This window comes from Hippopotamus amphibius, chromosome 5 (genome assembly GCF_030028045.1).
Source record: "Hippopotamus amphibius kiboko isolate mHipAmp2 chromosome 5, mHipAmp2.hap2, whole genome shotgun sequence".
Taxonomy (NCBI): Eukaryota; Metazoa; Chordata; class Mammalia; order Artiodactyla; family Hippopotamidae; genus Hippopotamus; species Hippopotamus amphibius.
This window is the reverse complement of record NC_080190.1, coordinates 34,159,812-34,226,192: the sequence shown is the minus strand read 5'-3', so window position 1 is coordinate 34,226,192 and position 66,381 is coordinate 34,159,812. Positions and strand designations below refer to the sequence as shown.

At 38.5% G+C, this 66,381-nt stretch overlaps 1 protein-coding gene across 1 annotated transcript; it reads left to right on the top strand.

Annotated features, from left to right (window-relative positions):
* Positions 1-5,678: 5,678 nt before the first annotated feature.
* LOC130853991 (cytochrome P450 2C19-like) lies at positions 5,679-42,599 on the top strand. Its single transcript, XM_057736523.1, has 9 exons — positions 5,679-5,929; positions 7,158-7,320; positions 7,490-7,639; positions 23,858-24,018; positions 25,218-25,394; positions 37,059-37,200; positions 39,808-39,995; positions 41,223-41,364; positions 42,086-42,599. Exons 1-9 carry the CDS (start codon positions 5,762-5,764, stop codon positions 42,265-42,267), a joined length of 1,473 nt encoding a protein of 490 aa, XP_057592506.1. The 5' UTR covers positions 5,679-5,761; the 3' UTR covers positions 42,268-42,599.
* Positions 42,600-66,381: the final 23,782 nt, after the last annotated feature.

The window sequence follows — 66,381 nt, the reverse complement described above, 5'->3', positions numbered from 1 at the left end:
TTGATAAAGTTTGCAGAAATTTACAGCTAACATCACTGTTAATGATGAGAGGCTAGAAGCTTTCCTGCTAGGATAGTTATGAGGCAAGATGACCCCTCTAATCATTCCCATTTGGCATTGTACTGGAAGACCTAGCTAATGCAGTAAGAAAAGGAAAAGAAATAACAGGTTACAGATGGGGAAGGAAGAAATAAGACTATGTTTATTTGATGATAATGTGATTATCTGTGTAGAAAATCCCAAAGAATTAAAGAAAAGCTAAGAAGCAATTTTAGCATGGTTTCAGTATACACTGTGAACAGACAACAGTCAATTGCATTCCTATGTACTAGCAATGAACAGTTGGGATTTCACATTAAGAACACACCTTCATTAAAACAAAAATTAGATACATGGATATAAATAGGACAAAATTTGTATAAGTTCTATTTGAAGAAAACTAGAAAACTCTGATGCAGGAAACCAAAAAGATCTAAATAAATGGAAATACATTCCACATCTATCAATAGGAAGTCTCCATAGTGTTTAGATTTCAGTTCTCCCCAATGTGATCTATAGGTTCAATGTGATCCCAATCAAAATCTCAGCATGATTTTTTTTAGATATTGACAGTCTGATTCTAAAGTCTATATGAATAGGTTAAAGACCCAGAACAGTCAACACAATATATTTTTTTTAATTTTATTGGCTGTGTTGGGTCTTTTTTGCTGTGCATGGGCTTTCTTTTTAGTTGTGGTGAGTGGGGGCTACTCTTCGTTGTGGTGTGCGGGCTCCTCATTGCCGTGGCTTCTCTTGTTACGTGGGCTTCAGTAGTTGCAGCACAAGGGCTCAATAGTTGTGGCTCACAGGCTCCAAAGCGCAGGCTGAATAGTTGTGGCGCACAGGCTTTGTTGCTCTGCGGCATGTGGGATCTTCCTGGAGCAGGGATCGAACCCATGTCCCCTGCATTGGCAGATGGATTCTCAACCACTGCGCCACCTAGGAAGCCCAGTCAACGCAATATTGAAGAAGAAGAACAAAGTCAGAGCACTGACACTGTCTGACTTCAAGACTTACTGAAAAGCTACAGTGATGAAGACAGTGTGGTATTGATGAAAGCATAGGCAAATGATTTATTGGAAAGAAGAGAGAGTTCCGAAATAGACACAAATATAGTCAGTTGATCTTTGACAAAGGAGCAGAGCAATTCAATGGAGAAGTATAGTCTTTTCAACAAATGTTTCTGCAATTAATGAATACTCTCTTTCCTTCTCTCTCTCTCTCTCACATACACACACATGCACACACACATGCATACACACAAAATATTATACTCTTCACAAATGTTAACTCAAATGAACCATAGACCTATGCATAAAATGCAAAACTATAAAACTTCTAGAAGATAAAATAGGAGAAAATACTAGATAACCTTGGTTTTGACTACAATTTATATATAAGTATATATCACTAAAGGTACAATCTATGAAAAAAAAGAATCAATAATTTTTATTTCATTAAAATTAACAACTTCTGCTCTGTTAAATGTACTGTCAAAACAATGAGAAAAACCATTGAGTGGGAAAAAATATTTGCAAAAGATACATCTGATGAAGTACTGTTATCCAAAATACACAAAGAACTCTTAAAACTCAACAATCAGAAATATAACAACCTGATTTAAAAATTGGCAAAACAGAAGCAGACTCACAGACGTAGAAAACAAACTTATGGTTACCAAATGGGAAAGGGGGTGGGAGAGGTATAAATCAGGAGTTTGGGATTAGCAGGTATATAAAATAGATAAACAACAAGGTCCTACTGTATAGCACAGGGAACTATATTCAGTATCCTGTAATAAACCGTGATGTCAAAGAATATGAAAAAGAATATATGCGTCTCTGAATCACTTTGCTGTACACCAGAAACTAAGACAACATTGTAAATCAACTATAATTCAATGAAAAATAAAAATAATAGGACCCCCCACGAATGGCAAAATGTGAACAAACACCTCACCAAAGAAGATATGCAGATGACAAATAAACATGTGGAAAATGCTCAACATCATACATCATTAGGCACTTGCAAAGGAAAACAACAATGAGATACCACTACAGAACGGCTGAAATCTAAATCACTGACAAAGCCAAATATTGGCAAGGATGTGGAACAACAAGGTCTCTTAGTCATTATTGGTGGGAATGCAAAAAAGTACAGCCACTTTGGAAGACAGTCAACAGTTTCTTAGAAAACTAAACACGTTTACCTTATGATCCAGCAGTCACACTCCTTGGTATTTACCAATGAGTTGAAAACTTATGTTCACATAAAAACCTGCACATGAATATTTATGATTGTTTTATTTATAATTGCCATAAAATAAATTCTATTAATAACATAAATTCTATTAATTAGAAAGAAAAACCCTAATCCATAACTCTAGCCAAACTGAAGTGTGTGTTACTCTATCACAATGGAGAGCTTAATGTTGATGCTCTCCGGATCATTTGGACAGCAACAGGAACGCTATTTGATGTGAGATGTCACTGAACTGGGAGTTGGAAAACTGGGATTCTAACCCAAGGTCTTGTATTAATCTGCATTGAGGATACTTTGTCTCACTGTCATTAATTGCTCATTAGAAAAAAGAAAGATTAGACTAACTGATGTCAGAGATCCCTTCAGTCTTTAAATTATCTTTGACTCTTTCATTCTATAAAAAGCAATGAACTTCATCAGAAGGAAAGTGGAGCAGAGCAGGGCCACTCACTTCTCAAAGAATAAAAAGGTTGCTCTAAAAAAGTGATCGAATTTATTTCATCCAAAATAAGCTGGTTTGTTTTTTAGAGCTTACAGCTGCATGAGGTAGGCAACAAATTACTGCTTCTCTTTGTCGTAAATAAAGATGACACTGAGTCTTGGACTTGCGCAAGTTTGAAGGTTACAAAACTAAACTTGTATAATTTTGATTTTAATGAACTGTTGCAGTAATTATTAACTATATTGATATATCCGGAAAGTCACTGACTAGGATGAATCACAAAATATTGAATCATAGTACATAGTAAGTGTGGTGACCCTGGTGAACTGAATGTTTGCTTGGAGGGAAGCACACATGACTCAGGAGATGTGGGTTCCAATCTCAGCTCCACCACCTGCAGATACTGTGTCCTTGGCACAAGTAATGAATCTCCAAGGCCCAGTTTCTCATCCCTACAATGGTAGTAATTTTACCTTAGGCAGATGTAATTGAGAGAATCCAGAGAGATATCATAGGTGTGAAAATTCTCTGTTACATGAGGAACAAAACATTTTGTAATTATGTTTGGACAAAAACTTTTTTTTCCTTACTAAAAGCTTAGAAATAACTGCACTAATCATCTTAAACAAATATGATGATATCTTTGTAGAACACATGTTTGTAAAGCACTATCATTAGTGATCTAGTAATGTTTACCATTCCAGTGATACTTAGATTTTCATGACCACTAACTGTCATCTCCTGTTTGGGTCTGCATGTTCTGGTGATTCTATGCTGAGGATCTCTTTAATGAAGTCCCTGCCTCCCATTCCCCACTGAATCCACACCTGTTGTTCTATGTAAAATCTCCCTTCCTTGCTGTTGATGGCAAATTGAAATTATAATGGAGTAATCACAGTTCAGGCCTACAAAAATGGAGTCAGGAGGCCATTGAGGATCTGGTCTCAGGCATGTCTCTGCACCTCTGAGAACATGAAATTTCTTTGACCTGTACCAGACCCAAGGACAGGACCAGCCCTACTCAGAGCAACACTACCAGCTGCACTCTTATAGGCTCAGGGTCTCCCCTTTTAACTATGCAACCATTTTGGACCCCAATCCATCGATACTTATAGGAACCCTTACTTGCCAGATCCAATTATACTTCTTGACAAACAGGTTATGCAGTTTTTACGGGTTTTGCCTTTGTAAGCCTCCCTCATTTCGTAGTCTGATGGAGCACCATTCTACTGCTTCTTGAACCTGTGTCTCTCACGCTGCAGTCCTAACAAACCCCCAGTACACACTTTTTTATTTCGATCACGTCTTATCTAAAATTTTGGTTCATGCTGTGCATACTTCATCCCATTATTTCTGACAAAGACAGACTCCAAAGGCAACAGAAGTAGTTGTGTCCGGAGGCAACAGGGAGACTTGAGTCATACGTTTCTCAAGCCTTCCCCACTAAATTCTTGAAATTGGCTCTTCCCTCAGTTACCTGAGCAAGTTTTATCTCTTTGGTGACGGAGAGAGGAGAATACCTATTTTTGATTTCTTTTCTTGAGACGCTGTGATCCTTTTTTCCTTGGAGTCCAGGGACATCTATCTATTGTGAAACCTGTTCATTTTGTGAACAATCAGTCAGGTGTATATTCAGAGTAACATTTTGGGGGTTTGGTTTTGTTTTTCTAAAATTGTTCTTGAGGCAGGTGTGGTATATATGAGAGTGCATCACCGTGGGTGTCAGAAGAACTCAGTTTAAATCCTGGTTTTATTAATTATGCACTCTGTGACATTAGACATTTCTGTTCACCCAGAATCTTCCTTTCCCTCATTTGAAAAATACAAAATTACAGTCTGTACCTTCCAGTGTTTATTTTGGTAGGGTAGTCGTGGGGAATTTGGTGGGGAATTTCAAGGTTAAAGTCATGTACATTTACTTATATAATTACTTTATATGTCTTTGGTCATTCGAGATGTTTGAATTATGTTAGCATTAACTACAAATTCCAAGAATGGAGATCTGGTTGAAATGAAGAGGTGTTTATTTGGGGTTTGTTAGGACTGCAGCCCAGGAGACACAGATCCAAGAAGCACTTAAATTGTGTTCTTCCACACTACAAAATGGGGAGATTTATAAAGGCAAAAAAAAAAAACACAGGAATTTTTTTGTCAAGAATTAGAATTGTAGAAGGCAAGATGTAAGGCTGTTTGTAAGCAAGAATTGGTTGAGGTTCGAAATGGTTACATAGTTGTAAAGGGGGCAGGGAACTGTGAAAATACAAAACTGTAGCAAGCACCTGCTAGCATGTATTGTTTTAAAACTGACTGGTGGAGTCCTTGAGTTTGACACAGTTGGGATTCAAGTTCTCAGTGATGCAAGAACAAGTCTGAACAGATCCACAATGACTTATGTGGCTTCATTTTGAGTACCTGCACCATAGGAACTGATTTTTAAAGGATCTTAAATATGTCATCTTTAACTATTTTATGTATAGGCAAATGTAATATTAATACCTACACTAAAATATTTTAAAATCTTTCATTTTCAAGAACAAAGTATATTAGTGTTAGATATAGCATTACAAGATAAACATTAAAAAATAAAATAAAAAAGGCATAGACTATACTGATTGTCCACAGAACCATAAATCCCCAGCTGGTCGTTGATTTGAATCCAGAGTTATGAGCCTTTTTTTGGCATCACATTGTTTATTTCAGTGGTTCTCAATCCTGGCTGCACAGTGGGACTCCCTCCCCACCCCCACCCCCCACCCTTTTTTTTTCACAGTTATTATTACCAGGACCCAATCCAAGTACAGTTAAGCCAGAATCTCCAGAGTGGTCATTGGACACAGAGTTTACAAGACTAAAGGACAGTTTATTTTTATCCGTGGGGCAAAGTCTTCTAAGCACATGAGTTCAAAGTTGTTGTAATTGCTCTGTTTGTCAGAGAGGCGTAAGTTGATACAGCAGGGACTGGTATAAAAGCTTTAGATTTCATACTCACAGTTGTCTGAGTAAGAAGAGAAGGCACCAATGGATCTGGTTGCGGTGCTGGTGCTCTGTCTCTCCTGTCTGCTTCTCCTCTCACTCTGGAAACAGAGCTCTGGAGAAGGGAAGCTCCCGCCTGGCCCCACTCCTCTCCCAATTCTTGGAAATATCCTACAGCTAGATGTTAGGAACATTGGCAGATCCTTAACCGAGGTAAGTAGGTTTTATGCTTCTCCAGTGTCTTGCAAACAGTAAGTAAATTAATCCCAATTATGAAACTAATACATATTGCTATGGGCACGTTGTCAAAATAGGTCAGTGTGAAGTAAATTATTTCTGGTAAATTTTGATATTTCTCTTGCCTTTTCAGGCCTGTCATTGTCATAAATAGAGGAACAATATAATGTGTTTTGTGAGTAGAGAAACATTTAGGTCTTTGTATGGTAGAATCAAAATAATAAAGTGTCAAAAGCTGGGAGTGTTGCTTCCCTTCTTTGTTTCACAGCCATTTGCTATGATTTGGGGCAGAAAGTAAATGGTAAGTGAAGTCATTTGTGATTTGAGGTTTTCTTCCAGAAGTCATACACTATATAAGCTGTGTGTTTTGTTCAGATGGCCAGGAAGACAGCACTTTTCTGAAGAAGGGCATTTGCCTGATGTTAAGAAAGTAGCTTGGGATCAGGACGAGCATGCGTGAATGAAAGAGAGAAGTCATCAGTCAGGGCCCAACTGGTGGCAACAGCATTCATTTGGATTCTGCAGGAAGCTGCCGTCTGCACCCTGTGAATGCTGCAGGGTGGAAAATACTGTTCTCTGAGATGCTGCATGTCCTGGCACTGCCTCTGTGATGCTTCCTCTCTGTCTGTGTTAGTCATACCAGCAGATCTCAAACTAGAATGGGCATTAGAATTATCTGAATTTAATTTTTAAAATATAAATTCTAGTATTCATCATGGGGCTAGAGAATCAGAATTCTAATGCCTGCTCTACGAGTGCTTCTGAAGCAGTCAGCTGGGTGTTGGTCCAAAGGTGGGCATTGAGGGTTTATACATTACTCAAGGATCAGAGGGTGAATACGAAGAGCTTCAGATTTGAATCCTGTATGTAATAGCCCTGGATGCTGGAAATGGAACAGAATTCCCTGACCTCAGTTTCTTTATTTACAAGTGGGGCAAATAAACCTGCTGAAGGTGCTGATATGAGGATTAATTGTAATCTGTGTACCAATTATTGGGCCATTGCCTGGCACATCAGTGGTAGCTATAAGTGGTAGCTGTAATAATCACCATCATATTTCTGTAATAAATTCAGAAATATTTTAGGCCATATGTGGCAGAATGAAAATAAAACATAATCGGAGGTTGATTGCACATTCTGCATCAGGTACAATGTATTATCAAATATTGACTTCTTTTGCTATTACATGCATTTCCATTCCCAGCTCTCAAAAGTCTATGGCCCTGTGTTCACTCTGTATTTTGGAATGAAGCCTACGGTGGTGTTGTGTGGATATGAAGCAGTGAAGGAAGCTCTGATTGATCTTGGAGAGGAGTTTTCTAGAAGAGGCAGTATCCCACTGCTTGAAAGAGCTGCTAAGGGACTTGGTAGGTGTGCATGTGCACATGTTCAGCATTGGTAATGGGGGTGGGGAGGATGGAAAAAAATTTGAAGAACCCCCCGGCAGAGCTTTGTCCACCAAAAAGTTTGCCAAGTATCAGCCCACTCCTCCTTCCCTAGAACCTCCCTCCTAGTTTCTGCTTCCCCTCCTGGTAGGAATCGTGTTCAGCAATGGGAAAATATGGAAGGAGACCCGGCGCTTCTCCCTGATGACCCTGCGGAATTTCGGGATGGGGAAGAGGAGCATTGAGGACCGCGTTCAAGAGGAAGCTCGCTGCCTTGTGGAGGAGTTGAGAAAAACCAACGGTGGGTGATTCTGTGCTCTGTGACTCTCACCTTCACAGATTGCTCCCTCTCCAGTGACGTCCTAGGAAACATTTCAGAGGCGGCCACATCTTTCATATGGGTGGTGGTTGTCAGCCCTCAGATGGAGGAGGGAGGATGTGGAGCATAGACAGCTAAGGGAGCTTTTGTGTATCTGTGCTTGTTGTGTGTGTACACCCGTGATGGTGCACACAGTGTGGGTATAACTGTGTTTTAATCATACTCTATCCTGAACTTTGCGTTCAATTCAGAAATCACAAAGAATAGTTTCAGTGATTTTCTGGAAGAGTTAGAGAACAATGTTTTTTCTGTAGCATTAATGTGGGTTATCTATTCCATAGCATCTCACCAGGGAATGCTTGTTAATTGGACAGGGTGGGAATGACTCATGCAGCATGAAACAAGTGACATGTGTGTTTCACTTAATTGGACTGTATTTATATTTTCAGCCTCACAGATGTGTGAGAGTTACTTCCAGGGCCCAGGCCTAAAATTCTGGCAAATAGTAACGACATCTGGGGGGTTTAATCATTTAAGTATATCTTATTGCAGTTCTCCTCAATTATGATTTCTCTGCAAATGCCACACTATTTTTAAAACACCTTTACTGTATATTTGCCTTTACCACTGAGCTTTTTCCGTTATAATTTTCCTGTTTCTAGTTGCCTTTCCTTTTTCCCTTAGAGAAGTCTCTTTAACATCTCTTGTAAAGCTGGTTTGGTGGTGCTGACGTCTGTTACCTTTTGTTTGTGTGTAAAATTTTTGATGTCATTATCAAATCTGAATGAGAGCCTTGCTGGGTAGAGTATTCTTGGCTGTCAGTTTTTTCTTTTCATCGCTTTTTTTCTTTTTAACTTTAAATTTATCATGTCACTTTCTTCTGGCCTGTAGAATTTCTGTTGAAAAGTCAGCTGATAGTATCATGGGAGGTCCCTTTAGTGTAACTTGTTACTTTTCTCTTGCTGCATTTAATCTTCTCTCTTTATCTTTCAATTTTCACATTTTAATATCAATGTGTCTTGGTTTGTTCCTCTTTGGGTTGACCTGTTCCAACTCTCTGTGCTGCCTGGACTTGGATGTCTGTTACTGATCCCAGGTTAGGGACGTTTTCAGCTATTATGTCTTCATATATGTTCTCTGACCCTTTATCTCTCTCTTCTTCTTCTGGGACTGCTATAATGTGAATGTTACTATGATTCCTGGTGTCAGAGATCTCTTAAACTGTCCTCGTTTATTTTCATTCTTTTTTCTTTTTTTCTGTTCATTGTCAGTGATTTCTTCTCCTCTGTCTCCCACTTCACTGATCCAGCCCTGTCTTTCATTTAGCCTATTCTTGATTCCTTCTAGTGTATTTTCCATGTCAGTTATTATATTCTGCATCTCTGGTTGTTCTTTATATTTTCCAACTCTTTGTTAAAAACTACTAATTTCTCACTCTGTGTGTCCATTCTTCTCCCAAGTTCTTTAATCGTCTTAACGATCGTTACCTTGAACTTTTTCTTGAGTAGATTATGTAGCTCCACTTCACTTAGTTCTTCATCTGTGGTTTTATCTTTTTCCATCATTTGGAATATGTTCTGTTGCCTCACTTTTTTTCTAACTTGCTGTTTTTATTTCTATGTATCTGGTAGGTTGGTTTTAGTTCCTGACCTTGAAGAAAAAGCCTTTTGTAGGGGATGTCCAATGTGTCCCAGCAGCACACTCCCCTCTCATCATTAGAGCTGTATTCCTCAGGATTTCCCCCTATGTGGGCTGTGTTTGTCTTTCCTTGTGGTGGGCTGACTACTGTAGGCAACCTGGTAGGCTTGGTTGGCCCCAGTCAGGTTGGTTGACAGTCCCTTCCTTGTGCAGAGGCTGCTGGTTGCTGGCTGGCCAGGCTGCCTCATGAAGCAGCTGGCCTTAGAACCCTAGGGCATTCCAGGGATAGTGCTGGCTCACTGGTGGGTGGAGTCAGGGTTCAAGAGATCCAGGGGCTGGTGCCTGACCACTGGAAGCTGGGGGGCTGGGGCAAGTGCTGGCCCACTGGCAAGCAGAGCCAGGTCCTGGGGTCTAGCTATAGGGCCCAAGGGTCCCAGAGCTGGTATGGGACCACTGGTAGCTGGAGCTGGTTCCTAACAGAGCAGGCTCTGGTTTCTGGGGTGTCCACAAGCTTGTGTTGGCTTGCTGGTTGTTGGGGCTGGGGCCCAGCCAGTCCCAGGGCAGGTGCTGGCCTTCTGGTAGGTGGGTTGGGTGTGTAGTCTGTAGGGCTGTCCTTGTTCTGGGGCTGGTGTCTGTCCTCTGGTGGGTGAGGCTGGTGCTGAGCCTAGAGTAGGCTAACTGGTGGGTGGGTCTGAGGTCCAGTAGGTCTCAGGGTTGGCCTGCTAATGGTTGGGCTGGGCCCACAGACTGTGGGCCTGTGGTTGTCCTGTGACTGGTGTCCACTCGTGGTGCATGAGGCTGGTTGCAAGGCTCGGGCAGGCTTACTGGTGGGCAGGGCAGAGGCCCAGCTGGTCCCAGGGCTAGCCTACTGGCGTGTGCACTGGGTCTGCATCCTGCGGGGCTGTAATTGTCCTGGGGTTCTTACCCATCTGCTGGTGGTGGGTGAGGTTTGTCCTGAGGTGAGAGCAGGCTTGCTGGTGGGCAGGGCGGAGGCCCAGCTGGTCCCAGGGCTAGCCTACTGGCGTGTGCACTGGGTCTGCATCCTGCGGGGCTGTAATTGTCCTGGGGTTCTTATCCATCTGCTGGTGGTGGGTGAGGTTTGTCCTGAGGTGAGAGCAGGCTTGCTGGTGGGCAGGACGGAGGCCCAGCTGGTCCCAGGGCTAGCCTACTGGCGTGTGCACTGGGTCTGCATCCTGCGGGGCTGTAATTGTCCTGGGGTTCTTACCTATCTGCTGGTGGTGGGTGAGGTTTGTCCTGAGGTGAGAGCAGGCTTGCTGCTGGGCAGAGCTGGGGGTTCTGGGACTAGTGCCTGACCAGTGGTGCTTTGAGCTGAGTCCTTGGTTCTCTGGCTGCAGGGCCCTGGGGGTCCTGCGTCTAGTGCCTGTGCACTGCTGTTTGGGCTGGGTTCTGGTCCTCTGGTGGGCAGGGCTACGTACAGGGGTGGCTGTGAGGTCAGGGGGCCTTAAGACAGCCTCTCTGCTGGTGGGTGGGCTGCGTCCGCACCCAGTTAGTTGCTTGGTCTTAGAAAGTACTGGTGCCTACAGACTGTTGGGCGGGGGAGGGGGCTGGGTCACGGTGCAAATAAGATGGAGGGAGGATTCCAAAATGGCTGCAGCCAGCGTTTGTGCCCCCAGGGTGAGCTCCAGTTGTCCCCTGCCTCTCTGGGAGACTCTCCAAAATCAGCAGGTATTTCTGACCCAAGCTCCTTTCAAATTACTGCTTCTACTTTGAGTCCCAGGGCACATGAAATTTTGTGTGTGCCCTTTATGAGGAGAGTCTCTATTTTCCTCGCTCCCCTGGACGACTGAAAGTACGCCCCGCTGGCCTTCAAAGCCAAACATTCTGGTGGCATGTCTTCCTGTTGCAGGACTATCAGGCCTGGGAGCCCAGTGGAGGGATCAGATACCTCACTCCTTGGGGAGAACCTCTGCAATTGTAATTATCCTCCCGTTTGTTTGTCAACTACCTGGGGATGTGGTACTTCACTATACCATGACTCTGCCCTCCTGCCCATCTCTTTGTGATTCCTTCTTTATATCTTTAGTTCTTGAAGATGTTTTCTGGGAGGTTCTGGTCTTTTTCATCGACAGTTGTTCTGTGACTAGTTGAAATTTTGGTGTGCCCACGAGAGGAGGTGAGCTCAGTATCTTCCTACTCCACCATCTGTGCCACTCTCCTTCCACATTTCTTTTTTTTTTTTTTTATAAATTTATTTATTTTATTTTTTTAAATTTATTTATTGGCTGTGTTGGGTCTTCGTTGCTGCACACGGGCTTTCTCTAGTTGCTGCGAGCGGGGGCTACTCTTCATTGCGGTGCGCAGGCTCCTCATTGTAGTGGCTTCTCTTGTTGTGGAGCACGGGCTCTAGGCGCATGGGCTTCAATAGTTGCAGCACATGGTCTCAATAGCTGTGGCTTACGGGCTCTAGAGCACAGGCTCAATAGTTGTGGCTCACAGGCTTAGTTGCTCCGTGGCATGTGGAATCTTCCCAGAGCAGGGCTCGAACCAGTGTCCCCTGCATTGGCAGGCAGATTCTTAACCACTGAGCCACCTAGGAAGGCCCTCCCACATTTCTTTATCCATAATCATTGATGGACATTTAGGTTGTTTCCATCTCTTGGCTATTGTCAACATGGTTCAGCTCTTTTGGGTAAAAACTCAGAAGTGGGATTACTGGATAATATGGTAGTTCTCTTTTTATTGAGAATCCTGCCTTTCATAGTAAATCACTTAACATTCTATCAACTATATACAGGGGTTCAATTTCTCAGCTCCCTCATCAACACTTGTTATTTTCTTCCTTTCTTTCTTCCGCTCTGCATCCCTCCCTCACTCCTTCCTCCCTTTCTTTCTTTCTTTTTTTTTTGATAAGAGCCATCCCAACAGACGTGAGGTGATACCTCTTTGCTTTTGATTTGCATTTTCTAATGTGTAGTTTAAACCCAGACAATTTTCTTTTCTGTTTTGTAATGCAAGTACCTGATGTAGGCTGTAATTGCCAAGGCATCCATTGCAAAGCAGCATTACCTTCAAAGATGGCTATCAAACACATACCAGCCACAGGACTAGATAGAGCTCTCCCTACTGAGCCTCCTTTGTTCTTGGTTGATTTCAATTACTGACCATTTGGGCTACTTGTTTTTTTCCCTTCCAGTGCTTTGTATTCCCACTCTTTATGTTCTGAATTCACCAGTAGTGAGTCCTGTGCCCTCACACTTTATCCCAATGAGAGCAGAACCCCAGGCCCCTGTGTGAGTCCTCTCTCTCTCTGTCTCTGTCTCTCTCTCTCCCCACTCACAGCCTCACAGTATGTTTCCAGGTGTGCTGGCAATTTTCAGGTCTTGTAGGTAATAAATTTCTGTTTTTCAAACTTTCCTAATGGTTTTTGCTGAAGGACTTCTTGCAATCATAATAAGAATCACAAGATCTGGTCCAGCCACACCACTGATTACTGATAGACTGAGACCAGTGCAAAACATGGTGATTAGGGATGTTGAGAATCTTTTCATGTACCTGTGGATCATTTTTATTTCTTCTTTTTTTTAAATGAACACAGGATAAAGATAACATTTAATTCATTAATGAGGAAATCAGTTACAACCTGTTGTTACAAGGTGTTACTATCTATTCAAAGGAGAAGGGTAAAAAAGTACAGACTTACTTAGAGGAATGTTGACATGAATGTGCAGATGAAGACAAAACTAGCTGAGAAAGTCAACTGAAACTTTACTGGACAGAACAGAACTTGTATGTCTATAGACAAGAATTATTTTGCACTACTGTCAGGTATTGGTAATATATAAATTATTGCATACAGCTCCACTAAGATCACAGTCAGATAAAGCACAAGGGTGAGGTATAGACAATGTATAGTTTTCTGCTGGAGCACACATTTTCCCTACACTATAGCTGTAACTACACCTACATATTCAGGTTAAAAAAAAACCCATCAACTTTCTTGAAAGAATGTGATTTACACTCAATATTTTCCCCTCAGCTTTAATGAACTACAATTGATATAGACCATTGTGTAAGTTTAAGATATATAACTTATTGATATGCTCAGATATTGCAATATGATTGCCACTATAGCATTGTCTAACAGCTCCATCGGGTCACATAATTACCATTTCTTTGGAAAACATTTAAGATCTACTCCCTTAACAACCTGCAGTTACATGATGCAGTAATGTTAACTGTAATCACAGTTCTGAACATTAGCTCCCCAGAACTTATTCATCATCTAACTGGAAGTTTGTACTCTTTGACCAATATCTCCCCATTTCCCACACTCCCTAGCCCCTGGAAACCACCCTTCTACTCTTTGTTTCTATGAGTTTGGCTTTTTTAGACTCCACGTGTAAGTGAGATCACACAGTATTTGTTTTTCTCCCTTTATTTCACTTAGCATAATACCCTCAAGATCCATCCGTGTTGCTGCAGATGCAAGGATTTCCTCCTTTCTTTTGGCTGAATAATATTCCTTTGTATATATATTCGACCCTTGAACAGCATGGGTTTGAAGTGTGTGGGTCCACTTATATGTGGATTTTTAAAAATAACTACATAGTACAGTACTGCACGTTGTGTGGTTTGTTGGAATCGTCAGATGTGAAATGGTGGATGTGGAGGACTGACTGTAAATTTATGCATAGATTTTTGATTGTGCAGGGGGGGTCAATGCCCCTAACTCCCATATTGTTCATGAATCAAATGGATGTAAGTGAAGAACATTCATCTGTTTGTCACTGGAAATAATCAAGAATAGGAATAGAAAATAATTTTATTTGAGCCAAACTGAGGATTATAGCCTGCGAGACACAGATTCAAGAAGCAGTTGAGGAACTTCCCTGGTGGCGCAGTGGTTGAGAATCCACCTGCCAATGCAGGGCACATGGGTTCAATCCCTAGTTCAGGAAGATCCCACATGCTGCGAAGCAACTAAGCCCATGCACCATAACCACTGATTGTGTGCTCCAGAGCCCGCAAGCCACAACTACTGAGCCCACATGCCACAGCTACTGAAGCCCACACACCTAGAGCCCATGCTTTGCATCAAGAGAAGCTGCCACAATGAGAAGCCCACGCACCACAACAAAGAGTAGCCCCTGCTCACCACAACTGGAGAAAGCCTGCCTGCAGGAATGAAGATCCAACCCAGCCAATAAATAAATAAATTAATTAATTTTTAAAAAAGGAAGCAGTGGAATTGAGTTCTGCCAGATTACAAAATGGGGGAGGCTTATAAAGGCAAAACCCGCAAAACTACATAGGATATTTGTCAAGAATTACAACTGGTGATGGCAAGAAGTAAGGGTGCTTGTTAAAGAAGGATTGGTTGGGGTCTGAAATGGTTGCATATATACAAGGGGAGACCATGAGTCCATAGGTTGCAGGTGGCAGCTGCTAGCAGATATTATATAGAGAAAGGTTGGTGGTGTCTTTGAGTCTGATGCACTTCAGAAAACTCAAGTTCTTGGTAATACAGGAACGTGTCTGAAACCACATCCACAATGGCCACCCAGCCCCATTTTAAATGCCTGAACCAGTTATTCCACTTTAATTTTTTTTAAGAACTTTTATTGAGTTACGGTTAACGGACAATAATAAATAGCATATATTTAGAGTGTACAATTTGGTATCCCAATCTCCCAGTTCATCCCCCTCCAATCCTCCCCGCTTTCCCCACTTGGTGTCCATGTGTTTGTTCTCTACATCTGTGTCTCTATTTCTGCCTTGCATTTCCTCTTTCATAGTTGTTAGCATTTGCCTAATGTATTGAGGTGTTCCTATATTGGGTGCATTTGTATTTATAATTGTTATCTCCTTTTCTTGGATGGATCCCTTGATCTTTATGTAATGTCCTTTCTTGTCTCTTGTAACATTTTTTATTTTAAAGTCTATTTTATCAGATATGAGTATTGCTACTCCAGCTTTCTTTCGATTTCCATTTGCATGGAATATCTTTTTCCATCCCCTCACTTTCCGTCTGTATGTGTCCCTAGGTCTGAAGTGGGTCTCTTGTAGACAGCATATATATGGGTCTTGTTTTTGTATCCATTCAGCCAGCCTATGTCTTTTGGTTGGTGCATGTAGTCCATTTACATTCAAGGTAATTATTGATATGTATGTTCCTATTACCATTTTCTTAATTGTTTTGTTGTTGTTTTTGTAGGTCCTTTTCTTCTCTTATGTTTCCCACTTAGAGAAGTTCCTTTAGCATTTGTTGTAGGGCTGGTTTGGTGGTGCTGAATTCTCTTAGCTTTTGCTTGTCTGGAAAGCTTTTGATTTCTCCATCAAATCTGAATGAGATCCTTGCTGGGTAGAGTATTCTTGGTTGTAGGTTCTTCCCTTTCATCACTTGAAATATATCATGCCACTCCCTTCTGGCTTGCAGAGTTTCTGCTAAGAAATCAGCTGTTACCCTTATGGGAGTTCCCTTGTATGTTATTTGTCATTTTTCCCTTGTTGTTTTTAAGAACATTTCTCTGTCTTTAACTTTTGTCCATTTGACTACTCCATGTCTTGGCGTGTTTCTCCTTAGGTTTAAACTGCCTGGGACTCTCTGCGCTTCCTGGACTTGGGTAGCTATTTCCTTTCCCATGTTAGGGAAGTTTTCAACTATAATCTCTTCCAATATTTTCTCAGGTCCTTTCTCTCTCTCTTCTCCTTCTGGGACCCCTATAATGCGAATGTTGGTGCATTTAACATTGTCCCAGAGGTCTCTTAGGCTGTCTTCAGTTCTTTTCATTCTTTTTTCCTTATTCTTTTCTGCATCAGTGATTTCCACCATTCTGTCTTCCAGGTCACTTATTTGCCCTTCTGCCTCAATTAATCTGCTATTGGTTCCTTCTAGTGTATTTTTCATTTCAGTTATTGTGTTGCATATTTCTGTTTGTTTGTTCTTTAATTCTTCTAGGTCTTTGGCAAACTTTTCGATCTTTGCATCCAGTCTTTTTTCAAAGTCCTGGATCATCTTTACCATCATTATTCTGAATTCTTTTTCTGGAAGGGTGCTTATCTCCATTTCATTTAGTTATTTTTCTGGGGCTTTATCCTGTCCCTTCATCTGGTACAAAGTCCTCTGCTTTTTCATTTTCTCCATCTTTCTGTGGCTGTGGTTTTCAGTTCCACAAGATGAAATACTGCTGATACTGCCTGATACTGCTGTCTGCCCTCTTGTGGAGGAAGCTATCTAGGAGGCTCATGTGTGCTTCCTGATGGGAGGGACTGATGGTGGATAGGGCTGGGTGGGCGGAGCTCAGTAAGACTTTAATCTGATTTGGTGGGCGGAGCTCAGTAAAACTTTAATCTGCTTGTCTGCTAATGGGTGGGGCTGTGTTCACACCTTGTTTGTTGTTTGGCCTGAGGCTGCTTAGCACTGGGGCTTATAGGCTGGGAGGGTTCACGCCAATCAGCACTTCCTAGAACCCGTGCTGCCAGTGCCCCTGTCTCCTCCGTGAGCCACAGCTGCCCCCCACCTCTGCAGGCAACCCTCCAATGCCAGCAGGTAGGTCTGGTTTAGTCTCCTATGGGGTCACTGCTCCTTCCCCCAGGTCCTGGTGAGCACACCTTTTTGTGTGCCCTCCAAGAGTGGAGTCTCTGTCTCCCCCAGTCCTGTGGAGGTCCTGCAATCAAATCCCACTGGCTTTCAAAGTCTGATTCTTGGGGATTCCTCCTCCCGTTGCTGGACTCCCAGGTTGGGAAGCCTAACATGGAGCTCAGGACCCTCACATTAGTGGGTGGACTTCTGCAGTATAACTGTTCTCCAGTTTGTGAGTCACCCACCCAGCATTTATGGGATTTGATTTTAACGCGATTGCACCCCTCCTACCATCTCATTATGGCTTCTCCTTTGTCTCTGGTTGTGGGGTGTCTTTTTTGGTGAGTTCCACTGTCTTTCTTTCGATGATTGTTCAGCATTTAGTTGTAATTCTGGTGCTCTTGCAAGAGCGAGTACACTTTAATTTTTAAATGCATTCTTTTCTTTAATGTTTAAAGCAGATGTACAAAACATGTCTAAGGCCACAAAACAGGCTGTTCTAGACAGCATAAAATTTAAGCCAAATCATGTATAAGCCAGAATGACTTCTCCATATCTCAATATATGAAAATTTCTTACATCATGTTATGGACACATAGGTTGTTTCCACATGTTGGATATTGTGAATAATGCTGCAATAAACATGAGAGCACAGAAATCTATTTGATACCCTGTTTTCATTTCCTTCAGATATATACCCAGAAGTATGAATCCTGGATAATATGGTAGTTCTATTTTTAATATGTGGAGGAACTGCGATACTGTTTTATATAGTGGATGTAACCAGTTTACACCAACAGTGCACAAGTGTTTCCTTTTTTCCTTAACCTAGCCAACACTTGTTATCTTTTTACTTTTTGTTCATAGCCATTCTAACAGGTGTGAGGTGATGTCTCATTGTGGTTTTGACTTGCATTTCCCTGATGATTAGTGATTTTGAGCACTTTTTTTGATGTACGTGTTGGCCATCTGAACGTCTTTGGAAAATGTCTATTCAGTTCCTCTGTCTGTTTTTAATCGGATTATTTTTTCCTAATAAATTGTAACAGTTTCTTTAAAAAATATTTTTGATGTTAACCTCTCATAAGATGTATGATATGCAAATATTTTTGTGTTTATAGGTTGCCATTTCATTTTGTTGATCATTTTGTCTTGTTCTGCCGAAAGGCTTTTTAGTTTGGTATAGTCCCCTTGTTTATTTTTGCTTTTATTGCTTGTGCTTTTGCTATTATATTAAAAATCATTGCCAAGAGCAGTGTCAAGAAGTCTTTTCCCTAAGTTTTCTTCTTGGAGTTTTATTGTTTCAAGTCATACATTTAAGTTTCTAATCCATTTAGAGTTAATATTTCTGAGTGGTGTAGGGTAGGGGTCCTGTTTCATTCTTTTACATGTGGACCTCCAGTTTTCCCAACACCACTTATCTTGCTGCTACCAAAATTCTCTCCTTGTCTTTGCTTCTGACAGTTTGGGTATAATGTATCTCAGTGTGGATGTCTTTCATTCATCCTAGTTAGAGTGTGTTGGCCTTATGGAATCTGAGTGTTAATTTTTTACCCAGATATGGAAAGTTTTTGCCATTATTTCTTCAAATAAGCTTTCATGCTCTCTTTTCCCATAATATGTATATTGATCTATTTGTTGATGTCCCATAAGTCCCTTAGGGTTTGTACACACTTTTTCATTTTTTTTTTTTGCTTTTGTTCTTCTGTGTGATATCAAATGACCCATTTTTTTCAAGCTCTTTATTGGAATCTAATTGCTTTATACTCTTGTGCCAGTTTTTGAGGTACACCAGAGTGAATCAGCTGTACTCATACATATATCCCCATATCCCCTCCCTCCCACAACTCCTTCCCACCCTCCCTGTCCTGGCCCTCTAAGGCATCACCCATCATCAAGTTGGTCTCCCTTTGTTATACAGCAACATCCCACTAGCTATCTATTTTACAGTTGGTAGTGTATATATGTCTATATCTCTTGCACTTCATCCCAGCTTCCCCTACGCCCTCACCCCCAACCCCGTGTCCTCCAGTCCATTCTCTACATCTGCATCTTTATTGTTGCCCTGTCACTGGGTTCATTGGTACCATTTTTAAATTCCATCTATATGAGTTAGCATACGGTATTTGTTTTTCTCTTTCTGGCTTACTTCACTCTATATGACAGCAAATGCCCATCTTTGAGTAAAAATTTTGTGTGATTTATTGTGTTCTTCAACCTGACAAATATCAGCTGTTTTTTTTTTTAAATGTCTTCTATTTGTTGACATTCTCATTTGTTCATGCATCATTTTCTTGAGCTCGTGGAGCATCTGTATCATTTTTTAATAAAATTCTTTGTTCAGATAAGTGATATTACTCCATTTCTTTAGAATCAGTTTCTGGAGATTTACTTTGTACATTATTTGAGGCATTTTTCCTGCTTCTTTGTGTGTTCATGACTTTGTGTTTAGATTCATTAATTTGAAAAAATGGTCACCTCTCCCAGTTTTTATGGACCAGCTTCATATAGAGCAAAACCCTTAGCAGTCATCTTGGCTAGAGACTCTGGTGGCCTCTGAAACTTGTTTCTTTTGGTGGCTGCAACTACTCTGGACTTGCGTGTAGAATTTTGCAACTAGGAAAGCTTGCTAATTTCTTTTTCAGAAGCTAGTAGTCTCTTACTCTCTTTGTTGTCTCTCTGCACACTGCAAGTTCTCTGGTTCAACAGAAGCAATCTATTCCACCCTCCCTTTTCTCAGTGGCATCCAGACTTTATATGCTCCCCCTCAATAACCTGAATCAGGTTAGACAGATATCAATCCTTTCAGTAGCCCTCCAAAAACCAGAACATTGGATGAAGCTCCATTCCTCTCCTTCCGCTTAGAGGAAGAGCCTCAAGTTGTGCACCTTCTTTAGATTGTGCCAAGCCATGCTGGTCACAGCAAATCACTACTGTCACCCTCCTTTATTCTCAGTGGCCGCAGACATCCAGACTATTCCAGTTCTGTCGGCACTCCAAGTGAGGTAGGACAGAAACCACTTCCTCAGGCAGCCCACTGTTTCATTGGATGCGTGTTCCATCCTTTTCTTTTCTTTGATGGATTAATCACAGCCTGGGACATTCTCTTCCAGCATTGAGTTATTCCAGCTTGGGGGTAGGTAGTGACGCATGTGAAGTGATACCACACATCAGTTTTATTGTATCTTTTCTCATCTTTGTGGTGGCCTATGGTATTGTGACTTCTTAAAGGATTCTGGAAATCTCATAAAGAAATTTTAGTCCACATATCATTGCTAAACCAGTGTTTCTATGGGGGAACAAGGGCTGGACTTCCTCTTACACACTCTTTGATCATTTGATTGCAACAATGTTATTTTACAGATCTCCTACCAAAATAGAAAATTCTTCCTCTAGTATAATTTTTTCATTGGAAATATAATAAACTTGATTTAAATGATGGAAAACCTTAAATTTATCAAAATATACTATTCTGTTGATGGCTAACCAGAAGAGTATCCCAGAAGTCCACATAATGCAGCTTTGCTTAAATTAGTTTTTATGGTTAATGGAAATGATGGACATTTAATTCTTTAAAAAAAATTTTTTTTCAGATCTTTATTGGAGTATAATTGCTTTATACTGTTGTGCCAATTTCTGCTGTACAACAAAGTGAATCAGCTGTATTTATACATATATCCCCATATCCCCTCTCTCTTAAGCCTCCCTCCCACTCTCCCTATCCTACCCCTCTAGGTCATCACCAGTCATCGAGTTGATCTCCCTGTGTTATGCAGCAACTTCCCACTAGCCATCTATTTTACATTTGGTAGTGTATAAATGTCAATGATACTCTCTCACTTCATCCCAGCTTCCCCTTCACCCCCCACCCCGTGTCCTCAAGTCCGTGCTCTACATCTGCATCTTTATTCTTGCCCTGTCACTGGGTTCATCAGTACCATTATTTTAGATTCCATGCATATGTGTTAGCATATGGTATTTGTTTTTCTCTTTCTGACTTACTTCACTCTGTATGACAGACTCTGGATGCATCCATCTCACTACAAATAACTCAATTTCATTCCTTCTTATGGTTGAATAATAGTCCATTGTGTATATGTGCCACATCTTCTTTATCCATTCATCTGTTGATGGACATTCAGGTTGCTTCCATGTCCTGGCTGTTGTAAATAGTGCTGCAGTGAACATTGTGGTACATGTTTCTTTTTGGATTATGCTTTTCTCAGGGTATATGTCCAGTAGTGAGATTGCTGGGTCATATGGTAGTTCTATTTTTAGTTTTTTAAGGAATCTCCAAACTGTTTTCCATAGTGGCTGTATCAAGTTACATTCCCACCAACAGTGCAGAAGGGTTCCCTTTTCTACACAGCCTCTCCAGCATTTATTGTTCCTCACACCAGACCAGTGTGAGGTGATACCTCATTGTGGTTTTGATTTACATTTCTCTAATGATTAGTGATGTTGAGCAGCTTTTCATGTGTTTGTTGGCCATCTGATTGTCTTCTTTGGAGAAATGTCTATTTAGGTCTTCCTCCCATTTTTGGATGAGGTTGTTTGTTTTTTTGATATTGAGCTGCATGAGCTGCTTGTATATTTTAGAGATTAATCCTTTGTCAGTTGCTTCATTGGCAAATGTTTTCTCCCATTCTGATGGTTGTCTTTGTGTCTTGTTTATGGTTTCCTTTGTTGTTCAAAACCTTTAAAGTTTCATTAGGTCCCATTTGTTTATTTTTGTTTTTATTTCCATTACTCTAGGAGGTGGGTCAGAAAGGATCTTGCTTTGATGTATGCCACAGAGTGCTCTGCCTGTGTTTTCCTCTAAGAGTTTTATAGTGTCTGGCCTTACATGTAGGTCTTTAATCCATTCTGAGTTTATTTTTGTGTATGGTGTTAGGAAGTGTTCTAGTTTCATTCTTTTACAAGTTGCTGTCCAATTTTCCCAGCACCACTTATTGACGAGGCTGTCTTTTCTCCATTGTATATTCTTGCCTTCTTTGTCAAAGATAAGGTACCCATATGTGCGTGGGTTTATCTCTGGGCTCTCTATTGTGTTCCATTGGTCTATATTTCTGTTTTTGTGCCATTACCATACTGTCTTGATCACTGTAGCCTTGTAGTATAGTTTGAAGTCAGGGAGCCTGTTTCTACCAACTCCATCTTTCCTTCTCAAGATTGCTTTGGCTATTCGGGGTCTTTTGTGTTTTCATATAAATTGCACAGTTTTTTGTTCTAGTTCTGTGAAAAATGCCATTGGTAATTTGATAGGGATTACATTGAATATGTAGGTTGTTTTGGGTAGTTATAGTCATTTTCACAATGTTCATTCTTCCAATCCAAGAACATGGTATATCTCTCCATCTGTTTGTATTGTCTTTGATTTCCTTCATCTGTGTCTTAGTTTTCTGAGTATAGGTCTTTTGCTTCCTTAGGTAGGTTTATTCTTAGGTATTTTATTTCTTTTGTTGCAGTGGTAAATGGGAGTGTTTCCTTAATTTCTCTTTCTGATTTTTCATTGTTAGTGTATAGGAATGCAAGAGATTTCTGCGCATTAATTTTGTATCCTGCTACTTTACCAAATTCTTTGATTAGCTCTATTAGTTTTCTGGTAGCATCTTTAGGATTTTCTGCATATATCATGTAATCTGCAAACAGTGACTGTTGTACTTCTTTTCCAATTTGGATTCCTTTTATTTCTTTTTCTTCTCTGATTGCTGTGGCTAAAACTTCCAAAACTATGTTGAATGATAGTGGTGAGTGTGGGCACCCTTGCCTTGTTCCTGATCGTAGAAGAAATGCTTTCAGTTTTTCACCATTGAGAATGATGTTGGCTGTGGGTTGCACATTTAATTCTTAAGGAAGAAAAAAATTTTAACATTGAAATAAATAATAAAAGAACTCCATTTTTGTTCCACTTACCTGAGATTTATGTTTGAAATAAAAATTTACATTTTATGTTTACTTTAGACAAAAAATCCAATTTATAATTATTATTTACTCATATTAGTTTTTTTTCTCATACAGCATGGATACTTCCTACTTTTATACATTTATTTTTTTCAAATATGTGAATTCCCCTACAATCTCTCTCTCTTTAACTTTTCCTCTGCTGATTCTACACATGATTCTTTCAACTATTCATAATACAAAAACATTTTGAGGTTCCTAACTATTCTCTTTCTTTCTGTATCTGTGCTTAATTTCTATAGGCTTTGCAGGCAGGTGATATTCAGCAGTGATAGTTAGTAATTAAATGATATGAAAATGGCCTCTTAAATGTTTTCATCATTCACCCTTCAAATTAACAGACACCTTGGGTGAAAAGGATATAAGAAAAGGCAGTGGATATGATTTGAATATTTAAAAAAAATTATTTAATACCATTTGCAACAACATGGATGGACCTAGAGATTATCATACTAAGTGAAATAAGTCAGAAAGACAAAGACAAATACGTATGGTATCACTTATATGTGGAATCTGAAATACGACACGAACGTATCTACAACACAGAAACTGAGTCACAGACATAGACAACAGACTTGTGGTTGCCAGGAGTGGGGGAGGAAAGGTTTGGGAGTGTGGGATTAGCAGAGGTAAACTATTATATATAAAATGAGTAAAAACAAAGTCCTGCTATATTGCACAGGAAACTATATTCAAAATCATGTGATGAACCATAGGGGAAAAGAATATGAAAAAGAATATATGTATGTATAACTGAAACACTTTGCTGTACAGAAGAAATTAACAACACTGTAAATCAACTATACATCAATAAAATTTAAAAATAAGTAAATAAGTAAATAAACATTATTTAAATAACTAGGTTAAAATGGTCTAATCAGATTAAGGTAAAAGTGATGTGTTGATTTCTTACATATTGAATATTTTGTTGTTAAGGGATTTTGTAGGAGAGATATTGATTTAAAGTTTCTAACAATCTTTGCCTGGTATCTCAAAGACAGTGTGTTTCATATGTATGTTTTAATGGTGTGTTTAAATTGTTTGTTATTCTTTAGCCTCACCGTGTGATCCTACTTTCATCCTGGGCTGTGCTCCCTGCAATGTGATCTGCTCCATTATTTTCCAGAACCGTTTTGATTATAACAATCAGATATTTCTAAATCTAATGAAAACACTGAATGAAAACCTCAAGATTCTGGGCTCTCCATGGCTGCAGGTAAGGCCAAGATCCTTTCTTCTCCATGCATCATTTATGCTCTTTCCTCCATGTGGTCCAGATCTCTATATGTACCAGGCTGTGAGGCGAATGTGTGAATGGCACAGTCCTGCCCAGAGCATCATGGGGTGCTCATCTGGGGACCACGGCTGAGCCCTTTAACGATAGACAGGAAAATGCATGCCCAGAATACAGAACTGCAATTCAGTCCTGTTGACACTGTTCAGTGGTTTTCCCACGAATTTCCAAAGCCCAGTTTCCATAAACTACTTTGGTAAACTTCCCTAAGGTATGCCCACAGCAATAGAAGGACTTCTAGGCCCTTCTTGGAAAGCTTCCATTACCCAGAAGTCTTGTCATCCAATCACCACTTAAGACTTCTTCAGCACGTTAGTTGGCAGAAATATCTGCATTTAGGAAAGGAGTATCTCCTTCAAGAGGGAAAGTGCTGTCAAGGGACACTGACTAGGATAGGAGAGTTTGATGCTTCAGTTGGCATCTTAACTGACAAGGTAATTGCTTTGGGGATGACAAAAAGATTGTTTTTTCGTGTAGGAACCATAAACAAACATCACAGTTGTACCCTGTGCTGAGCTGACATGTTCTGTCCTCTGCCTAAAAGACAATGGTGTGAACTTAGTGAAGTCACTTAATTGCTCTGGTGCACAGTTACTTTATCCATAAAGTGTTGAGTTGAGTTTCATGGTTCTTTAGGACCCTCTCAGCCCTAAAATATTGATTTTATGTTTGAGTCTACAAGACAGAAGTAGAAACATCAGGGGCCAGCTCTGTGCTCTTTATCAGGTTGTTCATACTCTCTTAACCTCTGTTGTCATCTACAAAATGTGAATCATTGTACTTCATGCCATCCCTTATTTCATGATTGTACAGAAGAATTGATGTAAAAAATAGGGGGAATGAATGCAAATATACTTTTATATTGTAAACATGATTTATGAGTATAGGATTTATGAGTATATTATTATTTTTGATCCATGGCCAGAATTTTCTCCTCTGAAATACATCTGTCAGCATAGAAAATTATGTATTTGTGCAGTAAACACTTCCCCTCAATAGAGAGACCATATGATTTTAATATTTATAGTACAGTTTCTAACCAGGACTTGGCATATGAAAAAATGTCTTCATTAAGTGTGTGTGTGTGTTTTTTTTTAATAAACTATTGTTTTCTCTTCTAGGTCTGCAATACTTTCCCTGCTCTCCTTGATTTTTTCCCAGGGAGTTATACCAAATTCCTTAAAAATGTTGCTTATATAAAAAATTATGTTTTGGAGCAAGCAAAGGAACACCAAGCATCTCTGGACATTAACAATCCTCGGGATTTTATTGATTGTTTCCTGATCAAAATGGAGCAGGTAAAATGTTAATGACAGCTCAGTTACTTGATTACTTGTGCATTTTATGGGTCATTAAAAAGCTCTGTATTTACCAGTGATGTTTCAGTGGCCTGGCAAGCAATGCGGACAAGCATTTCAAGTACCTGTTGTGTGCATGAGTCTACACTAACCATTATGAACAATAATATTTAATTGTTAAATAAGTGAAATACCTTGATTCTGTTCTTTGGTGCTAATAATCTACCCAAGGAGAGGTAGAATGACACTTCAGGTAAATTGGGAACAATTAAAAACAAATTAGAAATAACAAAATATCATGCTATAATGTGAAGATAGACATGATCATTGCACACACTGTATGAGGAAATGGAAAAGAATGGCTTGGTCTAGCTGGGCTTCCTGCACGGCTGGTAGTTGGAAATAAGTCAATATATTCTCATTGAAGGACAAAGGAGGGAATTTCAGGTGGGTGAATGCTGTATATATAATGCTATATACATAGACATGTGATGCGAAAAAGTAGGTGAATGGGCTAGGGAAGCCTTAATTGCATGTAAAGTAAAATGAATTGGCATAGATATGAAGTTGGAGTTACATGCCTGTGAACATGAATCCTGCACCATGTGTTGAAAAGACTACTTTTCCCACATGAATCATCTTGACTCCCTTGTCAAAAAATCAATTGACTCAACAGAAAGAGAAAGACAAATACCATATGATATCATTTATACGTAGAATCTAAAATATGGCACAAATGAACATATCTGCAAAACAGAAACAGACTCATAGACATAGAGAATAGGCTTGTGGTTGCCAAGGGGGAAGGGGAAGAAAGAGAAGGATGGACTGGGAGTTTGGGGTCAGTAGATGCAAACTATTACATTTAGAATGGATAAACAACAAGGTCCTACTGTATAGCACAGGGAACTACATCCAGTTTCCTGGGATAAACCATAATGGAAAAGAATGTTAAAAAAAGAATGTATTTATGTGTATAACTGGCTTACTTTGCTGTACAGCAGAAATTAGCACAATGTTGTAAATCAATTATACTTCAATTAAAAAGTATAGAAAAAAGAAGAAAATCAATTGAGTCAAACTTTGAGCATTTATTTGTGTAATCTGACATCTTTTCCAGTAATCTAAATGTCAGTCTTTACACCAGTAGCACATCATCTGGTCGTCTTAATTACTAGTTTTGTAGTTAGTTTTGAAGTTGAGAACGGTGAATCCTCTAACTTTTTGTCATTTTTTAAGATTGTTTTGGCTTTTCTGTGTCCCTTGAATTTACAGGTAAATTTTAGGGTAAATTTGTCAATTTATGCAAAGAAATCTGGTGATTTTGATAGGGATTTCAGGAAATCTGTAGATCAACTTATGGAGTAACGTTATTTTAAAAATCGAGGTGAAATTCACATACCATACAATTAACCATCTTAAAGCGTACAGTTTAGTGGTATGCAGTGCATTCACAATGTTGTGTGATCATTACCTCCCTTATTTCAAAACTTCCCCATCACTCTGCAGAAACATACCATAACCACTAAATGATCACTGTCCATTCCCTCCACCCCATCATGTGTTAACCTGTAATTTGCTTTATGTCTCTGTGGATTCGTTATGGATATCATATGGACTCATAGCATTGCCCCTTTTGTTTCTGGCTTCTTTCACCCAATGTAATGTTTTGGAGAATTTTCTAAGTTGTAGTATGTATCAGTATTTTGTTTTGCTCTTTCATGGCTGCTTAATTTTCAGTTTTACAAGGGTGAATCAAAAAGTATCTGCACTCTGGCTGTAGAATTTATAGAAGTTTTAATATAACAGGAGTGGGGATAATTTTTGACTCACCCTTGTATATACATACCATAATTTTTTATGCATTCATATATTGGTGGACATTTGTGCTGTTTCTCTGTGGGTCTTATGAAAGATATTGCTACCAATATTTGTGTACCAGTTTCTTCATGGACATGTTTTCATTTTTGTTGGGTATTTTCCTTGGAGTAGAATTGATGAGACATATGATAATTTTATGTCTAACATTTTGAGGAACAGCTAGACATTCCCACAGTGACTGCAGCATTTATATTCCCACCAGCAATGTAAAGTGTTCCTATTTTCCCACGTAATTACTAATACTTTTTTTTTGGGGGGGGGGGTACACCAGGTTGAATCATCTGTTTTTATACACATATCCCCGTATTCCCTCCCTTCCTTGACTTCCCCCCCCTCGAGTCCCCCACCCCACCCCAGTCCTCTAAGGCATCTTCCATCCTCGAGTTGGGCTCCCTTTGTTATACAACAACTTCCCACTGACTGTTTTACAGTTGGTAGTGTATATATGTCTGTGCTACTCTCTCGCTTCGTCTCAGTTTCCCCTTCACCCCCTGCCCCCTCCCATACCTCGAGTTCTCCAGTCCATTCTCTGTATCTGCATCCTTATTCTTGTCACTGAGTTCATCAGTACCATTTTTAGATTCCGTATATGTGAGTTAGCATACAATATTTGTCCTTCTCTTTCTGACTTACTTCACTCTGTATGGCAGACTCTAGGTCTATCCACCTCATTACATATAGCTCCATCTCATCCCTTTTTATAGCTGAGTAATATTCCATTGTATATATATGCCACATCTTCTGTATCCATTCATTTGTTGATGGGCATTTAGGTTGCTTCCATGTCCTGGCTATTGTGAATAGTGCTGCAATAAACATGATGGTACAAGTTTCTTTTGGGATTATGGTTTTCTTTGGGTATATGCCCAGGAGTGGGATAACTGGATCATATGGTCGTTCTATTTGTAGTTTTTTAAGGAACCTCCAAATTGTTTTCCATAGTGGCTGTACCAACTTACAGTCCCACCAACAGTGCAGGAGAGTTCCCTTTTCTCCACACCCTCTCCAACATTTGTGGTTTCCAGATTTTGTGATGATGGCCATTCTGATTGGTGTGAGGTGATACCTCATTGTGGCTTTGACTTGCATTTCTCTGATGATTAGTGATGTTGAGCATCTTTTCATGTGCTTGTTGGCCATCTGTATGTCTTCTTTGGAGAAATGTCTATTTAGGTCTTCTGCCCATTTGTGGATTGGGTTATTTGCTTTTTTGGTATTAAGCTGCATGAGCTGTTTGTATATTTTGGAGGTTAATCCTTTGTCTGTTGTTTCATAGGCAATTATTTTTTCCCATTCTGAGGGTTGCCTTCTAGTCTTGTTTATGGTTTCTTTTGCTGTGCAAAAGCTTTTAAGTTTCATGAGGTCCCATTTGTTTATTCTTGATTTTATTTCCATGATTCTAGGAGGTGGGTCAAAAAGGATCTTGCTTTGATGGATGTCATAGAGTGTTCTGCCTATGTTTTCCTCTAGGAGTTTTATAGTGTCTGGCCTCACATTGAGGTCTTTAATCCATTTGGAGTTTATTTTTGTGTATGGTGTTAGGAAGTGTTCTAATTTCATTCTTTTACATGTTGCTGTCCAGTTTTCCCAGCACCACTTATTGAAGAGGCTGTCTTTTGTCCATTGTATACTCGTGCCTCCTTTGTCAAAGATAAGGTGCCCATATGTGTTTGGGCTTACTTCTGAGTTCTCTATTCTATTCCATTGATCGTCCTTTCTATTTTTGTGCCAGTACCATACTGTCTTGATCACTATGGCCTTGTAGTATAGTTTGAAGTCAGGAAGCCTGATTCCACCAACTCCATTTTTCTTTCTCAAGATTGCTTTGGCTATTCAGGGTCTTTTGCGTTTCCATACAAATCGTAAGATTTCTTGCTCTAGTTCTGTGAAAAATGCCATTGGTAATTTGATCGGGATTGCACTGAATGTGTAAATTGCTTTGGGTAGTACAGTCATTTTCACAATGTTGATTCTTCCAATCCAGGAACATGGTATGTCTCTCCATCTGTTTGTGTCATCTTTGATTTCTTTCATCAATGTCTTCAAGTTTTCTGCATACAGATCTTTTGCCTCCTTAGGCAGGTTTATTCCTAGGTATTTTATTCTTTTGGTTGCAATGGTGAATGGGAGAGTTTCCTTAATTTCTCTTTCTGCTCTTCCGTTGTTAGTGTATAGGAATGCAAGAGATTTCTGTGCATTAATTTTGTATCCTGCTACTTTACTAAACTCATCAATGAGTGCTAGCAGTTTTCTGGTAGAGTCTTTAGGGTTTTCTATATATAATATCATGTCATCTGCGAAGAGTGACAATTTTACTTCTTCTTTTCCAATTTGCATTCCTTTTATTTCTTTTTCTTCTCTGATTGCTGTGGCTAAAACTTCCAAAACTATGTTGAATAACAGTGGTGAGAGTGGACACCCTTGTCTTGTTCCTGTTCTTAGAGGGAATTCTTCCAGTTTTTCCCCATTGAGAACGATGTTGGCTTTTGGTTTTTCATATATGGCTTTTATTATGTTGAGGTAATTTCCTTCTCTGCCCATTTTCTGGAGAGCTTTTATCATAAATGGATGTTGAACTTTGTCAAAAGCTTTTTCTGCATCTATTGAAATGATCATATGGTTTTTATCCTTCAGTTTGTTGATATGATGTATCACGTTGATTGATTTGCGTCTATTGAAGAATCCTTGCATCCCAGGGATAAACCCCACTTGATCATGGTGTATGATTTTTTTAATGTGCTGTCGTAGTCTGTTAGCTAGTATTTTGTTGAGGATTTTTGCATCTATATTCATCAGTGATATTGGTCTGTAGTTTTCTTTTTTTGTGACATCTTTGCCTGGTTTTGGTATCAGGGTGATGGTAGCCTCGTAGAATGAGTTAGGGAGTGCTCCGCCTTCTGCAATATTTTGGAAGAGTTTGAGAAGGATAGGTGTTAACTCTTCTCTAAATGTTTGATAGAATTCGCCCGTGAACCCATCTGGTCCTGGGCTTTTGTGTGTTGGGAGATTTTTAATCACTGCCTCAATTTCTGTACTTGTGATTGCTCTGTTCATGGTTTCTATTTCTTCCTGGTTCAGTCTTGGAAGATTGTATTTTTCTAAGAATGTATCCATTTCTTCCAGGTTATCTAATTGATTGGCATATAGTTGCTTGTAGTAGTCTCTCATGATGTTTTGTATTTCTGAGGTGTCTGTTGTTACTTCTCCTTTTTCATTTCTAATTCTGTTGATTTGCATCTTCTCCCTTTTTTTCCTGATGAGTCTGGGTAATGGTTTATCAATTTTGTTAATCTTCTCAAAGAACCAGCTTTTAGTTTTATTTATTTTTCTTATGGTTTCTTTCCTTTCTTTTTCATTAATTTCTGCTCTGATCTTTATGATTTCTTTCCTTCTGCTCATTTTGGGGTTTCTTTGTTCTTCTTTCTCTAGTTGTTTTAGGTGTAAGGTTAGGTTGTTTATTCGATCATTTTCTTGTTTCTTAAGGTAGGACTGTATTGCTATAAACTTCCCTCTTAGAACTGCTTTTGCTGCATCCCATAGGTTTTGGGTTGTTGTGTTTTCGTTGTCATTTGTTTCTAGATATTTTTTGCTTTCCTCTTTGATTTCTTTAGTGATTCCTTGGTTGTTTAAGAGTGAATTGTTTAGCCTCCATGTGTTTGTATTTTTTGCAGTTTTTTTCCTGTAATTGATATCTAGTCTCATGGCATTGTGGTCTGAGAAGATGCTTGATATGATTTCAATTTTCTTGAATTTGCCGAGGTTTGATTTGTGACCCAGGATGTGATCTATGCTGGAAAATGTTCCGTGTGCACTTGAGAAGAAAGTGTATTCTGTCGTTTTTGGATGGAATGTCCTATAAATATCACTTAAGTCGAGATGGTCTAATGTGTCATTTAGAGCTTGTGTGTCTTTATTTATTTTCTGTTTGGATGATCTGTCCATTGATGTAAGTGGGGTGTTCAAGTCTCCCACTATTATTGTGTTACTGTCGATGTCCCCTTTTATAGCTGTTAGCATTTGCCTTATGTATTGAGGTGCTCCTATATTGGGGGCATAGATATTTACCATTGTGATATGTTCTTCTTGAATGGATCCCTTGATCATTATGTAGTGCCCTTCCTTGTCTCTTGTAATAGTCTTTACTTTCAAGTCTAATTTGTCTGATATGAGTACTGCTACTCCAGCTTTCCTTTGACTTCCATTTGCATGGAATATCTTTTTCCATCCCTTTACTTTCAGTCTATATGTATCCCTTGGTCTGAATTGGGTTTCTGGTAGGCAGCATATAGAAGGGTCTTGTTTTTGTATCCATTCAGCCAGTCTGTGTCTTTTGGTTGGAGCATTTAATCCATTTACATGTAAGGTGATTATTGACATGTGTGTTCCAATTACCATTTTCTTGATTGTTTTGGGTTTGTATTTGTAGGTGTTTTCCTTTTCTTGTGTTTCCTACTTAGAGAAGTTCCTTTAGCACTTGTTGTAAGGCTGGTTTGGTGGTGCTGAATTCTCTTAACTTTTGCTTGTCCGGAAAGCTTTTGATTTCTCCCTCAAATCTGAATGAGATTCTTGCTGGGTAGAGTATTCTTGGCTGTAGGTTTCTCTCCTTCAGGACTTTCAGTATATCCTGCCATTCCCTTCTGGCCTGCAGAGTTTCTGTAGAAAGGTCAGCTGTTATCCTGATGGGTTTTCCCTTATATGTTGTTTGTTGCTTTTCTCTTGCTGCTTTTAATATTTTTTCTTTGTGTTTAATTGTCATTAGTTTGATTAATATGTGTCTTGGTGTATTTCTCCTTGTGTTTATTCTGTATGGGACTCTCTGTGCTTCTTGGACTTGGTGAATTATTTCCTTTCCCATGTTGGGGAAGTTTTCCACTATAACCTCTTCAAATATTTTCTCAGACCCTTTCTTGTTTTCTTCTTCTTCTGGGATGCCTATAATTCGAATGTTGGTACATTTAAGGTTATCACTGAGGTCTCTGAGACTGTCTTCTATTCTTTTTATTCTTTATTCTTTTTCCTGCTCTGTGGCATTTATTTCCCCCATTCTATCTTCCAACTCACTTATTCGTTCTTCTGCCTCAGTCATTCTGCTGATTATAGCATCTAGAGTATTTTTAATTTCAGTTATTTTGTTATCCATTGCTGTTTGTTTTTCTGAGTTCTTATGAACTGTTTCTTGTACTTTCTCTATTTTGTTATCGAGAGTTTGTATCATTTTTACTATCATTACTCTAAATTCTTTTTCAGGCATTTTTCCTATTTCCTCCTCATTTCTTTGGTCTTGTGGGTTTTTTTCCTGCTCCTTTGCCTGCATGGTGTTTCTTTGTTTCCTCATGGTTGTCCAAACTTTTGGGGTTGCTTGTCCTTGAACCAGCTCTCCGGTTCCCACGCTTCCGCTCCTGGACCCTCCATTCAGCCGCGGATCGATGTCTCGGTCCGGGAACGCTGAGCTGCGCTGCGGACCCTCCGTATGTTTCTCACTCCCTCCCGTCTGCCACAGCTCTGCCGCTTCACCCTCTTTGAGCCGTCATAGATGCCTCCCTACCGGCTATGTCGGGCTCCCCGCAGCCCTTTCTGATGTCCGACGCCGTCTGCTGGTGTTCAGCTGGCTCTCTGTGGGAATGACTGCGTCCTTCCGTGCATTCCCAATGCATCTGTGGAGAGGGATGCACTCCACGTCTCTCTACTTCGCCGCCATCTTTTTTCTCTCTCGGCTTCCTCCTCGCCGCCGTCACTCCCCTCTGCCTGCCGCCTCTGCCCGCCGCCGCTGCTCTATCTCAGCCGCAGGCGCCGCCGAGCAGCCCCATCTCACTAATACTTATTTTCTAATTTCTTATTATTAAAGCTTGCCTAGGTAATGTGCACTTGTATCTGATTGTGGCTATACTTTGCGTTTTCTTAATGAACAATGGTGTTGAATATATTTTCTTGTGCTCTTACCCATTTTTATATCTTCCTTGGAGAAATATTATTCAAGTCCTTTGCTCTTTTTAAATTGGGTTCTTTGTCTTTGTGATTGAGCTGTGAAAGTTGATATTTTGGGCATTATCCATAAATATAAATGTAAATGTATATATATAATGCAAATGTTTTTCCCAACATGTTGGTTGTCATTTCATATCTTTAATTATGTTTTTGATACACAAACATTTCACTTTTGTTGAAATCTGATATATCTAGTAGACAGATATATATGTATATACATATATATGTATATGACAAATATATATATATTTACTTTGGTGTCAAATCTAAGAATCTCTTGCCAATTCTGAGTTCCTGGAGCTATACCACTATGTTTTCTTCTAAGTGTTTTATAGGTTTAGCTCTTATATTTAAGTTCTTCATCTGTTTCGAGTTATATTTTGTACATGGAGTGAGGCAGGGTCCAACTTTATTCAGGTCCTGTGGTTACCTAGTTGTTCCTGCATCATTACACAGTGTGACTATCTCATAGTAACAAAATAATTCTAATTCTTCCCTTTCGTCCCTTGTATCATGCCGTCATTCATTCCACTTATGTATAAGCACATATATTTATACCTGATACATTCAGAAGCATTACTTCATCAAATACATTGTTGTTATTTTGAACAAACTTTTAGCTGTTAGGTCAGTTATGAATAAGGGAAATAAAACTTTTGTTTTTCACCTTTACTCATTCTTTCTTTGTAGCTTCATTTCTTTATGTGGATGTGTTTTTGACCTATATGATTTTCCTTCTTTCCAAAGAATTTCTTTTAACACTTCTAGCAAGGCAGTCATACTGGTAACAAATTCCCTCAAATTTTTTTTTCTGAGAAAGTCTTTATTTTTCTTTCCCCTTTGAAACATCATTTTGCAGGGTACACAATCTTAGTAGGTGGTTTCTTTCTTTCAACACTTTAAATATTTCACTCCACTCTCTTCTTGCTTACAAGGTATGTGAGGGAAAGTCAGAATAATTCTTATCTTTGTTCCTTTTAGGTAAGGTGTTGTAGTTTGAAAATATATGCCCAGAGTAGGGTTTTTGCTTTTGTTTTGGTGGGTTTTGTTTTTGTTTTTGCATTAGTTTGATTAGTGTTCTTTCAGTTTCTTGGATCTGTGGTTTGGTTTGTGATATTAATTTGGGGGATATTTTCAGTCATTATTGTTTCAAATATTCATTCTGTTCCTTTTTCTCTTACTTCTCCTTCCCAATATGAGCATGTTATACATTTTGAACTTGTCCCATAGTCCTTAGATATGCTTTTTTTCTTTTCCTTTCTCTCTTTTTAAAGTCTTTCTTTATTTTGGAGGTCTCTATTGAGATATCCTCAAGCTCAGAGATTATTTCTTCAGTGTGTCCAGTGTAATACTAGGCCCATCTCCCACTATTATTGTAGAACTCTCCATTTATCCTTTCAATTCTTTCAATGTTTGCTTCATATATTTTGTGCCTCTGTTGCTTGGTGCATATAGGTGTATAATGTTATAGCTTCTTGAAGAGTTCACCTTTTTTAATCCAATATAAAACATTCTCATTTGTTCTTTTTAAACTATTTTTTATTAAAATCCAACATTTTTTTTTCTAATAGTATAATCAATCCTGCTGTATTTGGTTACACGTTGCTTGCAAAATCTCTTTCCCTCTTTCCCATTCACCATATTTGTATCTTTTGGTCTTAAGTGGGTTTCTTGTAGACAGCATACAGTTTCTTAATTGAAAACACCTGATGTAAAACATATTAATTACAGATATACAGCATAATGATTCAATGTATGTATATATCGCAAAATGATAACCACAATGTGTAGTTAACATCCATTACAACACATAGTTACAGATTTTCTTTGTTGTAATGAGAACTTTAGGATTTACTCTCTTAGAAACTTTCAAATACACAATACGGTATTAACTGTAGACATCATGCTGTATAGTACATCCCCAGGACTTATTCATTTTATAACTGGATGTCCTTTTGATGTCCTTCATTCAGTTTGACCACTCCCTGTCTCTGGCAGCCACCAGTGTGTTCTCTGAATTTCTGAGACCAGATTTTTAAGATATTTCACATGTAAATTTGATCCTACAGTACTTGTCTTTCTGCGTCTGATATATTTCACCTATCATAGTAACTTCAGGGTCCATTCATGTTGTCACAAGTATCAGGATTTCCTACCTCTGTATGGCTAAATTATATTCTATACATATATGGATATATAGATATGTATATGTATATACATAGATATGTATTTGTTTAAATAGCTATGTAATGGAATATTTGTATACACAGTTTAAAATTTTGTTCTTTCAATATCTGTCTTACATTGTGAGTTTTAGGCAATTAAACTGATTAGTAATATTGAAGGATTTATTTCTGCTCTATTATTTTTTGCTCTAATGAATTTTATAGTTTTTGTTTCTCAATTTTTCCAGTATAGCCTTATTTTTTGTTTGATTGAGTTTGGGGAGGAGAGTGGACCTTTTTAGTTCCATCTTCAAACTTTTGTGTATTTTTTAGTTAATTTCTTAGTACATATAATGGGGTTGACTGTTAACATCCTAAATTTATAACACTCCAGTATGAGTTGAACTCACAGTAGCTTCAAATCACATACGTTATCTCTGCTCCCATCCAACTTCATCTCTCTTTATTTTGTTGGTGTCACAAATTACATCTTTATATGTTTTGTGCCTAGAAAAATGTATATCTAAGGATTGTTTTATGCATTTTCTATTAAGTAATATAGAAAATAAAGAGATTTTTATACTAGAATACAATAATATTAGTCTTAGTATTTACCTACATTGTTATTTTTAACAAAAATCTATATTTGTCAGTCTGGCTTTGAATTATCATCTAATGCTTTTTGGTTTTAACCTGAAAGATCACCCCCTTTAGTACTTCTTGTAGGGCCGAGCTTTTAACCAGGAACCACTTAGCTTTTATCTCCTGTCTTATGGAGGGATAGTTGTGCCAGATATAGAATTCTTGGTGGACATTTTTACACTCAGGACTTTGTATCTTTCCACTGATTTCTGGTCTGCAGAGTTTCTGTAGAAGAATGAGCCATTATCCTATTGTGGATCCTTTGTACATGATGAGTTACTTCTCTCTTAATGCTTCAAATATTCTCTCTCTAGCTTTGGCTTTTGAGAGTTTGATTAAAATATGCCTAGTTGTGGGTCTTTTTGGGTTTATTCTTCTTGGAGTTTGTTTAGCTTCTTGGATTCATACATTCATATATTTCACCAAATTTTGGAAGTTTTCAGCCATTCTTTTTTCAAATATTTATTTTTTGTTCCTTCACTCTCTATTTTTTGGGAGTCCCATTAAGTGCATGTTGGTACACTTTGCTTGAGTTCCATACGTCTCTTAGGCTTTGTTCATTTTTCTTTGTTCCTTTTTCTTCCTGATATTCACAGAGGAAATTTTTGTTGTCCTGTCTTCGTGTTTTCTGTTTCTTTCTTTGGCTTCCTCCAGTCTGCTGTTGAAACTTTCTGGCAATTTTTAAAATTTTTTCAGATATTGTACTTTTCAGCTCCAAAATATCTATTTGGTTCCTTTTTTGTAATACTTTTCTCATTATTCCCCACTTGTTTATACACTTTCCGGATTTACTTTAGTTTTTGTACATGGTTTTCCTCAGCTCTTGAGCCTATTTAAGACGTGAATCTTAAAATTTTTATCGAGTGAGCTCCATGTCTGGGCTTCCTCAGGAATGATTTGTGTCAACTTATTTTTTAGCTGTTAATAGGCCATGTTTACCTGCTTTTTTTATATACTTTATAATCTTTTTTAAAAATTGAATCATTCCTAGGAAAAGCACAATCCACAATCAGAGTATACATTTGAAAACCTGACAGCCACTACATCTGATTTGTTTGGAGCTGGGACAGAGACAACAAGCACCACGCTGAGATATGGGCTCCTCCTCCTGCTGAAGCACCCAGAGGTCACAGGTGTGAGCAGCATGGTGGGTAGGGTGGTTTCAGAGAAGATACTGGAAAGAGGCTACAAGTGCTCTCCACCTGTTTCTCTTAGAGAACCTTTTAAATCTCTGTTTGAGCCGCTTAATTTTTTCAAATTTAATGAAGGGATAGTAATGGGACATCTTTACATAATATGGGAGGATGACAGAGAGGAGTGAAGACGCTGTACTGGTAGGAAAATCAACAAAGCAGCGTCTGGCTTTCATGGGAGGTTATGTGTAGCAGGCATGGCCAGCATGAATTGGCCTGGGGCTGCATAATGGCTTTATTACAGAAAGGCCACTTTGATGTCTCCTCATTCTGAAAATGCTGTGTTCTAAAGCCAGGGTAGGGAAAATGGGAACTCTCCTGATTGAAGCATAAGTGAAAATCCTAGAAATTTAGTGAAGCTGCCAGAGATAATTTCCACAATATTGTAAATGCTTTAAAAAGTTAGATTCACAAGGAATTGGCTTAAGACGTGTGTATAAAAGAATCTTATTAGTCCAGAAGTTTGTTTCCAGGAAAGTGGTTATTGCCAAAATGAGAATTTGGCTGGGGGTGTCAATAATTTTATCTTTTACAAAGAACTTTTTGTTAGAAATTAACCTTTAAAGAGCTGCAGTTATGCACTGCAGTTTAGAAATATACATTATCTTGTGTTAGGATCTCACTGAAATGACCATAGCCTATTAGGAACCAGAATTATGTTTTAAAGCTGGAGAAGAGGAGGTCAAGAAGCAGGCAACAAATCTTCAACAAATTTCGGAAACACAGAGAGCATATTGAGAGGTGATAATGACATCAGTAGAGAGGATGACGTTATAGCCTAAATGTCAGAAGAGGAAGCTGTATAATGAGGAGGAGTCATTTGTGTCCTTATAATCCTATAAGGTTCTGTGTTTAGAAGCACCAAGTGTCAAAGAGTGTAGAGGGAGATACAGGCTGGTAAAGGTAGCTTTCCCAGCCACATCCTTTTGACAACTCCTTTTATTAGGTAACTGTGTTTCCGCAGTAGGATGAGAGAAGTTTCCTCTCTAGAAAAATGGAACCTAAGAGGCCCTACATTCTGGGACACTGGGCAGAGACAGGGAGAAAGAGTGAGGTGCACAGATTAGAGGAAAGTTTAGGTAAGAAACCACTTCAATTCAGAAACTCTTAAATTCTTTCTTTGTCCTGCTTCCTGAAATTCAACAGCCAGAGAGAAGCTCCAGAGATGGAACACTCAGGAGGAAAGACCTCCAAATTTTGCCATTTGGATAGAAAATTCTTTTGACAATTCTAGCAGAGTGAATGAAATACAGGGTCATGAAATTTCAGAACACCAGGATAAAAGAGAAAGTCGCAAAAAGTTTCAGAGAGCTATAGCAGATCATATATAAAGGATTCGGGTTCACAGCAGCATCAGAATTCGAGCAACTATCAAACTGGGTATTAATTTTAAAAAGAGTATTTTCAGACCTGTATGTTTGACAGAACTTTTACCTACACTTTTCCCTTTCTCATCCAAAAGCCTGAAGTCATGACAGACATGGGCTCCAGGAATTTGGAAAACTCATGAAGGAGAATGAAAGTGTCAGGGCTGTTGCTAGATGTCAGGGCTGGAAAATATCTGCTTCAAAATGGATTAGGTGGGTAAAGCAGGTGTGAGGGGAGACACCAAGAACAAAAGAGAGGTGATAGATTATCTGTGGTTTCTAATAGTAGGGAAATTATTATTAGGAGTTTGAAGCATCTACCTCGTTATTTGGAAATAATTCTAAAGCAAGATGTAGAATTTTATGAATTGAACTAAAGAGGCCTGGTTAAGTCCAAGAAAGCACCAAAAAGGAAGCATAATCATAGTTGTCCTATCAGGGAGCATTGTTTATGTAGTCAGAATGATTTTAAAATGATATTCTAACAGCCAAAAATTATGGTGTAAATACATTGGGAAAATGGACTAAGGGTGTGTGTGTGTGTGTGTGTGTGTGTGTATTCTGTATGAGGTGGGGATGGAGATGTAAATTTCTCAACTCTCATACCAGGACATCAGATATTGTTTAAAAATCTGTGAGTAAGAAATAGAAACAGAGAGTCATTATTGAGAAGTAGGACATGAATTTTAGAAGAAACTGCTAGAATGTTGAAAGTGGTGGCATTTGGCAATTGAAGGATGAAGAGAGTAGCATTGCAAATTGCACACACACAATACACAAATACACTAAAACACACATATTATAATTTTAACTTTTCAATCCATATATTATTTTGATATAAAATAAATATTAAATTCCTATTTTTCTGTCTCCAAGGACTCTAGTTTCTCGTGTTTATGTTCTGTTTATATTTTCAAACATCTCATCATTTCTGCTTATATTATCATGTATGATAATTTAGAGGTCTGTGTAGCTGCATCTTAAGCCTAGCTTGTAGGAGACTTACATGTATCTGTATTATGGCAATTATCTCTCTATATCTCGGTGCATTTCTGGTTATATAACTGATGTTTATAATGATGTTGGAATACCTTCATGAGGCTTCATGTATCCCTGAATTGGTATGCAAATATGGTGTGCATCCTTCTCTTTTCCATCAGTCTTGCTTGTCTCTTATCAGCTAAGATCCAGGAAGAGATTGACCGTGCGATTGGCAGACACCGGAGCCCCTGTATGCAGGACAAGACCCGTATGCCCTACATGGATGCTGTGGTCCACGAGATCCAGAGATACATTAACCTGGCCCCCACCAGCATACCTCATGCTGTGACCCATGACATTAAATTCAGAAATTACCTTATTCCCAAGGTAAGATTGGTTTCTCTTATAGTGATCTCAGTGGTCTTGAAGTTTCCATTTATACAATATTGTGCCATCCTCTGTGAATACAAGATGAGACAAATAAAAATAATCATATGTGTGGAGGCTGATGGATTGTGTGTTCCTTCCAGTTTAGTCTGTAAAGCTTTACAACAGATTTTGACAGCTAGCAGTGGAAAACTTCCAAATTTGTTCTGATTCTTTTATATTGTTTGGCAAAACATAACTGTTTATATTTCCGCATGGACATTAGTATCAGTTTGTCAATTTACTGAAACACTGCTGGGATTTTTTATCAGGGTGATATTAGATCAATTTGGAAAGATATAACATCATGGCACATTGAATCATTCAATTAATGAATATGATATATGGTCCCAGTTTTGAAGGGCTTTCTTTAATTTGCTCAATAATGTTTTTTTTTTTTCATGTCATTGGCTTGCATATCTTTCATTTAGTTTTCTCTGGGTGCTTATTGATATTGTTATAGTTTTTTTAAACTGCCTTTTCTATTCCTTTATTTGGAATATGAAAATATAATTTATTTTATCATTTTGATGAATTTATATGTAGCAACCTTGTTAAATTTAAAATCATTGTTAAAAATTTGTCTCTAATTGCAGTTTCTCTATACGTTGTCATGCTATCTGGATTAATATCTTTGTTTCGTCCTTGTTTCATTTCTTATCTGCAGTAGGGTGGAGGTTAACATCTCACTGTTGAGAATGATGTTTTATGTACATTTTGTTAGAAGAGGTTATTTTATGTTAGATCAGCTATCTATTTACAAAAGCCCTACAGACAGATTATTCCCAACATTTCACACCCAATAGAGACTTCCATATTAAACCATAATCCACATATAGGATGAGTGAAAATTGGAGAGATAAAATAAAGCAGCTGGTAGGGACAGACACCAATGTCCAAATGTGGTGATAAGCAAAATGGATTCATAAGGTCTGGAACCCTAAGACCCATGGACTGAGTATTTCAAATGCTGTTGAAGTCCACTCGAGCAACATCACTGCCACTAGTCTTAAGCGTATCCTTGTTAATAAACGTATACTTGCTCTGTCTGGCTCAAAATGCCACTGCCCTTCTTTCGACCCAAGATTACTCATCTATAGGTGGTAAGATTGGACTACATGATTTGCAGCATTTCTTCTAGTTCTGTGACTTCATCATAGTTTAGTTTACTTCATCTGCTCTTTCCAGGGCACAAGTATATTAACATCGCTGACGTCTGTGCTGTATGATAACAAAGAATTCCCCAACCCAGAGGTGTTTGACCCTGGCCACTTCCTGGATGACAGTGGCAACTTTAAAAAGAGTGACTACTTCATGGCTTTCTCAGCTGGTAACACAAATTTATTTTCTTTATTACTTCAAAGGATAAGATACCTTTTGGGCATCAGTTGGAACTTACATAGTACCCACTCTGGGGCTGGTAGGAATGCTCTTTGTTCATGATGAGGGGCAGCATTCCCAATGCCCATGCAGTTTGCCTCCCCATGACACATCCTCGTTATTGGGGTAGATTACTGGAGCTTTGGAACGGTGACCCAGTTCTTTCAAATTCAGAAATAAAGTTTGAGTTAGGTTCTGAAAATATAAAAAAAGTGCGTCGTACACAAAAACAAACTTCAAAGTTATAAAACTTTGAAACTTCAAGGTGATGAAGAGCAGGTGTACTTACAGCAGAAAACAGAGGCTGTGAAGAATGGAAAGAAACATGTTGGACCGTCAGACTAGGAACAAAAACACAGCCAATGTATGGGTGTTTCTAGAATAAGATTGATGGAAACTTGAAAATATCAAATTGGAGTTATAATGAGAACACTTAATGAAGTGCTCAGTATAGTGCTGATACTCAACACATATTTGTTGAAAGGATACCTGTTAAGATAAATGTTAGGTGGAGAGCATGTGTGTCCACCCTTTGTCCATCTGTCTATCAAATTATCCTGTGTTCCATCTATCCATTCAAACTTTAGTCAAAAGGTTATTGCATAGTCTCCTTCTGACAGTCAGAAACACAGTGTTCAAGGAGTATGTACTCTCTGTGTTTGTATTTTCAGGAAAACGGGTTTGTGTAGGAGAGGGCCTGGCCCGCATGGAGCTGTTTTTATTCCTGACCACAATTTTACAAAAATTTACCTTGAAATCTGTGGTTGACCTGAAGGACATCGACACCACCCCAGCTGTTACTGGGTTAGCTACTCTGCCGCCTTCTTACAAGATCTGCTTCATTCCTGTGTGAGGAATGTTAGATCATGTGGCTTCTTCAGTGATGTTGTCTTCAACTCCCTCTCATCTGGGGCATTGTTCACCTGTGTCCTGTTAATCTTTCCTGAGATACCTTGTCTGACCTCTCATTCACTGTGCAATTTCACTGCAGAAATGTATCTCCTATTCTCCATATTCTGTAACATTTGTATTGGCCATCACATATGCTAATACTTATCTAATATTGAGTAGTACTATGTACACAGTATCATGTACTCAATACAAAGTAGAGCAAGATGAGTAGTGTACTCCAATGCAGAGCTATTTCTCCTGTGGACGCTCCTAATAAAATGCAGAATTTGATGAACCGCTTCTCAGACTTTCCTTCTTTTGTGCGTATTGCAAGTAAGAAAGGAAAAAAGAAAGGCAAAGATGTCATGCTGATTTTCATAATGATATGCACAGAGAAGGACAGAGAGAATGAGAACAGAAAAACTCTCTCAGCTGCATGTTACCTAGAGTTACTTGAGGTTTGGATTTGAAAGTGAGAGAAACTGTTTTCAGGAGCAGCTTCACCCTGGAGGGCACGTTGAGATCAGTGATGGTGAGGAATTAAATTCAAAGTAAGCTCCATAAAACGACAAGTGAAAATCAGAACAGAAATCCATGAGATTGTGTGTAAGGAATCACTAGAAAAATCCATGAAACTAAAGCTGGTTCTTTGAAAAGTTCAATAGAATTGATAAACCTATAGCCAGTGTACCTCCCCAAAAGAGAGAAGACACAAATTTCACAAATTGTAATTAAAAGAGGGGCCATCTCTTTGATGCCATAGACGTTGAAAAGATAATAAAGGAATACTATGAACAATTCTATATCCACCAACTTGATAACTTAATCGAAATGTGTCAACTCCTTAAGTGTACAATCTGCGGAAACGCACATGGGAAGGAGTAACATCAGTGCTATAACAGGAAGCTGGTGAACTCTCCTTCCCCAGGTTGGACACATTGATTCAAAGCGACACATGGAGCAATTCTCTTTGTAAAAAAATCCAGAAACTAGTTGAAAGATTTTGTACCCTTAGTGGGTGTGAATTCAGCCACATCAAAACCAGAAAGAAAAGCAAAGGCCCACGTTTGCCATAACTACCAACCTCAGCAAAGTGCCGTATAATTGAGCATGAAGCCTGGCACCTACCAGGTTCTCCCTGAGGAGCAAAGGAGTTGGCTTGCACATCTGGAATTCCAAACATTCACAACTTTTGGAGTGAGTTGCATGAGGAACTGGCTTCTGTCTTGCTTGTTTTGGAACACTCACAGAACTCAGCATGCTCTAGATAATAACTGGGGATGACCAGAACAGAAAAAGCAGGCTGACAAATAGAACTACCATATGATCCAGTAATCCCACTACTGGGCATATACCCAAAGAAAACCATAATCCCAAAAGAAACATGTACCATAATGTTTATTGCAGCACTATTTACAATAGCCAGGACATGGAAGCAACCTAAATGCCCATCAACAAATGAATGGATACAGAAGATGTGGCATATATATACAATGGAATATTACTCAGCTATAAAAAGGGATGAGATGGAGCTATATGTAATGAGGTGGATAGAACTACAATCTGTCATACAGAGTGAAGTAAGTCAGAAAGAGAAGGACAAATATTGTATGCTAACTCACATATATGGAATCTAAAAATGGTACTGATGAACTCAGTGACAAGAACAAGGATGCAGATACAGAGAATGGACTGGAGAACTCGAGGTATGGGAGGGGACGGGGGGTGAAGGGGAAACTGAGAAGAAGCGAGAGAGTAGCACAGACATATATATACTACCAACTGTAAAATAGTCAGTGGGAAGTTGTTGTATAACAAAGGGAGTCCAACTTGAGGATGGAAGATGCCTTAGAGGGGGCGGGGAGGGTGGGGGGGACTCGAGGTGGGGGGAGTCAAGGAAGGGAGGGAATACGGGGATATGTGTATAAAAACAGATGATTGAACCTGGTGTACCCCTCAAAAAAAAAAATATAAAAAAAAAAAAAAAAGAAAAAGCAGGCTGGACTCCAGGAGGCAAATTTGAGAGACTTTCTTTGACTGAGCTGATTGATGAGGTTGTTCTCCTGCATGAGACCAGTCAGTGAAGACTGAGAGAAGTGACTGTCTAAAGTGCAGACAGCAATGCAGAAACAAAGAAAATGAAGAAAAGGAGATATATGATTTAAGTGAAAGATAATTCAAAATACCAGTCGTAAAGACTATTACTGGGTTCATGGGAACAATAAAGATATGAAGCAGGAATTTCAAGAAAAAGACAGACAATTTAAAAGTACCAAACAGAGGACTTCCTAGGTGGAGCAGTAGTAAAGAATCTGCCTGCCAATGCAGGGGACACAGGTTTGAGCCCTGCCCTGGGAAGATTCCACATGCCACGGAGCAACTAAGCCCGTGTGTCACAACTAATGAACCTGTGCCCTAGAGCCCGTGAGCCACAACTATTGAGCCCATGTGCCGCAACTACTGAAGCTCATGCACCTAGGGCCCGTGCTCCACAACAAGAGAAGCCACTACAATGAGGAGCCTGCGCACCACAATGAAGAGTAGCCCCTGCTCGCAGCAACTAGAGAAAGCCCGGGTGCAGCAATGAAGAACCAATACAGCCAATAAATAAAATAAATAAATAAATTTATTTTAAAAAAAAGTTAACATTGCTTAAAAAAAAAGTACCAAACAGAAATCAGAGAGGTGACAAATATAGTAACTGAACCTAACACACCATTCGAGAATTCAGAACAGATTAGATCAAGCAGAAGTGATCAGTGAACTCAAAGATGTTATTGTAAATTACTAAATCCTGGGAGTAAAATCAACGAAGAAGGAAGAAAAAGGAAAGACAGCTTCAGAGATTTATGGAACATCATGAAATGGACTAATATATGCAGTATAGGAGTCCTAGAAGAAGAGAGAAAGAGAAAGGAGTGGAAAGCTTATTCAAAGAAACAATGGCAGTAAACTTCGCACATCTGGGAAAGGAAGTGGACATAAATATACTGGACATATAAAGAACTTCAAATAAAAAGAAATCAAAGAAATATACACCGAGACACAGTATAATCAAATTGTCAAAAGTCAATGACAATGAGAGAATTTTGAAGGCAGACAGAGAAAGCATTTTGTGATGTACAAGGGAGCCCCTTCAATACTAACAGCAGATTTTAAAGAAGAACCCTTGCAGAAGAGAAGAGAATGAGAAAACTGATTCCAAGTAATGAAAGAAAAAACCCACCAACCAAGAACCTAAATTCATCAAAACTGTTTTTAACCATATTCTAATGCATATATGGAATCTAGAAAAATGGTAATGATGTACCTAGTGGCAGGGCAGGAAAAAAGACACAGACATAGAGGAAGGACTTGAGGCCCCAGGGGCAGGGAAGAAGGGGAGGCTGGGATGTAGTGAGAGAGTAGCATTGACATATATATACTACCAAATGTAAAATAGATAGCTAGTGGAAAGCTGCTGTATAGCACAGGGAGATCAGCTCAGTGCTTTGTGAAGACCTAGAGGCGTGGGATAGGGAGGGTGGGAGGGAGGCTCAAGAGGGAGGTGATATGGGGATATGTGTATATATATAGCTGATTCACTTTGTTGTACAGCAGGAACTAACACAACATTGTAAAGCAATTATACTCCAATAAGGATGTATTTAAAAAAAACTGTCTTTAAAAAATGAAGGAAAGATAAAACTCCTGTTCCCCCCAAAAGCTGAGAACATTGCTCACCACTCTAACTGCTTTACAGGAAATGCTAAGGGGAGTTCTTCAACCTGAAATGAAAGCACCATAAACGGCAACATGATAGTATAAGAAGGAATAAAACCTTTTTGTAAAGGCTAAATATATAGAAGAATACAGAATACTGTATTGCTGTGATGGTGGTACAAAAATGACTTTTATTTCTAGTATAAAAGTTAAATAAAGTGTTAAAATAAGTATAAAAACATGTTAATAATACACAATGTAAATGTATGTAAATTGTGACATTAAACTGTGGGGGTGGATTAAAAGTTTAGTGATTTTTATGTGATTGAAGTTAAGTTGTTATCAGCTTTAAATAGACTATTATAATTATTAGATATTTTACATAAACCCTATAGTGAACACAAAGAAAATCTGTAGATGTTATATAAAAGAAAATAAGAAAGGAATCAAAGCATAGCGATACAAAAAAAGAAGAAAATACAAAGTAAAGACAGTAGGATAGTAAAACAGGAACAAAGGACTCCAATAAAACCAGAAGACAATTAACAAAATAACAGTAGTAAGTCATTCCCTATCAATAATTACTTTAAATGTAAATTGATTAAATTTTCCAATCAAAGAATGGCTGAATAGATTTAAAAAATAAGGTCCAACTATGTGCTATCTACAGGAGACTCACTTTAAATTTCAAAGACACACATAGAGTGAACACAAATGACAGAAAAGGTATTCCATGTAAATGATATCTAAAAGAGAAGATTATCACTATACTTAGACAAAATAGACTTTTAGTGAAAAATTGTTATGTGTCAGGATATTTTAGAGTCATAAAGCATCTATCCACCATGAATATATAACAATTATAAATATTTATGACAGAGCACCTAGATATATAAAGTAAACATTGACAGAATTGAAGAAATACAATAGTGCTATAATAGTAAGAGCAATGTAATAATTGTAGGAGACTTCAATACCCATTTTAATAATGAACACATCAACTAGAAAAATCAACAAAGAAATAGTGAACATGAACAACACTTAGACGAAACGGACATAGCAGACACATAGAACAATCTACCCAACAGTAGCAGAATATTCGTTCTTGTAAGGCACACATGGATTATTGTCCAGGTTAGATGACAGGTTGGGTCATAAAAAACATCCTTACAAATTTAGGAAGATTGAACTCATACCAATTACTTTCTGACCACAGTGGAATGAAACTTGAAATAAGCAGCAGAAGGAAAAGTGGAAATTCATAAAGATATGGAAATTTTAATTCAGTGGAAACATACCTCCTTGCTAATACTTTAATAGTTTAGATCGGATAATGAATCCTCTTAAAAGCATTATACGTTGTGTACTCTGTTGCTTTATGTCTCATTTTTAATTGAACATTTAAGGGGATGTAGTATTTTAATCATAACTCTGCCAATATCTTTATCTAGAGGCCTGTTGCCATTTTTGTCTTTTCTGAAATTTCTGTCACCAAGAAATTCAGAATTACACTTTTTTCCCTTCCAGATTGAGTTAGTGTAGTATATTCCTTTGAAATGGTAACTATTCATGATGTGTGAAAAAGCATGATACATAACTGTGCGATTTTTTTTGACATGCCTAACGTACATTTATGACTCTCAAATAGAATACATGAAAGTCTACATAAGGGAAAAAAAGTACTTAAAGAAATGACCTTAATAAATAAATATCTTAAATTAACATATCAATAAATGGAATGTGAAAAAGAGAGATTTCAGTGCTCTGTGTGCTGGCAGAGAGTTTGGTGTCTTGTATAACATAATCTTCCTTAACAGTTCTGTTTACAAATATGTGTTTTTTGAATAGTTTGACTTCATTTGCTAGTGATGCTGTCATAACTGTGTGATCTTAATTACATAAAAATGAATGCTTAGTTGTGTAAATACACAAACAAGACCTAGAAAGACACATCAAAAGGTAAACTGCTTGTGATGATGGATGACTTTGCTTTTTGCTTCTTGTGTTCTTTGGTTTCCTGTTATGCACATGTTAACTTTTAAGAAATAAATGTCATTTTAGAAACCTTAAGGAAAAAAAAGGATATGGAAATTAAACAACACACTTTTGAACAACCAATGGGTCAGAGAGGAAATCAAAGAGAAAACAGAAAATACCTTGAGATAAATGAAAAAACATCAGACATAAGTTATAAGATGCAACAAAAGTAGTACTGAGGGAATTTTCTAACAATAAATAGCTACATTAAAGAAGAGAAGGATCTGAAATAAACTACCTAACATTACCCCTCAATAAATTAGAAAAAAATCAAACTAAACCCGATGCTGCCAGAAGAAAATAAATAATAAAGATTAGAGCACATATAAATAAAACAGAGAATAGAAAAAGAAGGGAAAAATCAATGAAAATATGAATTGTTATTTTGAAAAAATAAGAAAAATTAACATCTTTAGCTAGACTAAGGAAAAAGTAAGTCTCAAATAAAATAATACAATAAAGACAATCCTATAAACCATTGCCATAGAATAAAATGTATCATAAGAGACTACTATGGCCAGTTATTTGCCATTGACTGGATAACCTGGAAGAAGTGAGTTAATTCCTAAAATTGCAAAACTCCAAGACTTAATCATGGAGAAGTAGAAAGTCAGAACAGATCTGTAGTTAGTAAAGAAATTGAATCAGTAATCAAAAACCACCCAAATAAAATTGAGAGAATTTGTTCTCTCCCCAGTACTGGCAAGAGATGCTAAAAAGAAGTTTTTCAGAGAGAAGAAAAATAATATAGGTTAAAAAAAAAAAACCTCTAATCTACATAAACAGAGGAATAGCATTACAGAAGAAATAATGCAAGGTAATATAACCATTTAATTTTTGTTATTCTTAATTTATCTAAGAGAAGAGTTTATTTGCAAAAGTTATAGAAATAATGTATTTTGTGACTATATCTATAGATTATGGATAAATGAAATAAATGAAAGCAAATATATTATTGATGGTAGAGAGTATATAGCTTTACTTTGTTATAAGGTACTCACACTTCATATGAAACACTCATCTTATTTGAAAAAGGACTTGGATTAGTTTTAAATATATATTGCAAACTTTAAGTAAACCTCCAAAAAAAAGAAGCATAAGTAATAAGTAATATGTTTAGAAAAGAGAGAAGGTGAGTGATGTCACCAGCATGGTGGTATTAGACATTCTTTCTTTCTCTCCCCCTTTTAAAAAACTAGAGATCCATCCATGAACAAAGTGCCTCCGTGGGACTGTGGGGCCCAGCACCCTAAGCCAAGGGACCTGGGAGGACTGTTGCTCACCTGTGCATCTGAAAGTGGACAAACAGACCTCAATAAGGGCTGAAGATCCAAGGGAGTCAGTGAATCTGCCCCATTCCCTCTTGGTTAGGTCAGGGGAAAAAAACATGGAAAGTGCTGACCTGGGCAGATACCTACAGGTAAGAGAGAATTTTTCTAATCCAGCCTGTTTGAGGGGGAATTCTAGCAGGTGACAAATTCTCCTGCAGAGGAGATGGAAAGAAAGCAGGGAGTGTGTACCTGACTAATCTAGTTGTGTGGTTTGCAGCTTGAGAAATCTGTTACTCCCCAGTAGCACCCTGAGTACTAAGGCAGGACCTCTATGACTGGGGGCAGAGAAGAAAAAAAGAAGCAGAAAGAATATCAAAGGGCATTAAAGATTTTCAAAGGGCAAATGAATAATATCACCATCTGAAGACAAACAGTTAAGATTTAAGAAGGTGTCTGCTACTTCAAATGTGAAAGCAGCAAAATAAAACTACAAAGAACTTGAAAAATCAAGGAAATAGGCCATTGTCAAAAGATATCAATAATTCTCTAACAAACGAGCACAAATCCATGGAATACAGTGATCTAGCCAATGAAGAATTCAGAATAGCTGTTTTGAAAAAACTCAAGAGTTACAAGAAAACTCAGAAAGACAGTTCAATGATATCAAAAAAAATCATAACAAAAATGAGTTCTTTATGAAAAAGATGGAAATGTAAGAAATGAAAAAACAAATTCTGGAGCTAAAGAATTCAGTGAATGAATTGAAGAATGCAATAGAGAGCATCAGTAGTAGAGTAGGGCAGCTGGAAGACAGACCAGGTGAGTTAGAAGGTACGAATTTTGAAATAACATGCTTAGAAGAGAGCAAAGAAAACAGGATAAAAAAGAGCAAAGCAATTCTGTGTGATTAATGGGATTCCATCAAAAAAACAAAATCAGAATAATTGGGGTTCCAGATGGAGAGGTGAGGGAGAAGGGGTAAGAAGGTTTGTATAAAGAAAACTATCTTGAAAACTTCCAAATCTGTGCAAAGACTTGGACATCCAAGTTTATAAAGTTAATATTCTATTATCTCAACAACAAAAGACCTTCTTCAAGATACATTATAATGAAACTATCAAAAGTCAAAGTAAGAGGAAAAAGATGGCGGCGAAGTAGAGAGACGTGGAGTGCATCCCTCTCCACAGATGCATTGGGAATGCACGGAAGGACGCAGTCATTCCCACAGAGAACCAGCTGAACACCAGCAGACGGCCTCGGACACCAGAAAGGGCTGCGGGGAGCCTGACATAGCCGGTAGGGAGGCATCTACGAGGGCTCAAAGAGGGTGAAGCAGCGGAGCTGTGGCAGACGGGAGGGAGTGAGAAACATACGGAGGGTCCGCAGCGCAGCTCAGCGTTCCCGGACCGAGACATCGATCCGCGGCTGAACGGAGGGTCCAGGAGCGGGAGCGTGGGAACCGGAGAGCTGGTTCAGGGGGAGAAACATTGTTGCCGGTAGGGTGACGGACCGAGAAGACAGGAGGGAGGAGGTCCGCGGAGAGGAGTGCCGGTCCCTGAGAGCTGCCCGGCCATAATGGCGGCTGGAGGCTGCAGGCTACCGGGCGGGGGGGAGGAGCCGCGTGCATAGCCTCTCCCTCTCTTTCGGAGCCTCTGCAACAGGCAGCGGAGAGACGCCCTGCGGGCCACCTAAGGCGCACAGGGATAACAACCACCCTCAGGCGCTCGGGCGGGGCTAGATTAAAACTCCTTGCAACGCCAGCAGCAGGGAGGCTGCCGAGAGAAAAAAAAAAAAAAAAAAAAACCAGCATCAAAAAGAAAAAACCCGAGAGAGGCCCAACTCTAAGACTTTCTGTGTACGCCTGAGCCACCAGCGCCCTCTGCAGCAGGCATCTCCAAGCCTGACTGAAACAACAGTGCGCCACTGCTCACTCACTCCCAGGAGAAGGAGCCACTATTGCACCCTCTCCCTCCCCACACACCGAGGCTTACAGAGGAACAATAAAGGAACCTCTGCTGGTCACAGAATAACGCAAAAAAAAATCCCCAAGGCAAGGAGAAGGACACTTACAGCTGAGACGCTAAGGAAACAGAAATAGTAGTATCAATACCTATTGAACTGGTCCATTCGGGGATCAGTTCTGGATTTTTTTTTTTTTCTTTTTCCTTTCTCTCTTTTTTTTTTATTTTTTTTTCTTTCTTTTTTTTTTTTTTTGATTTATTAAATACGATCTTAGCCCTAAGGGATCTACAAGTTTTACAACATAATTTTTTACTCTTTTTTTTTTTTTTTTTTTTTTTGCCTTTTTATATACTTCTATATCTAGCTAAGTTTTTGGTAGTACGGACAAAATATCTTTCATACTTTCCTTTCATCCCTTTCTTTTATACACTTCTATTCCTTTCTTTTTCTTTGCATATTTCCAACCACATTACGCTCTTCTGTTCCCCTTTCTTCCAGCCATTTTAAGTGTATTTTATCTTAACATACTTATAAGCAACACTATCGGTCTGCTCAGACTCCTTGCTCTATTCTTCAGATGGTGCACTACCTTGGTATTAATATTAGGCTTTTGTCTTTATCTTAGTTCTTAGTACAGTTGTCTAATTACATTCTGAGAATCTCCATTCTCTCTGGTGGTACTCCAGCTCATTTCTATATTTGATCCTAGCTTACAAAATCTCCCTGGATTGATGTTTGTATGTGTAGCGTGTTATTTGTTGTTTGTTTGCTTTTGCTTTTGTCTCTGATTTGTTCTGTTTCAGTTGTCAATTTCTGCTGGGTTTCTCTTTGAATATCTGATAGCACACTGGGGTTCTGTCAGGTCTTTCTAGAGCCTTATGTCCTAACGGATTCAATAATTGTGTGTCTTATACATGTATGTGTTTCCTAGACTGAATATTCGTCTACTCCAATACTTGGACATTAGTCTGAGGCTTGGACAGTCTTCTATAAACACCTCTATCACCAGGACAAGCAACCCCAAAAGCTTGGACAACCATGAGGAAACAAAGAAACACCATGCAGGCAAAGGAGCAGGAAAAAAACCCACAAGACCAAAGAAATGAGGAGGAAATAGGAAAAATGCCTGAAAAAGAATTCAGAGTAATGATAGTAAAAATGATACAAAATCTCGATAACAAAATAGAGAAAGTACAAGAAACAGTTCATAAGAACTCAGAAAAACAAACAGCAATGGATAACAAAATAACTGAAATTAAAAATACTCTAGATGCTCTAACCAGCAGAATGACTGAGGCAGAAGAACGAATAAGTGAGTTGGAAGATAGAATGGGAGAAATAAATGCCACAGAGCAGGAAAAAGATAAAAAAATAAAAAGACTAGAAGACAGCCTCAGAGACCTCAGTGATAACCTTAAACATACCAACATTCGAATTATAGGCATCCCAGAAGAAGAAGAAAACAAGAAAGGGTCTGAGAAAATATTTGAAGAGGTTCTAGTGGAAAACTTCCCCAACATGGGAAAGGAAATAATTCACCAAGTCCAAGAAGCACAGAGAGTCCCATACAGAATAAACACAAGGAGAAATACACCAAGACACATATTAATCAAACTAACGACAATTAAACACAAAGAAAAAATATTAAAAGCAGCAAGAGAAAAGCAACAAACAACATATAAGGGAAAACCCATCAGGATAACAGCTGACCTTTCTACAGAAACTCTGCAGGCCAGAAGGGAATGGCAGGATATACTGAAAGTCCTGAAAGAGAGAAACCTACAGCCAAGAATACTCTACCCAGCAAGAATCTCATTCAGATTTGAGGGAGAAATCAAAAGCTTTCCAGACAAGCAAAAGTTAAGAGAATTCATCACCACCAAACCAGCCTTACAACAAGTGCTAAAGGAACTTCTCTAAGTAGGAAACACAAGAAAAGGAAAACACCTACAAATACAAACCCAAAACAATTCAGAAAATGGTAATTGGAACACACATGTCAATAATCACTTTAAATGTAAATGGACTAAATGCTCCAACCAAAAGACACAGACTGGCTGAATGGATACAAAAACAAGACCCTTCTATATGCTGCCTACAAGAAACCCACTCAGACCAAGGGATACATATAGACTGAAAGTGAAGGGATGGAAAAAGATATTCCATGCAAATGGAAGTCAAAAGAAAGCTGGAGTAGCAATACTCATATCAGACAAATTAGACTTGAAAGTAAAGACTATTAAAAGAGACAAGGAAGGGCACTACATAATGATCAAGGGATCCATCCAAGAAGAACATATCACAATGGTAAATATCTATGCCCCCAATATAGGAGCACCTCAATACATAAGGCAAATACTAACAGCTATAAGAGGGGACATCGACAGTAACACAATTATAGTGGGAGACTTGAACACCCCACTTACATCAATGGACAGATCATCCAAACAGAAAATAAATAAAGACACACAAGCTTTAAAGGACACATTAGACCATCTCGACTTCATTGATATTTATAGGACATTCCATCCAAAAACGACAGACTACACTTTCTTCTCAAGTGCACACGGAACATTTTCCAGGATAGATCACATCTTGGGTCACAAATCAAACCTCAGCAATTTCAAGAAAATTGAAATCATATCAAGCATCTTCTCAGACCACAATGCCATGAGACTAGATATCAATTACAGGAAAAAAAATGCAAAAAATACAAACACATGGAGGCTAAACAATTCACTCTTAAACAACCAAGGAATCACTACAGAAATCAAAGAGGAAATCAAAAAATATCTAGAAACAAATGACAATGAAAACACAACAATCCAAAACCTATGGGACGCAGCAAAAGCAGTTCTAAGAGGGAAGTTTATAGCAATACAGTCCTACCTTAAGAAACAAGAAAATGATCGAATAAACAACCTAACCTTACACCTCAAACAACTAGAGAAAGAAGAACAAAGAAACCCCAAAATGAGCAGAAGGAAAGAAATCATAAAGATCAGAGCAGAAATAAATGAAAAAGAAAGGAAAGAAACCATAAGAAAAATAAATAAAACTAAAAGCTGGTTCTTTGAGAAGATTAACAAAATTGATAAACCATTAGCCAGACTCATCAAGAAAAAAAGGGAGAAGATGCAAATCAACAGAATTAGAAACGAAAAAGGAGAAGTCACAACAGACACCTCAGAAATACAAAAGATCATGAGAGACTACTACAAGCAACTATATGCCAATCAATTGGATAACCTGGAAGAAATGGATACATTCTTAGAAAAATACAATCTTCCAAGACTGAACCAGGAAGAAATAGAAACCATGAACAGAGCAATCACAAGTACAGAAATTGAGGCAGTGATTAAAAATCTCCCAACACACAAAAGCCCAGGACCAGATGGGTTCACGGGCGAATTCTATCAAACATTTAGAGAAGAGTTAACACCTATCCTTCTCAAACTCTTCCAAAATATTGCAGAAGGCGGAGCACTCCCTAACTCATTCTACGAGGCTACCATCACCCTGATACCAAAACCAGGCAAAGATGTCACAAAAAAAGAAAACTACAGACCAATATCACTGATGAATATAGATGCAAAAATCCTCAACAAAATACTAGCTAACAGACTGCAACAGCACATTAAAAAAATCATACACCACGATCAAGTGGGGTTTATGCCTGGGATGCAAGGATTCTTCAATATATGCAAAACAATCAACGTGATACATCATATCAACAAATTGAAGGATAAAAACCATATGATCATTTCAATAGATGCAGAAAAAGCTTTTGACAAAGTTCAACATCCATTTATGATAAAAGCTCTCCAGAAAATGGGCATAGAAGGAAATTACCTCAACATAATAAAAGCCATATATGAAAAACCAAAAGCCAACATTGTTCTCAATGGAGAAAAACTGGAAGAATTCCCTCTAAGAACAGGAACAAGACAAGGGTGTCCACTCTCACCACTGTTATTCAACATAGTTTTGGAAGTTTTAGCCACAGCAATCAGAGAAGAAAAAGAAATAAAAGGAATGCAAATTGGAAAAGAAGAAGTAAAATTATCACTCTTTGCAGATGACATGATATTATATATAGAAAACCCTAAAGACTCTACCAGAAAACTGCCTGCACTCATTGATGAGTTTAGTAAAGTAGCAGGATACAAAATTAATGCACAGAAATCTCTTGCATTCCTATACACTAACAACGGAAGAGCAGAAAGAGAAATTAAGGAAACTCTCCCATTTACCATTGCAACAAAAAGAATCAAATACCTAGGAATAAACCTGCCTAAGGAGGCAAAAGATCTGTATGCAGAAAACTTTAAGACACTGATGAAAGAAATCAAAGACGACACAAACAGATGGAGGGACATACCATGTTCCTGGATTGGAAGAATCAACATTGTGAAAATGACCGTACTACCCAAAGCAATTTACAGATTTAATGCAATCCCGATCAGATTACCAATGGCATTTTTCACAGAACTAGAGCAAGAAATCTTACGATTTGTATGGAAACGCAAAAGACCCCGAATAGCCAAAGCAATCTTGAGAAGGAAAAATGGAGTAGGTGGAATCAGGCTTCCTGACTTCAAACTATACTACAAGGCCATAGTGATCAAGACAGTATGGTACTGGCACAAAAATAGAAAGGAAGATCAATGGAATAGAATAGAAAACTCAGAAGTAAGCCCAAACACATATGGGCACCTTATCTTTGACAAAGGAGGCACGAGTATACAATGGAGAAAAGACAGCCTCTTCAATAGGTGGTGCTGGGAAAATTGGACAGCAACATGTAAAAGAATGAAATTAGAACACTTCCTAACACCATACACAAAAATAAACTCCAAATGGATTAAAGACCTACATGTAAGGCCAGACACTATAAAACTCCTAGAGGAAAACATAGGCAGAACACTCTTTGACATACATCAAAGCAACATCCTTTTTGACCCACCTCCTAGCATCATGGAAATAAAATCAAGAATAAATGAATGGGACCTCATGAAACTTAAAAGCTTTTGCACAGCAAAAGAAACCATCAACAAGACTAAAAGGCAACCCTCAGAATGGGAAAAAATAATTGCCTATGAAACAACGGACAAAGGATTAACCTCCAAAATATACAAGCAGCTCAGGCAGCTTCATACCAAAAAAGCAAATAACCCAATCCACAAATGGGCAGAAGACCTAAATAGACATTTCTCCAAAGAAGACATACAGATGGCCAACAAACACATGAAAAGATGCTCAACATCACTCATCATCAGAGAAATGCAAGTCAAAGCCACAATGAGGTATCACCTCACACCAATCAGAATGGCCATCATCACAAAGTCTGGAAACAACAAATGTTGGAGAGGGTGTGGAGAAAAGGGAACTCTCCTGCACTGTTGGTGGGACTGTAAGTTGGTACAGCCACTATGGAAAACAATTTGGAGGTTCCTTAAAAAACTACAAATAGAACGACCATATGATCCAGTCATCCCACTCCTGGGCATATACCCAAAGAAAACCATAATCCCAAAAGAAACTTGTACCATAATGTTTATTGCAGCACTCTTTACAATAGCCAGGACATGGAAGCAACCTAAATGCCCATCAACAAATGAATGGATACAGAAGATGTGGCATATATATACAATGGAATATTACTCAGCTATAAAAAGGGATGAGATGGAGCTATATGTAATGAGGTGGATAGAACTACAATCTGTCATACATAGTGAAGTAAGTCAGAAAGAGAAGGACAAATATTGTATGCTAACTCACATATACGGAATCTAAAAATGGTACTGATGAACTCAGTGACAAGAACAAGGAAGCAGATACAGAGAATGGACTGGAGAACTCGAGGTATGGGAGGGGGCGGGGGGTGAGGGGGAAACTGAGACGAAGTGACAGAGTAGCACAGACATATATATACTACCAACTGTAAAATAGTCAGTGGGAAGTTGTTGTATAACAAAGGGAGTCCAACTCGAGGATGGAAGATGCCTTAGAGGACTGGGGCAGGGAGGGTGGGGGGGACTCGAGGGGGGGGCGTCAAGGAAGGGAGGGAATATGGGGATATGTGTATAAAAACAGTTGATTGAACCTGGTGTACCCCCAAAAAAATAAAATAAAATAATAATAAAGACAATAGGGAAAAAAAAAAGAAAAAAAAAAGAAAAAAAAAAAAGTCAAAGTAAAGAAAGAATTCTAAAGGCAGCCAGGCCAGGGATTAAAAGTTTGTAATCTACAAAGGAACCCCCTTTAGGCTATCATTAGGTTTCTCAGCAGAAAACTTACAGGCCAGGAAAGAGTGAAATGACATATTTCAAGTGTTGAAAGATAAAAAATGCCAGCCAAGAATACTCTATCTGGCAAAGTTATCCTTCAGATATGAAGGAGAAGTAAAGACTTTCTGAGACAAACAAAAGCTGAGGAAGTTCTTCATCCCTAGACTTGCCTTGTAAGAAATCCCTGGAAGGAGATCTTCAAGCTGAAATGAAAAGTCAGATTTAGAAAACTCTAATTCTATAATAGGATGGTGTGTTAAACACTCAACTATAATATAAAGGTTAAAGGAAAAGGAGTTTATAATATAAATATATATTTACACTTGAAATATATATTATAATGTAATAAAATGTATTAAATATAAATACAAAATATAAATATATATGAAATAACTATTATAATTTGTCAAGGAATACACAATATAAAAAATAATTTGTGACATCAAAATATAACATGAGTAAAAGGGATAGGTTTTCACAGGCAATTGACAATAGCTTACCATGAGCATAAAGTTGACTGGTTTATCTATGAGACGTTTTATTTAAGCCTCATGGTATCCACAATGTACAAATTTAGAGCAGATTCACAAATGATAAAAAAAGGGGAAATAGTGCATACAACTATGGAAAATCATCAATTTACAAAATAGTCAGAAACAGAGTGGAAAAAAGACAATGGAAACAGAAAATAACCAAAGCAATAGGATGGTATTAATAAGTCCTTACATATCAATAATCAACTAAATATAGATGGATTGAAATCATCAATTAAAAGCACAGAATGGCTGGATGAATAAAAAATAAGACTCAACTGTGTGCTGCCTACAAGAGACTCACTTTAGCTTTAAGGAACACATAAACTCAAAGTGAAGAGATGGAAAAAGATATTCAGTGCAGGTGGAAATCAAAAGAAAGTGATGTCTATACTTATATCAGACAAAACAGATTTTAAGCCAAGAATGCTAAAAAGAGGCAAAAAGGTCATTATATGAGGTCATTATATAATGATAAAGGGGTCAACTCATGGAGAAGATATAAGAATTGTAAATATATACTTACCCAACATTTGAGCACCTAAATATATTAAGAAAATACTAACAGATCTGAAGGGAGAATTAGACAACGTTACGATAACATTAGGAGAATTCAGTACCCTAGTTTCAGCAATGTATGTGTCATAGAGACAGAAAATAAAAAATAAATGCAGGACTTAAACCATACTTTAGACCAAGTGGACCTAAGAGACACATATAAAGCTTTCTAACCAACAGCAGCAGAATGCACATTCTTCTCAAGTGCAAATAAAACATCCTATAGGATAGAGCATATGGTATGACAGAAAACAAGTTATAGCAGATTTTAAAAGACTGAAGTCATACCAAGGTTTTTTTTTTTTTCAATCATAATGGTATGAAACTAGAGATCAACAAAGAGCAGAAGCTGGAAAATCTATAAATATGTGGAAATCTAACAACACTCTTCTTAACAAACAAAGGGTGAAAGAAGAAATCAAAAGGAAAATCAAAAGCCATCTCAAAACAAATGAAAATGGAAACACAACACACCGAAACTATGGGATGTTCCAGAAGCAGTTCTGAGAGGGAAGTTTTAGCAATAAATATATGTATTAAGAAATTAGAAAGATATCAGATAAACAACTTAAATAACACCTTATGGAACTAAAAAGGAAGAACAAATGAAGCCCAATTGAGAGCAGAAGAAAGGAAACAGCAGAAATCTATTGAGATGAAAAAGCATTTGACAAATGCAACAGTTTTTCATGATAAAAATCTTCAACAAATGGGTGTAGCAGGAGCAGACTCAACATAAAGATCATATACAGCAAACCTACAGCTAACATTATAATCGACAGTGACAGTTTAAAAACATTTCCTCTAAAATGAGGAAAAAGGCAAGTACATCTACTCTTACCACCCTATCAACAGAGTAGTGGAAATCCTAGCCAGAGCAATTAGGCAAGAAAAAGAGATTCAAAAGGCAATTAAATAGGAGAGGAAGACATAAAATTGTTGTTATTTGCAGTTGATATGATTTTATATATAGAAAATCCAGACAATAAAAAACTCTCAGAGCTCATCAGTGAATTCAATAAAGTTGCAGGATATAAAACCAACATACAGAAATCAGTTGCATTTCTTTACACAAACAATGAAACATCTGACAAAGAAATAGGGAAACTACACCATTCACAATATCATCAAAAACAATAAAATACCTAGGAATAAATTTAATGGCAGAAGCGAAAGATCTGTATAATGAAAAGTAAAAGACTTTGTTGATTTACAGATTTAACACAATCCCTATCAAATCGCCAGTGGCATTTTTCACAGAACTAGAACAAGAAATTTTATGATTTGTATGGAAATGTAGAAGACCCAGAATAGCCAAAGCAATCTTCAGAAGGAAAAACAGAGCTGGAGGAATCAGGCTCCCAGACTTCAAACTATACTACAAGGCTACAGTGATCAAGAGAGCATGGTACTGGCACAAAAACAGAAATATAGATCAATGGAACACAATAGAGAGCCCAGAGATAAATCCATGCACATATGGGCAGCTTATCTTTAACAAAGGAGGCAAGAATATACAATGGAAAAAAGAGAGCCTCTTTAATAAGTGGTGCTGGGAAAATTGGACAGCAACATGTAAAAGAATGAAATTAGAACACTTCCTAACACCATACACAAAAATCAACTCCGCATGGATTAAAGACCTAAATGTAAGGCCAGACACTATAAAACTCTTAGAGGAAAACATAGGCAGAACATTCTATGACGTACATCAAAGCAAGATCCTTTCTGACCCACCTCCTAGAATCATGGAAATAAAATCAAGAATAAACAAATGGGACCTCATGAAACTTAAAAGCTTTTGCACAGCGAAAGAAACCATAAACAAGACAAGAAGACAACCCTCAGAATGGGAAACAATATTTGCCAACAAAGCAATGGACAAAGGATTAATCTCCAAAATATACAAGCAACTCATGCAGCTTAATATCAAAAAAGCAAATAACCCAATCCACAAATGGGCAGAAGACCTAAATAGACATTTCTCCAAAGAAGACATGCAGATGGCTAACAAACACATGAAAAGATGCTCAACATCACTAATCATTAGAGAAATGCAAGTCAAAGCCACAATGAGGTATCACCTCACACCAGTCAGAATGGCCATCATCAAAACATCTGGAAACAATAAATGTTGGAGAAGGTGTGGAGAAAAGGGAACCCTCCTGCACTGTTGGTGGGTATGTAAATTTGTACAGCCACTATGGAAAACAGTATGGAGGTTCCTTGCAAAACTAAAAATAGAACTACCATGTGACCTAGCAATCCCACTACTGGGCATATACCCAGAGAAAACCATAATCCAAAACAAACATGTACCATAATGTTTATTGCAGCACTCTTTACAATAGCCAGGACATGGAAGCAACCTAAATGCCCATCAACAGATGAATGGATAAAGAAGGTGTGGCACACGTATACAATGGAATATTACTCAGCCATAGAAAGGAATGAAATTGAATTATTTGTAGTGAGGTGGATGAACCTAGAGACTGTCATACGGAGTGAAGTAAGCCAGAAAGAGAAAAACAAATACTGTATGCTAACTCATATATATGGAGCCTAAAAAAAAAAAACAACAGATACTGATGAACCCAGTGACAGAGCAAGAATAAAGATGCAGGTGTAGAGAACGGACTTGAGGACCCAGGGGGTGGGGGGGGGGGGCGAAGAGGAAGCTGGGACGAAGTGAGAGAGTAGCATTGACGTACATACACTACCAACTGTAAGATAGATAGCTAGGGGGAAGTTGCTGCATAACATAGGGAGATCAACTCAATGATGGGTGATGACTAAGAGGGCTGGGACAAGGAGGGTGAGAGGGAGTCACGGAAGGGAGGGCATATGTATAAGTACAGCTGATTCACTTTGGTGTACAGAAAAAAAACTGGCACAACAGTGTAAAGCAATTCTATTCCAATAAAGTGCTTTAAAAAAATTACGGAATATGATCCAGCAACTCCACTAAAAAAAAAAAAAAAAAGAAATGAATGGGCACTGGACAGAACAGAAAACCTAAATGGACCACATATGTGAGATAAGATGCTCAGCCTCATTAGTAATCACAAAGGTACCTACAAGTCAAAATGAGACACATCTAACACTTACCTGTTAAAATGGCAAATTGTTAAAACTTACCAAAATCAAACATTGAGGATATGAAACAATAAGGACTTTCACACACTAATAGTGAGAATATAAACTGGTACAATTGTTTTGGTCACTGCCCATTCCAACAGCTTGGAATTACCTAATAAAACTGATCACATACTATATATACACGTGTGTGAAAAGACATATAAAAGAATGTGTCATCTGAGCAAAAAAACTGGAAATAATCTGAATGACTATCAACAGAAGAATGGATAAATTGTAGTCCATTCCTACAGTGGTGGACTATACAACAACAAACATAAATGATAGCTAAAAGCATCAACATGGGTAAATCTACAAAATATGATATTCTGAACACAAAAAAAAGCCCTTCACAGAGAAATACATACAGTATGATTCTCTTTAGGATGTCCTAAGGCAGACAAAATTAAATAATATATGTTTAGGAATATCTACAAAGACTGTATAACAATAAAGCAAGGGAATTATTAACAAAAAATACAAGATAAAGGTCACTCCTGAAGGGAAAGGGGTGGAATGAAATGGGAAAAGGGTACATGAAGACTTGCATGTTATTTGTATAATGTCCTTATTACTTAAGCTGTGTGGTGGGTAAGTATTCACTTGGTTATTATTCTCTAAATTACACATATAATTGATATACTGTTTGGAAACATATATGTATATTTCACAATAAAAATTTTTGAAAACTAAAAGAAAATAGAAAATTTCAGTAACAGGAGCAATTAAAAATATATACAATTACCCAGAAAAAAAAAACTGCTTTTGCTATCTGTCTTTTAAAAGTTTATCAGAGAAAGTTATACTTTATATCTTGGGCAGCGTTTCAGTGGTCTTCTGGACCCCAAACCCAGCCAGTCCCTGGGAAGTCTGAAACTGCATTGAGTGCTACTGGCAGGGTGGTTTGAAAAATTTTGGCTTGATGCCTTCACTGCTCACTGATGCCTTCATCGTAACTTCTCTATTTTTCCTGGATTTTTCTTTACTTCAATTTTCTATGGTCAGTAAAATTTTCTTTTCCTAATTTGCTAAAGTGACATGGACTTCTTTAAATACCATAATTATTTTATGCACGTCTACGTTTTTTATTCTTGTCTGCAAAAAGAACTGTTTGTTTTGGCTTAGAATATCTTTTCCATTTTCTTTTCTCTGTCTTCTTTTCTCCCCTTTGCAACCATGCAGTTCAGCCATCCATGGTTGTGGAATGGACATGTGTAGAAAGTTGTTATGGATTTAAAAGAATCATGAAAAACATTCTGAATGCTTAGTTTTTGTAATTTCTAGGAATAGGCTTTCTAAAGTCTTCAGTGCTTTTTCTAGACTACCGAGTCTGTATTCAGACTTTCAGTGACAACCCTGATTTTCCACCCACCTGATCCACCACAGGGGCTGACGCCTCCAGTCCAGAGCTTCCGAGGAGCCGCAGCGAGGAAGAGCTTGCTCACACTCTGCCACTGCTGGTTAAGTTCTAGCTTCCTTATGTTTCCAAAAACGTTATTGCTCATACACATGCAATGCTTACTTCCAAACTTTTATTGCTATTGTCTCCCTGCCAATTATGTTTATCCTTGTGGTTTCACCTTGTACATTATTTTCTTTACTATCATGTTAGTGGAATTACAAGAGGGAGTGGATGTAAAGGGCTTTGTTCATTTTTACTGACTACCGGGAAGTGTCATAAAATTCTTATATGCATTTTATGCACTATTTAGGTTTAATACAGTCTCCTGGAACTCTCAGAGCAAAACAACTGTTTTGCCTGTGTATGAGTGTGTGTGTGTGTGTGTGTGTGTGTGTGTGTTGAGAATGAGCGCATCAGTGTTAGATTCAGATGTTTAGTTGACCTTTACTTTTATACTATTACTATATTTAATCACAAGTTTTACTCCTTTCCCCGAGAGAGAGAGAGAGAGAGAGAGAGAAAGAACACATATACACATATAACAAACTTTTAAAATAAAAATTTTAAGTTGACAATAATATTTAAACAAATATCCAAGTAAGTGTTGACATTTAAGATAGTTCCTAAAAGGCTAAATCAGGGGTCCCCAAGCCCTGGGCCATGGATCAATACCAGTCCGTGGCCTGTTAGGAACCTTCACAGCAGGAAGTGAGTGGCAGGCTAGTGAGTGAAGCTTCATCTGCTGCTCCCATCGCTCCCCATCACTCGCAGTACTACCTGAACCACCCCCCTCCCCATCCGTGGAAAAATAGTCTTCCACGAAACCGGTCCCCAATGCCAGAAAGGTTGGGGACCGCCGGGCTAAATCATTTACTGAAGGAATAGAACATTTTTGTAATTTTGTCTTGGAATTTCTTATGGTAGTGTGGATTAGAGCTACAGAAGGAAATCAGTCTGGTAATTTTATAATCATAGTTCATTCACTGGTCCCCATCTGACATACTTTCTCTTATGGACACTTGTGTATTGCATCTGCAATCTCTTGGATGTTTGATCTTTCTGCATCCTTATTAGCCATAGTGGGATGGAGAGGCTGCCTCACCTAGTGGGAGATGAAAAGGCCAAACTCTTGCTTTTCTTGACTCCCTTGCAGCTAGGGCATTGTTCAGTGACTTACGGTGACTTGGAAGTAGGAACCAGTGATTCAAAGGGGTAGCGATGGGGAGCCTCCACTTAGATTGAGTTCCTAAGGCAGCAGTGGCAGCAGGACTAGGGGTGGTATGCCAAGTGCAGTGCTAGAGGGGTTGGTGGTGCAAGATGTAGATTCTTTTGCTTGCAGGTGGTAGTAGGGATGTCCACACTTGATGAGTTGTGCTGTGCAGTAGTGGGCATTGATCCTGTGTTTTATAGAACCTGGCTCTTCACCCATTCTGACAGAGTATTCCCTGTCAAAGTGTAGGTAGCTGACTTCCTCTGATTTTCCAGCCTGAGCTTCACATCCAGGGAGATGAGTGGACAGAGAATCCCAACCTGGGCATTGCAAACCCCTTCCAGCCATTGCTGCAGCTTATCCCTTCCTTACCTGCCAAGTTTAGTGCAGCCTCCATCAGAAAACCTGTGTGAAGACCTGCCTGTGTCTAAGCCATTGCTGGGCATCTGATTTCTGGACTTCATGTATGTAAATCCAGAGGTTTGTAGAGCCCATTGCCCAGAGACAATGAGATACCATGAGAATCTCTGCTGGCCACAGTCGACTTCCCTGGTTTGACAGACACTTGCACCCCTGGAGGCTGCTAAGAGAGAGGCCGGCTACATTTGGTCCTTTCCTTCTTTCTTCTCTCTTTGAGTCCTACCTTGCAGCCCTCACTATTTATTTCCCATGATTTACTCATGGAAAAGCTTTCAAGAAGTCCCATTGGCTTCCAGGTGGGAGCAAGGCAGCTGAAGAGGATCATGTGATGCAAACCCTGAACATTCTCACCCCTAAGTCCTGGACATATCCTGCCAACTTCCTGGAGTACCAGACTTACTTTAAGTCCCAGCCCCATTTAGCCTCATATATTACATGTTCCAGAGCCTTTGCTCCCCAGTCGCATGGAGCTCAGGAAAGACCTTTTGGCCCAAACCCAGAGTCAAAAATCATTTGGGTACAAGTCTGACGAGGTCCAAATTTAAACATCATAACGTGAATAGTTCTGTGATATAAGTTTGTCCCTTTAGGATGAAACAAAAAAACACCATAAACAGAACTCTTGATTGTTCATCTGAACTTCAAATTTGTCAATGTCCTTACATTTTTATTTGTTAAATCTGGCAACCTTATCTACGGGACCACCATTAGTGCAGATAACCAGGAATTACTCTTGTCTATGACTCATTATTTAGGTCCACATCCTTCCAACCAAAGAATAAATCTTACCTGGAACATCACACCTGTCTAGGGAATCTTTCAATATCTGTTTCTGCTGCTTTCAGATACACTTTGAGTGTTTGACAGAATTACAATTCTATGAGAAAAATAGAACAAAGTCAGGGCTGGCAAATATTCTTTCAAAGTATTCCATTGCCCTCATGGTAAAAAACAAAATCCTTATACTGGGCTTACTTGGGTTTTAGGGAACCCTCCATATCACTCCCACCTCATCATCCCTCACTGGAAGCTTCCTAGCAGACAGGATGAGAGAAGAGGATCTCAAAGCAGTTGCTGTGAGTACCGTTCCAGGTAGAGATCAGGGGAGGTGGAGGACCCCACTCAGTGACCACCTTCCCAGCCCCCACTCGCACGCCTTCATTTACAGCACTCTTGCTGTGGTCCAGCCCTACTCAGAGCTGGGAGGACTGTAAGGTGATTGACCTGGAGACACAGAGGCCCTGCCCTCAGGCACATGGAGACATTTCGATTCCTGGCTGGGTGCGGGGCTCCCAGAAGAAGCCACAGAAACTCTGACACCAAGAGAGGGTACTGGCTCAAAGTAAGCACACAATAGGGTCACAGGACATTTGGGATGATGAAGAATTCCGTGCTGCCCATGTTTTGTTGTGGTCTCTGCAGGTGGAGGGTGCAGGGAATCCTTCATCAAGCCAGCACTAAGTCATTGCATACTCTGTGCAGGGGCTCCCAATGTGAGGAGGAGGGAGCCATCCAGGCTCCCAACAAGTGGACTCAGGGCACAGGGAGCGGCAGGG

What these genes read in the sequence shown, in the direction of transcription:
- LOC130853991 (XM_057736523.1), top strand. Translation starts at nt 5,762, where the DNA reads ATGGATCTGGTTGCGGTGCTGGTGCTCTGTCTCTCCTGTCTGCTTCTC. An exon ending in TGGGCTCTCCATGGCTGCAG is followed by an intron (nt 24,019 to 25,217) that starts GTAAGGCCAAGA and finishes TTTCTCTTCTAG; the next exon opens with GTCTGCAATACTTTCCCTGC. An exon ending in CTTCATGGCTTTCTCAGCTG is followed by an intron (nt 41,365 to 42,085) that starts GTAACACAAATT and finishes TTGTATTTTCAG; the next exon opens with GAAAACGGGTTTGTGTAGGA.